This window comes from Xenopus laevis, chromosome 2L (assembly GCF_017654675.1).
Source record: "Xenopus laevis strain J_2021 chromosome 2L, Xenopus_laevis_v10.1, whole genome shotgun sequence".
NCBI lineage: Eukaryota > Metazoa > Chordata > Amphibia > Anura > Pipidae > Xenopus > Xenopus laevis.
The window spans coordinates 64,666,412-64,738,500 of NC_054373.1; the positions used below are offsets into that span (position 1 = coordinate 64,666,412).

General features: G+C 40.8%; 2 protein-coding genes across 6 annotated transcripts in view; one reads left to right on the forward strand and one right to left on the reverse strand.

Annotated features, from left to right (window-relative positions):
- Positions 1-3,977, reverse strand: part of klhl12.L (kelch like family member 12 L homeolog) — a 12,737-nt gene extending 8,760 nt beyond the window's left edge. Inside the window, exons 1-7 of one of the 2 annotated variants that reach the window (XM_041581956.1) lie at positions 3,839-3,977; positions 2,397-2,593; positions 1,876-2,029; positions 940-1,157; positions 332-481; positions 100-214; positions 1-19 (exon numbers count right to left, since the gene is read on the reverse strand). The exon at positions 1-19 is cut by the window's left edge and continues 88 nt beyond it. In XM_041581956.1, the coding sequence (XP_041437890.1) occupies positions 1-19; positions 100-214; positions 332-481; positions 940-1,157; positions 1,876-2,029; positions 2,397-2,579 (839 nt within the window). In that variant the 5' untranslated portion in view covers positions 2,580-2,593; positions 3,839-3,977. The other variant, XM_041581957.1, reaches the window with a different exon arrangement.
- Positions 3,978-9,388: 5,411 nt separating this feature from the next.
- On the forward strand, positions 9,389-51,512 carry ipo9.L (importin 9 L homeolog). 4 transcript variants are annotated; one of them, XM_018245192.2, is made up of 24 exons: positions 9,390-9,693; positions 10,038-10,099; positions 21,017-21,103; positions 21,188-21,389; positions 27,245-27,333; positions 27,446-27,532; positions 28,447-28,566; positions 28,643-28,743; positions 29,296-29,354; positions 31,280-31,428; positions 31,937-32,035; positions 32,998-33,104; positions 35,153-35,292; positions 35,506-35,665; positions 35,756-35,982; positions 36,143-36,291; positions 36,410-36,538; positions 38,612-38,887; positions 40,216-40,382; positions 40,946-41,079; positions 48,582-48,710; positions 48,939-49,034; positions 49,953-50,029; positions 50,121-51,512. In XM_018245192.2, the coding sequence occupies exons 1-24, from the start codon at positions 9,546-9,548 to the stop codon at positions 50,229-50,231; spliced, it is 3,105 nt and encodes a 1,034-aa protein (XP_018100681.1). In that variant the 5' UTR covers positions 9,390-9,545; the 3' UTR covers positions 50,232-51,512.
- Positions 51,513-72,089: the final 20,577 nt, after the last annotated feature.

Below are 72,089 nucleotides of genomic sequence, written 5' to 3' on the forward strand. Positions count from 1 at the left end.
AGAAGTACTTCATTAGCACCTTTAAATAAAAACATTAAAAAAATTAAGATAAAATCCACAACACTAAAAATAGAAATTGATGCAGAATTTGTCACTCACCCAGGCGCACTCGGGTTCTGGGTCCCTGCATCTGACTTCTTAACTCAGGACGTAGGTGAAATTTTTTTGCTTCGTCTACTAAGTCTCTGCACTGTAAACTGCATCGGATCAGTGGCTAAATAAAACCAGATATGAAAAATGATCTCTCTCAGGTTAATTCAACAAAAACTTAGACATAAATTGATACAGCAAAACAACATAATCCTTACACAAAATGAACTCACACACATACCTCTGCATCAATGACATCTGTAATGTAGCGTGGGGTTAGAAGTGGCATGCGTACATACTGAAGAAGCTGTGGAAGAGATTTCTCTCGCTCATGTCTGTTGTGTTTTACCCAGTTTATAACCGCTTCAAATACAGGTTCCTCTGAGTTGATCTGCAATAACAGCAGAGTCAGGAAGGACTCATTATGCTGACAGGAAACAAGCTAATTATATTACAAGTTGAATGTATGAACTGTATGTCCAAGTGCCTCAACGCAGATAATCACAGTTATGTGATATACACAAAGAGGTTTAGCCCAGATCACAATACATTAAGCACCATTATGTAATAAAGACACAAAATTTGTCCAAGTGCAGTAACCCATACCAACCAATACGATGTCTGCTTTTAAACAGGTGACCAGAAAATGTGACTTGCTGATTGGTTGCTATAGGTTTGCATCTTATATTACCAGTGTATTTTGGGGCAAATCATTTAAAATCATCTAAACTTTTAAGCATCATATTAGTTATAACTTTATAAATGATGTATTTCAACTGAAAAACGTGACATGGTAAACAAAGCATTATGTATTACATAGCACTGCATATATGCAGGATAGTATTGTACCTGAATTTCATCACAGTGTATTAGTTTCTCCACCTCCTCCTGATGCAAAAGCATAAACTCTTCATGTTGTACAACCTCTGGGAAGTGCTTCTGGCTATAAACCTCAGCAGCCTGCATTAATTCTAGACAATTATGGGTCTCTGCAAAGTCCCGTATACCCAAACAATTAGATGGATCAAGCTGAGATTCCAAAAAGTCACAGCATGCCTGCTTGACACCTGAATGACACACACAACGCAGACTTTGTAAATGCTACAGCTTGCAGCTTAAAGGGGTTGGTTACCTTCCAAACATTTTTTTTCAGTTCAGTTGTTTTTGGATTGTTCACCAGAAATTAAAAAAAAATGAAATTGCTTTCCATTTTTTATCAAAACGAAGGTTTAAAATGTAATGTTCCTCTGGCAGTTTAATTATCCAGGTGCAGATTCTGAACTGTTACAATTTGCTACATTAGTTAATACATTTCTCAGTAACATCTGTGGAATATTAGCAATTATTGTATCAGTTCAGCTGCCTTTAATGAAACTCAGAGACTCTGCTCAGCAGGGCCAAAAATAAGAAATGTATCAACTAAAGTATCAATTTACAACAGTTCAGAAATGGTGACCCCCTCCCATAGATGTGTCAGAAAGACAAAAGAAGGGAAAAAATTCAACTTTAAACTTTAATGCTAGAAAAGTATAAATTAACTAGACATTAAGCCCGTTAAATTAACGGGCACTAGAACATATGTAGTCAAACATTCGCCAGAGACGGTCCGTGGGGCACATGCGCAGTAGCGCAATCCCACGGACACAGGGACTGGACGCAAAGACACTTCAACTTTATTATATAGGATTAAGTCTTTATTTCTGGTGAATGCTCTGAAAACAGTTGAACTGAAAAAAAGCATTGGAAGGTGAATAACCCCTTTAAGAAAGGCTTTGCGTACCTTACCTTTCAACTGCAGCAAGCAGGCAGCAGGCAGTAGTTCCTGCACGTTCTCCACTGTTACATGGACAGTCTCAGTGTATACAAAGTCAAGAAGGATCTCCATGGTGGATGATGTTAGTCCCTGTATATCCACGTATGGTTTGCCCTTCTCAGAGAGCTGTAGATATTAAGGTATAAAGGAAAAGATTTGCCTGATTACACAAAATAAACATCATCACATGCTTCTAAGATGCTTCTACATTTCCCAAGCAGTTCTAAGCATGTGATTAGTTGCTCAATTAAAGTGCCATTATTTCCTATAGCATGAATTGCAAAAACTGCCATTAACCATAATAGTGTGACAGTAATTGATACCAAGCTTTCTGCTGCTGCTAACAATCATCTAATGATTCAACTTTATATCTTTTAATGGAATATTCTGGCAAGTAGATAACAAGAGCTGTCAACACAACAAGACAGTTCTCGAAACTATGAAACATGAGTGTTTTTTTTATTTAAGATGGGCATCTTGATCTGCTCCTTACCTCATTGGTGAACATGGCACAAAAATAATCACTACAAGCAGCTAACACAATGCGGTGAGCAGGAAAATCCTTTAGATTAACACGCAACGTCACATCACATAATGTCTGGCTTTTCCGTAGAGAATTCATGGTGTTTAGTATTGACTTGGCATGGGAGTTTGTCATGATGTCTTTAGGGGCCATTATGTCAGTGAGCACTGCAGAGACAGAAAACCACTCATTAACACAAAAATGAAACCTTAACCTCTACTGAGGGTTTTCTAAACTATTTATATAAGCCCTGAGATATCTATTATTCTTAAATAACTATAACTAAGTTAATGTATTTTTTCTCACCATACATCAGCTGCAAAAAATAGGGCCAAAATGTCGAATTTTCCACAAGACCACATTTACAACCCAATAAATCTCCGACCCCATTTTTCAGTGTACTGTCAGCTAAGGTGTAGCTTCTGTCTTAGCTTGACTAAACTGGTAGCCCATTGGCCCATGTGTAGGCTTGAAATGGTTACCACCCAAAACAATATGTTTGTGGATCCTTCAAATACTGATCCAACAAGGTGTAAATACCCTTAGCTGGCCTGGGCATGTGATCTGATTTGTGTTATGGAATTTAGACCATAATTGTTCCTGTACAAGATACTTCCGAAAATACAGGCTGAAGATCAATTAGAGTCAGATGTGTAAAACATATTTGATGCTCAAAATATTGCTAGGAAATGGATTACAGACTAAAACAACAATGTCTTCATAAGTCTTTAGCTTTATTACAAGCCCTGAACAAATGTGGGGCATCAAAAAGGGGAACTGACACAAATGTAAGTTCACCCTAAAATGTCAACAAAAATCACATTTAAGACATTTTTAAGTTAAAGGAAATGCTTTCTGCAATAGGTGCTGCAAGGGAAGACTTACATGGTTTTAGGATTTAGGTTGCATTTGTTACTGGCCACTGTAAATCAAATTATATACCTGGTATTTTTCAAGCACACTGATCTTTAATAACAATGCGCTGTGAAATGTAAATAGTCACACACTGTGCTGATTCCAATAAATCGACATTTGCAATTTAGAACCATTATAATAGTAGAAAACAGAAGACAATTTATCTATCTCCAGCAGGCGAACTAGAATTCCTATCATCGAAGTACAGCCCCTCAGAACACTTGTCACTAAGTTTTATTATTGAACCGATTTTGGACAGATTACCCACAAAAGTATCTGTAAACACTGCCCCTCTCCCTGTTACCCCCGAGGTGAATAGGAGACAGCCAACCCTTAGAGCTCAGCACCTAAATAGTATACTGTGTGTGTGTATAAACATAAAGCGAAATTGTGTGCATGTAATTTGCAGACGTTCTAGCAAACAGAGACCCTCTGTGAATGATTTCTATTTGCTACGCGTCTTAACGGCGTCCGTCCGATTGTATTAAATCCCTTACCTGGCCCGCACTTATGACATCACCAACATTTTACGACCAGACGAATTAGTTTCTGTGGGGGAATCGGTATCGCGAGATTTCCGTGATCTGCCGGCGGAAGTCATAAATATTAAGAAGAGGCGGAGAGTTTTTTTGTGGTTCCTTTAATTATGCCGCTAATGATGCGAAATGCTGTGTTTTATCCTTTTGCAGATCGCAATACAAAACATTAGCGTTGCAGGCCACCCTTCTTTATTTACAGTGGGGAGTGTTAGCATTGTATAATTTTGCTTTTTTCTAATATGTGCTCGTCAGATAAAACGTGTCTGCATGTACCATTGAGGTGCATCCATCAAATTGTGAGAGGGAATTGGGAATAAAGTATGGTTGTTTTGAAGCAAGTGCCATTGGTGCTTGCCCTGATGATGTAGTGTTTGGGTATAGTTCAAGGGGTTGTTCACCTTTGATTTATTTTTAGTATGATGTAGATAGGGTTGCCACCTTTTCTGGAAAAAAATACCGGCCTTCCTATATATTTAACCTTTTTCCCTATTAATAACATTGGGATCAGCCATCATTTTTACCGGCCAGGCCGGTAAAATACCCGCCAAGTGGCAACCCTAGATGTAGAGTATAGAGTGATATTGTGAGACAATTTGCAATAGGTTTTGATTTACTATTATTTGTGGGTTTTGTGGGTTTTGTGAATTTTATTCAACAGCTTTCTAGTTTGCAATGTCATGCATTGATTTAAATAAGAGACTGGAATAGGAGATTGCAAAATAGAAAGATGAGCAATAACAGTACATTTGTAGCCTTACAGAACATTTGTTTTTTAGACCCATTTTAAAGCTGGAAAGAGTCAGGAGAAGAAGGGAAATAATTCAAAAGCTATAAAAAATGAAGAACAATTGAAAGTTGCTTAGAATTGGTCATTCTATAACACAGTAAAAGTGAACTTTAAGATGAGCTACCTCTTTAATTGGAAGGCAAATTTAATTTTTTTTTGCTGCCTACTGAGTCCTCTATAAAAATGTGACCAAATAATTTACATTTTTAAATCTCAGTAACTTCTTTTTCTTGTGTAAATCAGATTGTTCCCTTGTCTACATAGCAAGTTGGTGCCCCCTCCTATGAAATAAAAAAAATTATATATAAATTTTGTTTTCAAAAAGTATCTGTGGTGGGTGTACAGTTGATTACCTACACCTAAATCCAAGAAAAGAGCAACACTCATTTTCCTGTGGATATTTATGTCTATGGCATCCAACATTTTAGATCCCAGGTGGGGACTGAAAAATCATCCACTAAATCCACTCAGACATGTTCGTCAGACTGCCAGAAGACCAAAGGTAACCATCACATTTCCACAGCTCTGGTCATCAGGCCCTGTATTTGGTGATAAGGAAATGCAATTTTAGTAAGGGATTTGCAATACCTTTGGTCATACAGGGTGTAATTTAGTAAAAGCTGGTCTAGACTGTCTAGTCACTCACAGCAGCGAATCAGCATGTAGAATTTACTTGTTAGCTGTATAAAAACAAATATCTGATTACTCGTTATGGGTGACTACATCCAGACAAACTTTACACCTATTACAGTACCCTGTTTGTATATAAAAACTAAATATCTGCCCATTTACCTCATATTGCCCAGTCTCTCACTGGGTATCATATATAGTGAATAAAGTACCCCCTCTTATAAAATATAAGGATATAGTATATATAATATTAGGATATTATAAGGTCACAGAACTCAGAGGTGACAGAATATCCTCATATTTTGCAAAAGGGGGTATTTATTATAATACACAAGTTTCAGTGAGTCATGTGACAGAAATGACATCACTAAGCTCCGATTATAACTGATGACATCACTAAGTGATGTAAGGATATCATTAAAGGAAAACTATACCCCCCAAACATTGTAGGTCTCTATTAAAAGATACTGAGTAAAACAGCTCATGTGTAAAACCCTGCTTCATTTAAATGAACCATTATCATAATAATATACTTTTTTAGTATTATGTGCCATTGGGTAATCATAAATAGAAAATTGCCATTTTAAAAAATAAGGGCCGTCCCCTGAGATCGTACGATTCACTGTGCACACATATAAACCACATGTTAGGTCACATGAGCCAATTAACAGACAGAGTTCTGCCTTTTGCTTCCTCACTTCTTCCTGTTACAGTTAGTGTTGAAGTATTTCTGGTCAGGTGATCTCTGAGGCAGCACAGATAGAGTCACGAAATGGTGGTTCAAGGCAAGAGATGTAAAAGGGCAATATTTATGTAAATATATATTCCAGTTTGGTAAGATTCTTTAATATGTCATTCAATTTGATATAAACTATCTGTTGCTTAAGTATTCATTTTGGGGGTATAGTTTTCCTTTAACAGAATATTCACAGCTCTTCTGTATTATATAAATCCAAAGTAGTAGACTAATATTAAACCACAAATATTTGAAGCATGAGCCTCAGAAGAACACAATCAGCATAGATTCCCTTGCGCCTTTGAAGGCACCTGAACATTGCCCATTGTTAGTGCTGAATCGTCAGTTGCAGGTAGAATTCTATTGTTTCTACCTGTATATCTGACGATTCAGCTCTATACGTGTGTATTAAAAGAACGATATTTCTTGGAAAGATTATTTTACAAGAAAGATCGAAATTGTAACGTCTATGGCCACTTTTATTAATATTCATAGGGGTGTGGCCCCTAAAAATCTGATTACACCACTGTTCTTAACAATGAAAAAAGGAATGGAAATCCAAACCAGAGATAACTAAAAATAACATTTTATTTATAATGGTGTAGAGATTATTGTATGCACAATTCCATGTGTGTACATGCTATACAAATGACTTTAGTGTCCACCTTTGAATAAAAATCACTTTGATTTTACTCTTTTGTGCCATAATGGATTTTTACCCATAATTCACTGTGGGGAACATGAAAATTCCACAAAAAATTACAGATGCCATGGACTCTCGTTCAAAGAGTTGATAGTTCTAAGGCAAAATAAAATGTTATATTTACACATTATATTTTCAGATTCTATTCTACTGCCCTTCAGCAGATAGCTGTGCTTCTGATGAAGCTCCAGTAGCTCCCATCTTCTTTTCTGCGGATTCACTGCACATGCTCTGTGCTACTGTTAGTTACCTGAGCTTACGGACCAACTCACAATATACTGTGTATATAAAATATAAAAGGCTGATTAGTAATTGATTCAGATTCACATTACATGGCAGGTCAGAAGCCAGTGCAATTTAGAATGATCCCTGTAGCATTGGTTTGTGAACTTCATTTTCTGCTTAATTTACTAGTACTAAAACTCCTGAGCGCCTCAACAGCTTCCCAGAGCACACATTGAAGACCTTCTATGGATTCTCAGGATGCACCGAAATCCAGGATTCAGTTCGAGTTTCGGCCAGGATTCGGACGAATCCTTGTGCCTGACTGAACCGAATTCGAATCCTTATTAGCAAATTAGGGTCGGAAGGGAAATCACGTAACTTTTGTCACAAAACAAGGAAGCAAAAAATGTTTTTTCCACTTTTACCTTCCTGTCACTAATTTGCATATGCAAATTAGGATTCCGTTCGGTATTCATGAAGGACTCAGAGATTCAGTGCATCCCATTGGACTCTCATAATTTTTATCACTGAATTACAATGTGTGCATTGCAAATACTTCTACCATTTAATATGTTATTCTTAATAATAATGTTTTTCTAATAGAACTGTCACCAAACTTAATAAATACGTTCTATAAAAAATTTATTTTTGAACCAATTAGTGTATTTTTTTTTAATTTCTAATATTGAAGTGTAGGCAGCCATCTCGGGTCATTGTGCCTGATCCTGTGCTTTCAGAGTAAGCCAGCAATAAACTGCTTTCAGATAAGCTATTGTTTCTCCTGCTCAGTGTAACTAATGGAGTCATGATAGGGCTTGGGTGTTTAAAGGGGAACTCCACGAACACATAACTTAAGCTTTTTGAAAAGTAAACACAATTTCAAGCAACTTTGCAATATACATCAATTAAAAAAATAAGCCTAGCCACCTGCTCTCCTTCTGATCTCTCTGACTACTTTGCTGAGCTGACTGACTACAGTTACATTGTATCAGCAGCCATCTGTCCTCAGCCTGCATCCTCCAAACCCCACAATTCCCTGCAGACGTGATTTCAATAAGCAACGGAACGTCATAGTGAAATGCATTGTGGGTTATGTAGTTCCTGCATGCTGTCTGTAAGCTGTGGAGAAGTTGTCACAATTTGTAACATCAATGTTTTAGTCCCTCCTTCACTGCCAGGATTTCAAATGATGCAGAAAGAGAAGAGTTGTTAAACAGCTGGATTTCAGTATAGAAAATGGCATTTGTTCATACTATTTGAAGAAACAGGTAACTGTGATGGGTATATTTGGGGGTTGCTGTGTTATGTGGGAATCTTTATCAAATTTTGGTTTGGAACCCGGAGTTCCCCTTTAATGAATGATGTTCTCATATCTGCCATTAGGTGGGGCATTGAAGCATTTTTAGATGTCAGGTAGCTGTTATCTTGCTACCTTCCTGTTGTCCCCCTGCTGGGCGAAGAGAGGGTGTGATATCACTCTAACTTGTAGTGCAGCAGTAAGGCCAAGGGTACAAGTAGCATTGGCTTCACTGCTTTAAGGACAGATTCGGGGAGATTAGTCCCCCGCAACAAACCAGCTCTTTTTCGTTATGACTAATCACCCCGAACTGCCTTGCCGCCGGCTAGAATGAAAGATAAACTCAAAAGCAGGCCTTTTCAGGCCGATCTTCACTCTTCACAGTTTGCTCTTGAAAAACAGATTTTAATGCAGGATTCTGCTGGTGCCCTATTAACTGATGCATTTTCTGTGACAGAATCACTTTGATCATTACTGTTATAGAGATTCTCAAACTTTGAGCAATCATAGTAAGTATTTAAAATACATGTCTATCAATATTTGTTAATATTTAAATTAAGTTTTAGTATGATGCAGATGGTGACAGTCTGAGACAAATTGCAATTGGTTTTCATGTTTTATTACTTGTGGTTTTTGTGTTACTTAGCTTTTAATTCAGCAGCTTTCCAGTTTGCAGTTTCAGCAAGTGTCCAAATTACCTTAGCAACCATACACTGATTTGAGTAAGAGACTGGAATATGACTAGGAGAAGACTTGAATAGAAAGAGGAGTTATAAAAAGTGGCAATACATTTATAAATTTGTTCAATAAATGTGTAGCCTTACAGAACATTTGCCAGAAGAAGCAGGCAAAATTATTAAAAAACTATAAAAAAAAAAATTGAAGACCAATTTCATAAGTTGCTTAAAACTGGTCATTCTATAACATACTAAACGTTAACTATAAGGAGAAATATCCCTTCAAGGTTTAGTTTCCATTTACAGGAATGTCTCCACTATACCCACAACCTCTTATCCAGTCCGGTAAATGATCTTGCGCTTTGCCATTTACAGACAGCCCTGCCCCACTCTCACGGGACAAGACCAATGTCGGCACAGTATGGTACGCTTTCATTTGTTGTCCGCCCACTTAATGCATGTCTCCGCCTATTCCTTACGTGTCCCCGCCTTAGTCTGCGTGTGACCCTTGGCGGGCGGTGTTGGTGCGTTCTGTGTTGTCGCTAACTCCTGTCAAGTGAGTGTGGTTCCGGTGTGAGACTTTCAGGTGCTGCCTGATTCCACTGGTGCCATGGCTCATGCACAGCAAGGAGGTCTGCCTGCCGTTCAGGCCGGGCTGAGAGAGGCCCTGCTTGACACTCTGAATGGCATCCTTTCTCCCGGACACGAGGTGCGATCGGCTGCCGAGGAGCAGTTGAAAGTGCTGGAAGTGACAGAGGGTGAGTGGGACGGTGCTATGAATGAGGGCTCTGGTGAGTAGCTTGTGGCTAGTTCCAGAAGGGAACACGTTACACTTATTTAATGAGAGGCTTATGGGAGATGCGGCTCATCTTTAGGGATGCAGACCACGTGTTCTGGATGATTTTATTTTACAGCAGCCCTCTGTTACCTGGAAAGTTTTCAGGCTCTTTTGAGATATCATGTTAAAAATCGTATCCCCCAATTCCAGCTTCAAAAGGTACATTTGGAAGTATAGTTCTTTTATAAAACTCTTTTCTCTCTGGATGTACCCCACCCCCTCATCCACTTTCTCATCGCCCACTGTTTCCTCCCTCTATAACAGAGTTTGGAGTGCATTTGGCAGAGCTGACGGTTGATCCAAGGGGTGCTCTTGCTATCAGACAGGTAAGGCTTGATCATATGTTCAGAGAAAAGCATTTAATACAGGCTTGCCTGACCTGAGTTTTGTTGTGTTCACATTTCTTTTATTTATTTGGAAGGTATTTTGCTATGTATATTTAAATTACTCTGCAAATTGTTGTCGTCAGACCCCAAAAGGAAAATGGAATGTACAACAAATACATTGTTAATCACCTCCCAGTGACCTTACTCCCATGGCTTCCTACCCTTGACCAGTCCTCTTCAATAAAAATAAATGCAGAGGCCTGGGATACCTTTCCCTCTAAAGCAGGGATCCCCAACCTTTTGAACCTGTGAGCAACATTCAAAAGTAAAAGGAGTTGGGGAGCAACACTAGCATAAAAAATGATCTTGGGGTGCCAAATAAGTACTGTGATTGGCCATTTGGTAGCCCTTATGTGTATTGTCAATATACATTGAGGCTCTGTTTGGCAGTACACCTGGTTTTATACAGCACAACTTGCCTCCAAGCCTGGAATTCAAAAATAAATACCTGCTTTGAGGCCACTGCGAGAAACATCCAAGTGGTTGGAGAGCAACATGTTGCTCATGAGCTACTGGTTAGGGATCAGTGCTCTAAAGAAACGTGTTCCAGTGTCCCAGGCACTCCCTGTCCACTCTATGGTCAAGTGCATGTGTGGTATAGAATTTTGTCACCAAGTTCTGAACTTGACTTACACCCAGTTTCAATAGTTGCAAGGGTTGCCTGGGGCACCGTAACAATATGGTGGCATGATGATCAGAGGAAAAGTACTCCAGGCTGATGCATTTGCTGTACAGTGCTTTGTCCTCAATGAGAGCTTTACTGATAAAAATATACATGCATACAAGGTTGCTTTTTGTGTTTGTCCTTTTTTTTTTTTTTAAGATTTAATATTAATCTTTCCTTTGTTTTCCTACTTTTGGTGTTTAACCCTTTACTATCCATACATTTTTTTAAATGTTAAATTGCTAATGTCGCTTCAGGAAAAGCATGTTGTTAGTCAGTGTCAGTTTTTTTACCCACAGCATAAACCCTGAAACATAATTGTGTTGTCTGTAGGCTTGACATTTTGTTTGTTCATAGCAAGTATGTTGTTGGCAGGAAAAGGGTTAAAACAAGCAGCTCACTAAGACCATTTGCTGCAGCAGTTGATACATTTGTCAGCCTTATCCAGGAGGGTTTGCAACAAAAGTATCTGACTTAAAGGGGAACTCCGGCTTCCAAACCAAAATTTGACAAAGACGCCCAAATAACACAGAAACCCCTAATATACCCATCACAGTTACCTGTTTATTGAAAAAGTATGAATAAATGCAATGAAATGCTGAAATCCAGCTGCTTAACAGTTCTCTTTCTATCATTTGAAATCCTGGCAGGGAAGGAGGGCCTAAACACTGATGTTACAAATTGTAACAACTTCTCCACAGCTTACAGACAGTATGCAAGAACTACATAACCCACAATGCATTGCACTATGATGTTCCATTTCTTATTGAAATCACATGTGCAGGGAATTGTGGGGTTTGAAGGATACAGGTTAAGGACAGATGGCTGCTGTAGTCAGACAAATCAGCAGGGGGCTAAGCTTACGGAACTTTTCCAAACCATTAAAAATCATGTAAAGTATGCATATTTGGGGGGGGCGTGGCTGGCCAGGCAGCGGCGTGGACGCGTTTTGGGGAGCTCCTCGACTCTAGACAGAGTTCTTCTGGTTCCCTCTTGCCCCACTCTAGATAGACTGTCACGGGGGTTGCTTGGGCGGCAGGGAGGCAGACCGCTGACGGATTTCGGCAGAACCCGGTCTATTATCACCGACCGGACCTGGAACGCAGTGCGGCCTAGCTGCGCGACGGAACGGCCTAAAGTGAGTGTGGTTCCCCGCACACGGCCGACCTGAAGCAAGCTCCTCACTGGAGTTAATCCTGGAGCCTAGTGTCAGCAGGCTTTGAGCTGTATCCAAGGGTGAGCGACTTTGGAGCCCTAGGGCTCTTCACGTGACACATTGTCTGCACATACTACTCCCCAGCACTAGCACTTCCAGAGCACTAGCTACAAACAACGTCCAGCTCAGCTACTGCATCACCTTATACAAGTGTTTGCCAGGTACTTCTGCAATCGATAGATCCCGTTCTCAACCCCCAGTAGCAGTACCTTTGATTTATTACCTGGAGCCTGTACCTCCTATACTTGACTGCATGTACCATCAGATCAGCAGTTAAGGTGGTCTCTGGACTGTTAGGAGTTGCGCAGACAACTAACAGCAAGAACACTGTTACGCTCCTTGTAACAGGCGACTGCTACATTGCACTCACGATTTCCTTTGCTGACCCAAGCAGATTATGGAGCACTGCTTGGTGTGCAGACCACAACACTGAATTTGGTAACATGATAATTTGATCTTCACCTCTAGTAGCGACCCATGCACCATCAGACATCCTTTCTGTGATCCTTCCTCTGACTTAGCCTTGCTGAAGTCTCGTACAACTGCTGCGGAGCACCTTATTGTGTACAGTGTACTATAAAAATGGGAAAGCACTCTCAAAAACAAAAATTTGATACAGCTGCGAAGCTGGAACGCTTTGCAAGAACAGCGTCTCCAGGTCCTCCACAGGGATCAGACAGCATCTCACCTCCATCATCACCAGCTTCTCCCCCTATGGACCAAGAGGCGAGAGAACCTACCACATCAGAGCTGCTGGCTGCAATCATGGAAAGCCGAACAGCAACAACGACACAATTAGAAGACATAAAGGTTGATCTCTCACATTTAAGGCATGACCTCCAGAATATTAGAGAACGCACTACTGAACTGGAGACGAGTCTCCACTCTGGAAGACACAGTTACCCCTCTTCCAAATGACATCTCGGGGATCAAGCAGCAACTAAAGGCAGCGCTCGACAAAACAGATGACTTAGAGAACCGCCTGCGCAGGAATAATGTGCGCATTATAGGACTGCCGGAGAAGTCTGAGGGCCAACACCCGGAACTATTTGTCGAAAACTGGCTTAAGGAACTACTGGGTGAAGGAACTTTTTCCAGCATGTTTGTGGTCGAACGGGCGCATAGAGTACCGACCAGACCTTTGCCACTGGGAGCTCCGCCTCGACCATTTCTTCTCCGTATGTTAAATTACAGGGACCGAGATGCAGCGTTGCGGGCAGCCAGACTAAAAGGACCTCTCTCCTTTAATGGAACCGCTGTGTCGCTATACCCGGACTACTCCCCGGTTATACAAAAACAAAGATCCACTTATATTGCAGTGAAAAAGAGGCTCAGAGATGCCAAGATTCCATACAGTATGATCTATCCGGCAAAGTTACGGGTGCAGGATGGGGACCGAGTCCAAATCTTCAACTCCTCTGCAGAAGCCGATGAATGGCTCACCCGGGAACCAACCCAGGAGATCACCACCACGCAACTAAGAGGAAGGGGATTTTTACAGTCCGGAATCTTTGCATTTATTAAGTCCTATCCTTGTGACCTGAGCTCACTACAGTGTTGTAATGTTGGTGGATTGCCACTTTAACGATCCCTGCCAGTCAGTCATATTATTCTCCATACTCGCTTTGGTGGCTCATTCGAGGTGGCTGATAACGGACCAGCGAGGAGCTGTCTCTTAACTAATCACTTTAGTAATAGGCTACAGCTCTCACCCAAGAACTACAGCCATGGTAAGGCTCATCCCATATTTAACTTTAGTAGTACCTAAGGACACTGACGAACCCCCCCTTACTGCCATATAACCATGATAATTTGGGCTGGAACTATTGCACGGCTCCTGGGTAAGGGACTGCTCATTTCTTAAGTTTATGTCTGGACTTAGCACTCGTCACAAACTATACCGGTCTACAATATGGGTGCATGGGAAACCACAGTTTACAGTAATCCATTCACATTTTTTGGATAGTTTTCTTGATTGTATTTCTTGTTGCCTTTTTCTTTTGTTGTATGCTACAATTGTGTAACAAGGTTATATGCCGACAAGGAGTGCTGCTTAGGCCGCCACAGTAACACTCCCCATGTCAGGTAACAGTTATGGGTACAGGCTCACCCAGGTTTGGGGGGTGGGCAGGGGGGTTAGGGTGGGGTTTTTATTTCAGTTATTATACTGGTACTTGCTTTATCGTACTTCACTGAATTGTCTAGACTACTGGGGTGACTCCCTTGGAGTCACATATTATGAATCTGCTGTGGTTGTCCTACTAATATACAATGTAATCACCAATGGGGATAGTTAAATTATTGTCCTGGAATGTTAGGGGACTTAACTCCAAGTTTAAGAGGGCTCTAATTCTCAACCATGTCCATAAATTTAAACCTGATATTGTACTGCTTCAGGAGACCCACTTAACGGGACAGAAGCTATTAGCCTTAAAGAAATTCTGGGTTGGTCATGTATATCATGCACCGTTCTCATGCTACTCCAGAGGGGTGTCTGTTTTGGTTAAGAAATCATTGATATTTGAATTGATACAGGTCCATATTGACTTTTATGGCCGCTATGTAATACTGCATTGCCTCATCAATAATCAAGCAATAATTTGTCAATGTCTATATCCCACCTCCATTCTCTATAGAAGTTTTACACGCCATATTTCAAAAGATAGCTGCACTCCCCCCTGATCCATTGTGCATGATGGGGGACTTTAACGCCACTACCAATCCTACAATGGATAGAACCTCATCAGTAGATCCAGCAGCCCCTCAGCTTGTTAGATGGATGGAGGCGGTAGGCCTTTCTGACATGTGGAGAGAGAGGCACCCCCAGGAGAAACAATTCTCTTGCTATTCTTCCGGTCATGCCACACTGTCCAGAATTGACCTAGCATTAGGCTCGGCTGACCTGGCTCATTTGGTTCAAAATATTTCCTATCTCCCCAGGACGCACTCTGATCACTCCCCAATGTGGGTGGAACTTCAGTTTGGTTTACCCCCTGGCCGGAGGCTCTGGCGCCTCTCTCCGTTATGGCTTACAGACCAAGCAGTAGCAGAAGCCTGTGTGAAGGAATTTGGGAATTACTGGGAAATTAATCAAAATACAGCCTCACCATTAGTAGTTTGGGATGCAGCCAAGGCAGTGTCTAGGGGTACATTAATTGCTACTATCCATACAACAAGGGAGGCAAAAAAGGCAGCTATCAAAGCAGCAGAAAGAACACTACAGGAGGTAGAACAACTTTATGGTCATACCAAATCCAAAGAAAATCATATTACCCTCTCCAGGGCCCAAAGAGAATTAGATCTCCTGGTATCAGATAACACAAGGAAAAAATTGTTATATTCTAGGCAACGGGGGTTTGACCTTGGGGACAAAAACAGTAAAACTCTGGCATATATGGCAAAACTAACTGACCAGATTACAGTTATACCTGGGATTAGGAACCATAGGGGGGACCTAGTTACGGAACCGTTGGCTATGGCCAACATGTTTGCGGAATACTTTAAACAGATTTATTCTCCCCAACCCAGTAACCAAGACATAAATGTTGAACAGTTCTGGGAGGGCATCGATCTACCGAAACTCTCAGCAGATGAAAGGCAATTTCTTGATAACCCACTAACAAAGACAGATATTGCCTCGGCGATCTCAGATCTTCCAGCGAATAAAACCCTGGGCCCAGATGGCCTACCGGCTGCCTGGTAAAGACTACTTCACAACCAAATATCCCCCCGACTATTAGATACACTCACCCATGCAACTCAGAAAGGGGAACTTCCCTCCTCGTGTTACGGGGCAATAATAGCTCTGATACTTAAGGAGGGAAAGGACCCATATTCCTGCGAATCGTACCGGCCAATATCGTTGATCAATACAGACGCCAAAATACTGGCAAAAATACTGGCTAACAGACAAGTAAAAGTCATTACCTCTCTTATACATTCTGACCAGACAGGCTTTATGCCCAATAAAACAACTTCCATTAACCTGAGACGCCTGCACACACACATTCAACTGGCTAGGCAGTATCAAAGCTCTGGGGTAGTGGCATCATTGGATATAACCAAAGCTTTTGATTCAGTCAACTGGTCCTATCTGTGGCAGATCCTAGAGAAATTTGGTTGTGGTCCCAACTTCATTGCCTGGATCAAACTTCTGTATAAGGAACCTACTGCTCAAGTCCGGGTTAATAATACTCTATCTGTAGCCTTTGCACTGGGGAAGGGGACCAGACAGGGCTGCCCTTTATCACCCCTCCTATTTGCTTTGGCAATCGAGCCACTGGCAGCAAAGTTCAGACAGACACCATTAGTCAAAGGAATCACACTGGACAATATTGAAGAGAAGGTAGCATTGTATGCGGATGATGTTCTACTTTTCTTAGAAGATGCAGGTCCATCACTCCGTGCCGCATTAGATATACTGGAGAAATTCGGAAGGCATAGCGGCCTTATGATCAATAAAACTAAATCGGTATTATTTCCTTTAGGTATTACGAACCTAGCGGAAAGGGCCCTCACTCTTACTCCGGTGACCAAATTTCGCTATCTTGGCATAATAATTGGTACAGACCCAACAACATTTGTAGCTGAGAATCTAGACCCAATCCTTGTAAAGTTTAAAAACGCAACCTCACATTGGGTTAAACTCCCTCTGACATTATGGGGTAGAGTCAACCTCTTTAAAATGCTTTATCTCCCGAAGTTTCTTTATCCGCTCTGGAATGCACTGGTTTACATAAACATCCCATTCTTCAAGAAAGTAAACAGTGAGTTGCTTTCATTTGTCTGGGCCAACAAAGCACCTAGACTGTCTTGGCTCACTCTTACTGCATCTAGGGATAAGGGGGGGGCTTGCCCTCCCTCATCTGCAAAATTATTATTATGCTTCCCAGCTATCTTATACATAATTGGTTTAACCCAGAAGATAGCAACTCATTAACGAATCTACATGCCACAATCATGGGTTCTCTGGAAGCTATACGTAATGCCCCGTATAGAAGGGGGGGGGGACTTTCCTTCATTGCCAGGGGTAATCACCACTCCCATCATAGTGTGGGCAAAAATGCAGCCTAAAGGTGATACTTCCTACCCTAAATTATCAGGGAAAACACCTCTGTGGAGAAATTAGAATCTGCCACACTTGATACAACTTGCGGATTTTCATTATTGGCCGCTTCTAGGGATCAGACACTTGGAAGACCTCTTAGTGGACGGATCCTTCCCCTCCCTGGAACAGCTAAAAACCAAACTTAACCGGCAAAACATACAACTGTTTTGATACTTTCAATTGAGACATGCATTCTATGCCCAATTCCAATCATACCAGCTTTTACCAACGCAGCAGGCGTGGGAGGCCAGACTTTGGGATCCAGCCCCAGCTAAATTACTATCACAATTATATAGTATAATCCAGACCTCAGTCTGTACCATTTGAAAAAGCCCAAAGGAAATGGTTGATAACCCTTCCCTCACTTGATGAGGAGCATTGGGAGGAGGCTATAGATAACTTATATGTCTTTCTAATCTCCTTAAGGGATAAAATGATCCAATTTAAGATGATTCACCAAATATACATCACACCCCAGAGGCTCAAGGTTATGGGTAGACTAGAAGGAGCTAAATGTGCAAAATGTGGTACTGAAGAGGCGGGTTTTCTACTCTTAATCTGGAACTGTCCCAAGGTAATATCATATTGGAGGAAGTCACTCGATATAGTAATGAATATTTGTCTCTCCCTGGAATTTGTACACCTGAAGTCTGTTTATTAGGCATAATAGATGAAGTGGTGCCCTTACAAAGAACAAGAACATTATTACGCTCTATAGTGTTTTATGCCAAAAAACTAGTCATTATGAAATGGATGAGTCCTAATGCTCCCACACTCCAGCAGTGGATTGATCTAATAAATGCCACCCTTCCCCTAATCAAGATGACCTACAATGCCCGGGGAGCTCCTGACAAGTTTGGGAAAATATGGACCCCATGGCTGGATGTTAACCCCCCAGTATTGTTATCAGATAGCTAAACTCTAACTGAAAGTTGTAATATAACGGGTTTGCTTGAGACCCTGGGCATCTTGATGTGACGCGACAATCACTGATTTTATGCAAACGTTTGTACCCAGCTTATTCTGCAAATGTCAAGTACGATTGTGTATATATAATTTCTTGTTAATTTTATTGCTTTTCTTCCTTTTTTTTTTTTTTTTGTTTAAAATGCAAAATAAAAACCTTTAAAAAAAAAAAGTATGCATATTTTTTTAATTGATGTATATTGCAAAGTTGCTTGAAATTATGTTTACTTTTCAAAAAGCTTAAGTTATGTTTGTGTGGGGTACCCATCACCGAAAATTGCTTCCCCCCCTCCCTCCAAAAGAGCCTGCACTCTGGATGCTGTATTTAACGTATAATAGTATTTTTCTACAACAAGCCTCCTGTCAAGCGCTCAGGCCTCAAGGGCAAGCCTCCTATCGAGCACTGATAGTATGTGCTGATTGATCTATGCTACACATAGTTACATAGTAGTTACATAGTTAAATTGGGTTGAAAAAGGATAAAGTCCATCAAGTTCAACCCCTCCAAATGAAAACCTAGCATCCATACACACACCTCCATACTTTCACATTAATTATATATACCCATACCTATACTAACTATAGAGTTAATATCACAATAGCCTTTGATATGTTGTCTGTCCAAAAAATCATCCAAGCCATTCTTAAAGGCATTAACTGAATCAGCCATCACAACATCACCCGGTAGTGCATTCCACAACCTCACTGTCCTGACTGAAGAACCACCTATGTTGCTTCAAATTAAATTTCTTTTCTTCTAGTCTAAAGGGATGGCCTCTGGTACGTTCATCCTCTTTATGGGTAAAAAGGTCCCCTGCTATTTGTCTATAATGTCCTCTATTTTACTTGTAAATTGTAATCATGTCCCCTCACAAGTGCCTTTTTTCCAGAGAAAACAACCCCAACCTTGACAGTCTACCCTCATAATTTGTCTTCCATCCCTCTAACCAGTTTAGTTGCACATCTCTGCACTCTCCAGCTCATTTATATCCCTCTTAAGGACTGGAGTCCAAAACTGCACTGCATACTCCAGATATGGCCTCACCAGGGACCAATAAAGAGGCATAATTATGTTTTCATCCCTTAAATTAATGCCCTTTTTTATGCAAGACCGAACTTTATTTGCTTTAGTAGCCACAGAATGACATTGCCCAGAATTAGACAACATGTTATCTACAAAACCCCTAGATCCTTCTTATTTAAGGAAACTCCCAACACACTGCCATTTAGTGTATAACTTGCTTTTATATTATTTTTGCCAAAGTGCATAACCTTGCATTTATCAACATTGAACCTCATTTTCCAATTTGCTGCCCAGTTGCCCAACTTTGACAAATCACTCTGCAAAGTGGCAGCATCCTGCATGGAACCTATAGTCCTGCACAATATTGTATCATCTGCAAAAATAGAAACGGTACTTTCAATGCCCACCTCCAGGTCATAAATAAACAAGTTGAAAAGCAAGGGACCTAGTACAGAGCCCTGCGGTACTCCACTAACAACACTAGTCCAATTAGAACATGTTCCATTTACCACCACACAACATCCACTGCCATCCCAGAATCGAGGTCCCTGCTTACCGTCTCATAAAAAGAAATGAAGTTAGTCTGGCAAGATCTATTACGCATAAAACCATGCTGGTCGCTCACCTCTCCCTCGCCTTGTCTCTGTTATGGCACATGTACACGGGGGGTGAGTGGTAGCCGGTCGGGTTGCCTAGGGCACCAAGTCGGCTTGGCCCAGCCTTGGTAGTAATAGATGCCCTTTAAGAAAAATATTCAATAATGTATCAAAATTTAAGAAAGTTGGCAACCCTCCCCCTTCCTAATGAGCTGCTTCTGGGAAACATGAGCGGGTGAAACATGAATGGTTAAAAAAAAAAAAAAAAAAGCGAAGTCTATGGGTAGGCACACCATGCTCTTCTCTGAGGAACAATGGTACAAAGATGCAATCTCTGCCCCTTGTAAAAGAATAAATAAATTGTTCCAAGAATCTGTCCTGCCTTTATCCAAGTTTTTGGGAGATCAGGAGGTGAGCATCACTGAAAAAGTATAACACTTAGATTTGTATGGCAGGTAATACAGTTTTGCATGAAGTTTAGCTTTGGTTCTGTCTGTATGCAACTATCTTCAGCCAAAGCAACCCAAAATGTTTACAGTTCTGTGACTTTAATGGCAGTGGCCGATGGGGAGATTTGTCGCCAGCGATTATTTATGCACCACTGCGAGTGACAAATCTCCCAAAAATGCATCTCCACTGGAAATAACCAAACATATCAAAGAGCCTCTGGAGGAAACTTTGGTAGACTTAGCAATATGTTGGTTTTACCGCCACCGATTTATTTCCAAGTCGCGCATAAATAATCACGGATGCTAAATCTCCCCAGACGGCCACTGCCCTTAAGCCCTGCACAACTTAATGGCACTGGTGGCACTTTATTTTATTTTTCACATATCTTCATATGCACATTCCGGGTCTAGTTTTGGCCAAATCTTTGGATATGGTGCATGCCTTTTTGAATTGCAGAAATTGCCTCTTATTTTTTTTTTTCCATATTTAGCTTAAAATGTTTACAGTACACCACATTTATTTTTCCTTATGGCATGCAGGGAGATTTGTTGCCCACATTTAAATTTTTTCTACTGCTGGTGACAAATCTCCCCAAAATGCTTTCCCACCAGAAATACAGTATCCTCTCTATCCTTCGTATCCTTCGTGGTAATCCTTCCTTTATTTTATTGATTTGTATCAGTTGTGTTCAGAAACTTTAATACTAGACACATTATACATAACTGTGAATCTAATTATAACTGGTCCATAATCTTTGTAGCTTCTCAGTGTAGCCCATGAACTGACCATTTAATAAAATGGAGTCTTAATCATATATTTCCTTTGTTATTGCAGTTGGCGTCAGTAATTCTTAAGCAGTATGTAGAGAATCATTGGTATTCTCTTTCTGAGAAGTTCAGATTGCCAGAAACAACAGAACGGGTTGGTGATCTCTCAAAAGTTTAATATAACAGCACTGTCTAAGACATGTCTATTGTATTAATTTTTATTTATTTTTATTCACAGGCCAAAACTGCAATTCGCCAGCTACTCCCTACAGGGCTGCGAGAGTCTATCAGTAAGGTGCGCTCTAGTGTTGCTTATGCTGTGTCTGCCATTGCACACTGGGACTGGCCTGAGGCATGGCCTCAGTTGTTCAACTTGCTTATGGAGATGCTGGTGAGCGGGGAAGTCAATGCAGTGCATGGAGCAATGAGAGTGTTGACAGGTACGTAAGAAGCCTTTTGGTTTAAGGACCCTTTTTAAGTTGGCAGAATCTGGCTGATATTTAGCACTCAGAATAGCGAACTTGCACCTATATCAGTTGTACAAAAAAGTGTGTTTGCTCCCTACCTTTAAGCATCCAGCCCCTGAGAGGGGATTTCTTATTTCTATACAGTGTGTTCAGCTGTCCTCAGGTATAAATGCATATACTGGTATGGAATCCATTATCCGGAAAGTACTGAAATAACAGGAAGCCCCCCCATAGAGTTCATTTTATATTATATATTTTTTTATAATTTATTTTTCTGCTGTGGTAATAAGAAAATACGATGTGCTTTATTATTATTTATACAGTGCTATTGTCTCTTTCAGTGCATGGATACAAATACAAGACATAACATTTTATATATACAGACAAACAACACCTTAACGCCCTCCCCCCTACTGATTCCTAACAATATTCAAAATTAACTGTGCATCTATTTTGGTGTTAAATCTTCTTGATGGTAGCTAAACTGCATAAATCCATATTAGTGGCAAAATAATGCCTTTTTGCATTTTTTTTGTTTGTTTTTTAGTAGTTTTAAGGAATGGGGATCCAAATTATGGAAACCCCCCTTATCTTAAGCATTCTTCATTATTTATACTATTACATAGTAAGACTAAGTAAGTAAGGTTGAAAAAAGACACATGTCCATCGAGTTCAACCTTTTTTTTTTTTTTTTTTTGTTTATTAACTACCTATCTGCCAGTTGATCCAGAGGAAGGCAAAAAACCCATCTGAAGCCTCTCCAATTTGCCTTAGAGGGGGAAAAATTCCTTCCTGACTCCAAAATGGCAATCGGACTAGTCCCTGGATCAACTTGGACTATGAGCTATTTCCCATAACCCTGTATTCCCTTACTTGCTAAAAAGCCATCCAACCCCTTCTTAAAGCTATCTAATGTATCAGCCTGTACAACTGATTCAGGGAGAGAATTCCACATCTTCACAGCTCTCACTGTAAAAAACCCCTTCCGAATATTTAGGCGGAACCTCTTTTATTCTAATCGGAATGGTTGACCTCGTGTCAGCTGGAAAGACCTACTGGTAAATAAAGCATTAGAGAGATTGTTATATGATCCCCTTATATATTTATACATAGTCATCATATCACCCCTTAAGCGCCTCTTCTCCAGCGTGAACATCTCCAATTTGGCCAGTCTTTCCTCATAGCTAAGATTTTCAATACCTTTTACCAGCTTAGTTGCCCTTCTCTGTACCCTCTCTAATACAATAATGTCCTGTTTGAGTGATGGAGACCAAAACTGTACGGCATATTCTAGATGGGGCCTTACAAGTGCTCTATACAGTGGAAGAATGACCCCCTCCTCCCGTGACTCTATGCCCCTTTTAATACAGCTCAAGACCTTATTTGCCCTTGATGCTGCTGACTGGCATTGCTTGCTACAGCCAAGTTTATCATCTACAAGGACTCCAAGGTCGTTTTCCATAATGGATTTGCCTAGTGCAGTCCCATTAAGGGTATAAGTGGCTTGGATATTTTTACATCCCAGGTGCATGACTTTACATTTATCAACATTGAATCTCATTTGCCACTTAGCTGCCCAGATTGCCAGTTTGTCAAGATCCTGTTGCAAGGATGCCACATCCTGGATGGAATTAATTGGGCTGGATAATTTTGTGTCATCTGCAAACACTGATACATTACTTACAACACCCTCCCCTAAGTCATTAATGAACAAGTTAAATAAAAGTGGACCCAATACTGAGCCCTGGGGGACCCCACTAAGAACCTTACTCCAAGTAGAGAATGTCCCATTAACAACCACCCTCTGTACCCGATCCTGTAGCCAGTTTCCTATCCACGTGCAAACGACTTCATTAAGCCCAACAGACCTTAGTTTAGAAAGCAGTCGTTTGTGGGGCACAGTATCAAACGCTTTGGCAAAATCCAAATAGATCACATCTACTGCCCCCCCACTATCCAGAATCTTACTTACCACATCATAAAATGCAATCAAATTCCTCTGACATGACCTATCCTTCATAAAGCCATGCTGATTGTTGCTCATAATGCCATTCATTAGGACAAAATTTTGAATGTGATCCCTTAACAAGCCTTCAAATAATTTGCCCACCACAGATGTCAAGCTTACTGGCCTATAATTGCCAGGCTGAGATCGTAATCCCTTTTTAAATATTGGAATAACATCAGCTTTTCTCCAATCCATAGGCACCATACCAGATGACAGTGAATCTGAGAAAATCAGAAATAAGGGCTGGTCTAAAACTGAACTAAGCTCTCTTAGAACCCGGGGGTGTATGCCATCAGGCCCTGGAGCCTTGTTTACATTAATTTGTATTAAAGCTTTTTGAATCATATCCTGAGTCAGCCACTGACTAGATTGAGCTGAACCATTCGTGCAGTTATTAAGTGAGCCTGTGAACCCAGACTCCTCTATTGTATTATTCTGTATATGATCGATATATTTATTTACATTAAATCTTATGACTTTTGTTACTTTTGAAATTTTATTTAATACTCCCAATTTTTTCTTTCTGTTCTTATATTGTGCCTATTAATATTTGCTGTGAACAACATTGTCGTTACCAGCTATCTTTAATTTTAAATATATTCTACAACAGGCAGATTTATTTTGTTCAATGTGCTCGCCAAGTATAAAAGGGGCTGTTCACCTTCAATACATTTTTCAGTTATAGATCACCAGAAAGAACTTTTTTTTCCCTCACGTCCCTTGGCAGCACTTACGGTACTTCAGAGAGACCTCCTCCCATCGGTAGTAAAAATGTCGCCCCTTACTAGTAGTCAGTGTTTTTTCCTACAGGTTAGGATCCCCATGTGAATCACTGTAAGTGAGAACAAAAATCTGGCTGGTGCTTTCATATTGCAATGTAGCAAGTTTGGGCACCATTCATATGATTGTGTCCCCAAAGATTATGGTGAAGCATCTAATTTCATTGTGCCGTGCAAATGTCTGAGTTCTCTGTGCATTTTAAAATGCTGGTTGTGTTTGTGCTTTTCAGTATGGCTGATACTGCACCTGAGAAAGCTGAGGCTAAAGGGAAGGTAAAGGAGAAAGTAAAAAATAAGAAATCTGCTGAATCTCCCAAAGATAAGAAAGAGGCTAGCAGAGACTCTAAGGGTGGTGGCATACATGGAGATTAGTCACCCAGCGACAAATCTTCTCTACTGCGAGCGACTAATCTCCCCGAAATGCCTCACGAGGAAACTTCAGGCGATTTCCGAAATCCGAAGCGATTCGTATGCCATCCCAACGGCAATTCGTATTCTTGCCAATGGGGGAGATTAGTCATCCGCAGTAGAGAAGATTTGTCCCTTTGATGATATTGACTCCTTGATCCTGGCTGTAAGAGAGACAATGGGTCTGAACGATGCTGCACAGCCACCTAAAAAATCCAGCAAATTATTTGTTGATATTAATATGCGAAAAACCTGATTTCCAGTGGATATAATAATAAATCTTGGACAGAAAGTTGATCTAATTGATTCTGAAGTCTGGGACAATGCTCCTAAATTAGATCCCCCAGTGGCTCAGACAATCAAAAGAACCATGCTTCCCTTGGAAGATAGTACAGGCCTCGGAGACCCAGTGGCTAGAAAAGCTGATGGAGGAAAAATTTCATAATCCAAACAGACCACATTACAGTCTCATATTACTTGAATCATCAAGGGGGCTCAAGAAGTCAAGATCTCATTCTGAGAACCAAAAAAAATCCAAGTATGCAGAAGAAAATCTAAAAAGCCTTTTGGCTCGACTTATTTCAGGAATCTCGAACTGCAGAGCAGACTTTTTAAGCCGCAGAGAACTTTTACAAGGAGAATGGAGTCTGAGCCATGAAGTGTAAGACCAAATATGCGATGGATGGGGTCTTCCTGGAATAATGGCTCAAAATACAATACAGATTTTTTTTTTTCAACTATCGAGTTGCCAATGAGAAAAAGCAGTAGATGCCTTAGCCTAGTCTTTGAACTTCAGTCAAGCTTACACTTTTCCTTCTTTTCCTCTGGTAGGCAGGGTAATCAAGAAAGTAAGACAAAGTACAGCAGAAATAATATTGATAGTTCCAGCATGGCCAAGGAGAAGTTGGAGCTAATCCAGATGTCAATCAGTTCACAGTGGCTTTTACCAGGGAGGAAGGACCCTACTCAGGTCCAATCCAATTCCCAGACCTTGCTCAACTTCAACTTACAGCATGGAGACTGAAAGGGATGCCATAAAGGTACAAGGTATTTCCTCAGCAGTGATTGATACCCTCATGGAGAGCAGAAAAACAGTCACTAATAACATCTATCGGAGAACCTGGACTTTGTTTAAAAAATGGTGTCTTCAAAGGCAACAGTCTCCAGAGTTGGCACCTATCCAGATGATTCTGGACTTTTTACACAGATTTCAAATTGCCTCTCTTGGAGCATTTAGAAACTTGGCTTTCGTGGAACAGCCCCTGGTAAAAAGACTTGTAAAAGCTATGCAAAATATTAAGCCAAGAAAGAAGGGTTTGACACCTGTCTGGAATCTTAACATTGTTCTGAAAGCTGTTCCTTTTGAAGCACATCTTTCTTTTATATTACTATTTAAAATTGTGTTCCTGGTAGCTATTTGTTCAGCAAGAAGGATTGGCGAATTGCAAGAAACCTTATTTTCAGGTTCTTCAGGACAGACTTATTCTTAAGACAGACCCTTCTTTCAGATCACAAGCTTTCATACATAATTTTATGGGCATGGGCAGAAAGTGGGGCATTTCTGTGGACCAAATTTGTAGAGCGGCGTTCTGGTCGAACTTCAAAACTTTCTCAAACTATTACAGACTCAATGTAAGCACACCCATGGAAGTAGCATTTGCAAGAGCAGTTCTTAATTCTGTGTCTAAATAACACTCCCCTTTTATATACTTATAAACCCTCTGAAGTAAGAGCTGCCAAGGCACCTTAGGGGAACAATTAATTTAATATATAAGATGAGAAGGTGAAAAATTAAACTTTAAACTTCAATATTAGAAAAATGGTCACAAATAGTACATACTGTAAATTCCTTTTCCCTCAGTCCTGAAGGCAGCACATTTATTCCTCCCTTTGATTAAAATCTTTTTTGCATTTGTTAAGGGTGTGCTTCTGCGTTTAAATCGCTTATGACTACTTGTAAGGGGTGGCCTTTATAGGGGAGGGAGAGGAGGGGTTTTAAAAAAGGAGTTCATGTTTTTCCTAGCAATGGAAAGAGGTCTCTCTGAATAAGTGCTGTCTTCGGGACTGAGGGAAAGGAATTAACGGTATGTCTTAAATAAATAATTTTTTTCATTTACTTTCTATCTATTTGTGACCATTTCTCTAATATTGATGTTTAAAATTTCATTTTTCACCTCATGCCTTTCAAGCTGATTTGTGAATGGGGTCACCGACTGTAACTGTTCTAAGTTGATACATAAAATTCTTTGGCCCTGCTGAGCAGATTTCCTGAGTTTCATTAAAGGCAGCTGTTGTAATTGATACAATAGTTGCTAAAATTCCAGAGATGCTGCTGAAATATGGATCAACTAGTGTTGCAAATTGTAACAGTTCGGAATCTGCGCATGGATTACGGAGTTGCCAGATTGAAATACCAGAGAGCCTTTATTTCTGGTGACCGGAGAACAACTGAACTGAAAAACATGTTTGGAAGGTCAAAAACCCCTTTAAATAAAAGACATAGATGAAATAGAATGAAAATAAAGTCCATTTCAACCAAAAAGGATATGATGCAACATAACCCAAAATAATAGTACCAATCAATACTCCCTACTGGCTGTCCAGTATCTTGACTGTAATCCCAATTCTTTCAGAGTTCACAAGAGAAGTGACAGACACACAAATGCCTCTGGTTGCCCCTGTTATTCTTCCAGAAATGTACAAGATATTTACCATGTCAGAGGTATGTCCGATTTGTACTTCAGCTGAGTCAAAGCAATGTTTATTACATGTACATGTACATATATATTCATGTCTGTATAAGGCTGATAACTATTGCTTTATTGGTAATCCAGGTTTATGGAATTCGAACTCGCTCTCGTGCAGTTGAGATCTTTACCACATGTGCCCATGTGATTTATACCATGGAAGAGCTTGAGAAGGTTAGTAAAGAAAACATGTACTTTATAGTGTGTCAGCTGTACTACCACAATGTTTTTTCCCCTCTTCCTCTATTAAAAACTGCCAGAGATTCATTATCATGTCTGTGCCTTTTTTTATAAGTTTGAGTCACTAGATTTTAAGTGTGCAAATCCATCTCATACACAGGCTAATAATGGCTGCTGACACTGCTTTATTACTGAGTTGTTGCCTCATTGGCCTGTATTGTATTGGACCCACGGGAAGGCCTACCAAACTGATGTCTGTTGAAATGCCTGTATTTGGCGAGGATTGTATTGGCGCATCAGTGTGGTGCTTTCCCTACAGATCTGTACAGGTATAAAGGTGTGGGACAAATCCAGGGCAGCAACTGGACTGCAAAAGTTCTTTATTGGGGAGTAGAGATACACAACATGTTTCAGGCTGCTCTCTTTGTCAAGGTGTGGATTTGTCCCACACCTTTATACCTTTACAGATTGACTTAATTGGGATATCAGACACAGAATACCCTGTGGGAAAAACCTACAAATACATTCGGTGAGCTTCACTTGCTTTCCCTACTGATCTCTTGGCCCACAGTATGATCCAATTGTTGGCCTCTGCCATATGGATGGATGAATTGGGAAAACATCAGCTTGTTTGGCAAGTGAAGTTTTAAGTGTATGCCAGCCTAATACTTTTATTAGTACATGTTACGAAATTCTATCATTTGTATTGTCTTTCAGTACAGGTACTATCATGTTAACACTTGTGTAATATGTGATATTGTACATTGCTTTTTTCTCAATACAACAAATTTTGCACAAGAAGCCTTTCTTGTGAGAGTGTACAATCTATTCTGTACATTTAGTTTTCTGCATACTTGAGACTTGTGAAGAGCAAGTGAACATCATAGTATGTCTCTCTAACTCAATAGGGTGTTGCCCATGCACTGATCTTCCCAGTTGTGCAACAGTTTACAGAAGCATTTGTACAGGCACTACAGATGCCTGATGGTCCAACTTCTGACAGTGGCTTAAAGATGGAGGTGTTAAAGGTACAGTGTTTCTGAATATTATTATTAAGCACATAGAAGCCTATACAAAGCTGGATTCTAACGTACATTTCTACAGGCGGTGACTGCTCTCGTGAAGAATTTCCCTAAACACATGGTGTCCTCAATGCAGCAGATCTTGCCTATTGTGTGGAATACTCTAACAGAGAGTGCAGCATTATATCCTTTCTGTGCTGTTTTAAAGGGCCCCATAAATTAAACTTTCCTAAAGAATTTATTTGATTCAAAGAAATATGTCAGGCATTTAGAACTTGACAACTAGAATTGTTTCTGCTATTTTTAAACATGAAGTGGTCAGTTAAGAGTGATGACACACTGTGAAATAATGACATGAAGATCACAACTCAAAATTGCTCACTTGTGTGAGTTTATCCCCCTGTCACAGGTTTATGATTATCAAAGTTGAGCGCCATCAGTCTAAAGGACCTGTTCAGTAACCTTAGATCCAGGGCATACACAAAGTATTTTTTTTTTTTTTTTTTTTTTTTTTTTTTTAAAGAAGATAATTATGGTATATTTTAACCAGACAGCCGAGCCAGTGATGCATTCATAAAAGCTAGGTTGTGGGAAATAAAAAATATACATTTCCAGTTTTTCAATTAGTCAGATGTGCAGAAAAGTTGTGAAAATCTTGGCAGGGTATTATGATAATTTTGGCTTTTTTTTCCCCATATCGAGTTTTTAAAATGGGATTTTCCTTAGCGTTTGTACCTATGTTAGGACAGAAGTAAATGACACAGAAGATATTGAAGATCCTGTTGATTCAGATGGTAAGACATTTAATTGCTTACATATTTGAACACCAGAGTACTTACGTATATAAATTAACTTTCATTGTATTGTATACAGTAGCACTATGTGCTTTCTCTTTTCCGCCCTTCATAAATACAACGCCACCAAATGCATGCAACATCTATTTTGCTTTTCCAGCTTCAGTGAACACAGCCCTTCTCCACATTTGCTCTCTCATTGAGCATACTGGGAGAGTTATACAGGTATGGGACCTGTTATCCAGAATGCTCGGGACCTGGAGTTTTCCGGATAATGGATCTTTCCTTATTTGGATCTTCATGCCTTGCATCTACTAGAAAATCATGTAAACATTAAATTAACCCAATAAGCTGATTTTTCATCCAATAAGGATTAATTATATCTTAGTTTGGATCAAGTGCAAGATACTATTTTATTATTGCAGAGAAAAAGGAAATAATTTTTAAAAATTTGGATTATTTGATTATAATGGAGTCTATGGGAGACTGCTTTTCCATAATTCCATAATTCGGATAATTGTTTTCCAGATAATGAATCCCATACCTGTACCTTACCTTTAGATGCTAAACCTATGCCACAATGTATAATATATACAGACATCTGCTACTCTCTACATGAACTATGCAGTCTGGAGGAAGAAAAAAACCTTGTATATGTGGATTTGCAAACTGTTTTGTGTTTTTAATGGTTCTAGTGCAGTCTTCTGGATAAGTTCAACCAGGAATAAATTAGAAATTTTAAACCTTTACAACAGTTTTTGGTCTTTACAGGACTATGTAATAAAAATGTATATAAAATAGTATATTTGTTGCCAAGAAATGGGTTATTTGTAGATGTAACCTATACCAACTTTAAATGTCAAAAAACTTCTGACCTTTCCCAGACTACCTTCTGTAAGGTTCAGCCGTCAGATTTTATTCTATTGCTCATTTCTGTGTAAGGGACAGCTGGCAAAGGTAAAAAAGATGGAGGCGAGATGCTGCATTTATTTTTGACTTTGGCTGGTGCATGTTTTTCTTAAAAGGGCAGCGCCGCGCCGCTAATGAGGCGAGTTGAGAGACTAGCCTCAGGCGGCATCGCCCCCCCTAGGTGCAGGGGCAGCAAAAATGCAACTCCTTTTAACTTTGAAAGCCGAATTCCGTTTTTCAACCCAAAAATTTGACTCTTCGAGTGCAATTGCGCTCTCTGCACTAGAGACATGGACCCCGACCCCCTCCTGCGCTGAAAAGGGGGGTGCCATGGGGAGTGGGGGGGCGGCAAAACGAAGGGCGCCTCGGGTGGCAAAATAGGCAGGATCGTCCCTGTAAAAGGGGCACACTCAGTTTTATAGAGATGAGTGGGGGATTCAAAGTTTCTTTTTTTTTTTTTAAATTTCACTTTAACAGCTTGATATATCATATCCAGAATATGCATACCTATTTCCAGACAATGCTTAGTACTACACTTATTCTTGAGCTTAACATTTTGGTTCATTTGATACAAACATCAGGAAAAAAACCAAACATTTTTTCCCCCTAATTGGCGGATGGGCTTCCCTCTTCCCTTCTCAATCTCAAACTCTCTCTCTCTTGTCCCCTTTTTCCTCTTTTCCCTTTAAACATGTAATGCTAATGTCAATAGGGCATCCTTTTCATAAATCAGCCAAGGCATCCAGATTTTATCATATGCTCCCATATCATTCTGCAACATGTTCATTCAAAGTTTCTTACTTAAATGTTTATTAATATTCTAATCCTAACTAGGAGGATAAACCTCATCTATACAGAAAGCCTGACTTCTGGCAGAGAATATGCAGGGGGTTGGCCGATATGTGATTGCAGATATCCTTGCAGATATGTTTTAAAACTTGCAGATATGTTTTAAAACTATCTCTGTAAACATACCAGGAAGTTTTATGTATGCATGTGTTTCTTGTTTTCTACAGGAGAGGTTTTAGGTTTTGAGAACCTAGTTTTTAGTATCTTCGAATTTGTGCATACGTTACTTGACAGCAAGTTTAAAGGGACGCTCAAGAAAGCACTTCCAGAGTTAATTTATTACATTATCCTGTACATGCAGATAACAGAGGAACAGGTGAGTATGCTGATACAAACATGTATGACTCTGCTTTTTGTGGCATGGGCATTGTTCTCTTCAACAGTCCCCCTCTCCCATTTTCCATCAATCTTTTCTGGAGCACACTGATAAAACAGATATTGCTTTATTATCCTTTATATAACTGTGGTATATTCATTAGCATTATACATTATTTCCTTGTCCAGAGTTTGCAATCTAGGAATGTAGTGGAAATCGGCTGAAATTAATCACAGATTCACATGGCCCCATGTTTTTGTCCAGTCATTGTCATCTCCCAATTACATGATCAGTTGGTTCTGTACGGTTGAGAATACACCTGATGTGCTGCCAGCTTTGCATTGTTTGGGCGCGGGGGGGGGGGGGGGTTAACAGGCTTTGAGGGCAGATATTTTACAAACAATGGTCTATAATACCATTTTAGACTTTGCTATTTTAGTATACTTTTATATAGCTTATCTGTATAACAATGTACTCCGTTAAATAATGGGGTTTTTTTTTCTATCAGATAAAAGTTTGGACAGCAAATCCTCAACAATTTGTTGAGGATGAAGATGATGATACTTTTTCATATACTGTCCGTATTGCAGCTCAGGATCTGCTGCTAGTAAGTGAATTTTGAAGTTTGTTTTCATCTGAATTTTTCTCAGTGCTGCAGCCATTAGTCATATGAACACATAAAGAGATACTGCCACACAAGTTTGAAATAATATTGGTCTGGACTCATTGCCAAGATGGGAAACTGGCAAAGTAATGTAGGGCATATTGGTGCATTTATTTAGTGCCTTCAGGCACAAAAACTTTAAATACAAGCATTGAAAATATCAGATTTAAGAGCTTCTTTTAAGGAGGATATGACAGAAGCACTTCTGTTTCTAAGGACAATACTTTAATTGTGGATTGTATTTTACAGCTATATGCCAGGTTCAATTAATATATTTTGTTTAAGGTTTTCCAATCGTTTTTGGTTTATGTAACTACAATAAAATGCCTTGTATGCTGTGTACTTTACTTCTTTCAATCAACATTGAAAATACATTTGTATATTAAATAAGCATTAACACCAAAAAATTTAAACTTTTTAAAGTAATCAAAAAATAATATACTGTTCGCATGCACTGATAAAAGCGTTTTGTTTGCTTCAGAAACTACTATAGTTTATATAAACAAGCTGCTTTTTTCCAGCTTGAATGGCTGGCAATTTTTCCTCCCAAGGTGTGCGTGCAGCTCACACTTTTTTGGTGAAAAAACAAAATTTTGTATTCTGACTAAAAACTGGATGGCTGCACATGGCTATACAGCAGCTTGTTTTATATAAACTATAGTAGTCTTTCTGAAGCAAACACGCCAGTTTTACCAGTGCAGAGCAACAAGAAAAAAACTATTTTAAAAAAAAGATCATATTTGTTTGTTTTTTTCCCCTTGGTTGTATTACATAAAATCTCAAATTTTAAAATTGGTAAATAGGCCTCTTTCTATAGTACAGTAAAATCCAGAAATTTTCCATGCAAGGCTTTTGAGTATTACTGCCTCTTAAGTGTAGCCTCTTTTTTTTTTTTTAACTTTAAGGCAGTTTCCAGTGAATTTCAAAATGAGAGTGCTGTGGCTCTGGCAGCTTCAGCCACACGTCATCTTCAGGAGGCTGAGCAATTCAAGGCTCAAGGAGGAGAACATTGGTAAGTGTTAATTGCTAATGTTACCTGAAAATATGGCCCTGTAGTCTTTTCTTTTTTCGCTTATTTTGGAGTTTAGAGGGGATAGCAAATAAACACATTTAAACATCTTGTTATTCTTTGTTTCTTTGACAATGTATGCCTACAGTCATGAGCAAAAGCTACTAAATAAGTTATATGTAAACTGTAATAGGGTAGTAGTGGTATGCACACTGTCTAAAGAATCCGTATCAGAATCGCAATCTGACTGGATTTTTTAACCTGCCCGATCAAGATCTGGCCAACTTTCGGCCTGATGTTGATCGGGAAAACCCGTTGGATGGCCCCACACACGGGCCAATAAGCTGCACCTTTTATCAGCCCGTCTATGGGGGCCTTAAGGGGAAGCATCGGCAAATCTTACGGTAATCTTAAGTGTGCATAATAAGCAAGCAGCGGCACTCGGCTTGCACATGCATGTTCCCCCAGCATGGCTGCCCGCACCAGGTGCTCCCTTCCAAGGTCAGATATTTTTTAGATGGAGGCAGTTGTTATTAAAAACACTTTCTATCTTAATATTTTGAGATTCAGAAAACCAATTTTCTAGTGGGGGTTTAAAGAGCTCTTTTAACCAGATTATGTCCCAGGCAGAAATGTGCTGTTAAAATGTTGTTCTGAAATACCAGGAACAGTACACCGGAAAAAAAAATGTGAAATTACTTTTCTGAGCACTTTTTCATGATATTGGCAGTTTTACACTGCTAGCACCTAATTTTTTATAGCGCATCTCTGAATTGTGAAGGTTAAATGGCTGATACAAGCTTGTCTCTTGATGCTATTCTGCTCTCCCTCATTGTCAATTGGTTTATAATTCAGGGTGACTTTTGACAAGGAGGAAGAAAACTGTGCAGAGTAGCATACACAGGTGTAGCTATGAAAACACTTGCAAAACTATGAAAAACTTTTGTGTGTGTGGTGTAAATAAACACTTCAGAGTATGACGAGAGAAAGAAATCTTCCAAGTTTAAGTTGTGTTTGGGACACCTTTAGCAGAAATTCCCTGGTTAGCTGTATTTACCTGGGCTAGTGTAAGGGCAGTTGCAGTCAATATCATTTATTATCTCTTGACCCTTAGATTACCTAAGAAAGTAACAGGGTTGGAGAAAAGTAGACAAGCTAAAATGCTCATGAGGCTACCAATGCAGCAATACCCAGAGCCTTGAGAGTTGCGACTATGCCTAACCATTGTCTAATTTATTTCTAACTGGGCTCACCTTCAAATAATGGTCATTAACTTCCTGATATAACATTTATGCATGTTGAATACTAGCTGGCTGAAATTTGATCTGTTTTCATTATCTGGATGATTAATTGTTGGTTGTTTACTTCATTGTGCTTTTTCCTCTGCAAGATCTTTCGTTATCAAATGCTATTCTGCCCCTGGTGGTCAAGAGAATACATCATAGTGGAATTGTCAAAGTGAATAAAAAGATGGAAAAATTGGTTTGTTGTTAGGAAGCATGCTTACTGGTTATGTTCTTCTAAGTCATCACCTGAGAGGCATATTTCAAAGATGGTGAAGCTTGAGTTCAATTTATGTTCTCCACTTATGTTCTTCAAAGACCCTAATCCTTTACTATACTAAATGTACTACTGACAGGAGACTTTCTATTAAAATTGTGAGCCAAATGGTGTGCTTAAAGGGGACCTGTCACCCAGGCATAAGAACCGGTTTAATACGTCTATTTCAAATTAAGCACAAACCCCAATAATATATTTTTTGCCAAAAGTGATTTATTTTTTTAGGAATTCTTAACCTGGGGAAATGTGTGTACGGCAAAACAAACCTTTAAAATATTGGACAGCAACCGGTTATTTACAAAATACTTGTAACAGTGGATTACAAGTGACAATGGAGGAAATCTATGGGGAAGACTGCATAATCAGAGAGAGAACACATGAGAGAACAGTGTATGTAGGGTACAGTTAGGTGGGAAAGTCAAAGTCGAAATATCAAAGTTATGGTTTATATAGAAGACCATTCCTATTTACTTGCTTTCCTGTTTACATAGGTGGAAGATACATGAGGCCTGTATGCTGGCTCTTGGGTCCGTAAAGTCTGTGATCATAGAAGGCGTTCAGAGTGGACGGGTTCAGTTTGATATGCATGGATTCCTAACTGGTGTCATTCTTTCAGATCTCAACCTTTCAGGTGTGCAAGTGGGTTTGCGGAGCACTGTGAATTAGAGCAGTGGTTAACAGCTGGCAGATCTAATGCACCTTTGCATTACAGAGTGGTAAAAACAATAGAATTAAACCCATTTTGGTGGGTGACTTTGTGATTTACAAAGTTTATTTATGCATAGATATGATTGTGAAGTATATTGTTCACTTTAATTGTAACATAGCCAATATTCTCCATCAGTATCCCCATTCCTTCTGGGACGTTCTCTCTGGGCTGCAAGTCGCTTTACAGCAGCAATGTCTCCTGAACTGATACAGCAATTCCTTCAGGCAACAGTTAGTGGAATGCATGATAACCAGCCACCATCTGTACGCATTTCTGCTGTCAGAGCCATTTGGGGGTAAGAGTCCGTTCTCTTAACACTTTTTTATATTTTTTATTTTTTTTTGTCTGTTTTTGTTGCCTTCATTGTTTTTTTACTTTCTTCCAGGTACTGTGATCAGCTTAAAATCTCAGAGAGTACCCACGTGTTGCAGCCATTTCTACCAAGTGTTCTTGATGGTTTGATACATCTTGCAGCTCAGTTTACATCTGAAGTGCTGAATCTGGTAATGGAGACGTTATGTATTGTATGCAGTGTAGATCCAGCTTTCACTGCCAGTGCAGAGGCCAAGATCTGCCCCTTCACCATCGCCATATTCCTGAAGTACAGCAATGGTGCGACTCAGCGGGAAAGGGCAGATGTTTTTTGATGGGAGGAGGGAAAGTTGACTGGTGGCAAATATTTAAAGGTCATTGTTTTTCTTTAGTCTGACACCTGTTGGGGATATATATCAAGCAATGGCTGTCTGTGATCTTTCTCTCTGGCCCTTCTCAGATCATGTGGTGGCATCTTTAGCTCAGGACATTTTCAAGGAGCTGGCTCAAATACCCCAATGCCAAAATCCCATGCAGATGAGGCTTATACCGACTTTGGTTAGCATTATGCAAGCACCTGCTGAAAAGATACCATCTGGACTCTGCGCAGTAAGTAGTACTTTGACTTTACAGTCAAAAATATGACTTATTCAAGAAGATTTTAACTTGGAAACACATCCTTTGTAATATTTGTGTTTATATTTTTGTGTTTATATTTTCTCTCTAGACTGCAATTGATATTTTAACTACAGTGGTGAGGAACACTAAACCACCACTTTCTGAGCTGCTAATCTGTCAGGCCTTACCTGCTGTGGCCCAGTGCACCCTTCGAGCAGAGGATAATACAATCATGCAGGTAAGGGTTTTTTCTTTTCTTTTTTTTTACCTGTGGCATTTCATCTTGTTTTCGTGTTGTTGTATTTTTAACAATCTTTGCATCTAAGCATACCAAGGTGTAATTTTCCCTTTTGAAGCCTGCTGCATATAGATAAAAAGTTTTGATTCTACATAAAGAATGGCATGAGTACATTTAATTTCAATGCAGTACATATCAGACACTAACTAAATTAAATTATGCAGTACAGAACTAGAGAAACAATATAAAATCTAGTTTATACTGAGTTGTGTTTAAAACCTTAAAGTTAAACAGAATATATTTGTCGCTTTGTCAAAAAGTGAAATATTATGTTGCATTGATGGGATCCCAAGACCTAGGTCCAGCCTCAGTTACACCTGGGGAGTACTGGAAAACTATAGTGGTGATGAAAGGAGGTCCGGTATTTCTTGGGACTAGGTTCAAACTAGACTTTTGAAATATATTTTGAATGATAGGTAGCAAAAGAGTGGAGTAACTATTGCCTGACGAGGTGTATAAATATGATCCGATGTGTTGGGAATTGCTTAGAACTTTTTGCTAAGTGGAAGACTTCTGAAAATTGTGTGTGCTAGGTGGGATGTGATAGGACCATGAACAAGCAGCTATTCTAAGCATCTGAATGTGAGGCTCAATTAAAAAGGACTCCTGAGAGCTGAGCAAAAAATGGGCAACTTGGAAGATTTGAATCTTAAATTATTTTTTACTTTTAATTCACTTTGTGAATTCCACCATATATCTTAATTTTCCATAGTCTGCATGTCCTATGCTCCCTGTGTGTTTCATACTCTGCTTGTCCTGTGCTCCCTGTGTGTGTCATACTCTGCCTGTCCTATGCTACCTGTTCAACATGAGCCTAGTAGGGTTTAGCATTTGGAAATTGTTGTTAGGGGCCCTAAGGTGTTTAATCATGTGCTGCGTTATTCACAGGGGAGGAGGCATATGGATTCAATCCTAATGTTAAAAAAAACCCTACCCCCTACCCTATATAGACCCCCTCCCTCCTCCCAGCCTAAGTGTTATCCCGGACAAACGCCCCTAACGTTTTACTTACCCTCGTGCAGATTCAGGCATCGGAGTTCACGGGCGCTATCTTTGGAGTGAGACCGGCATGGCAATGCATGCGCAGTTGGAGCAATTTTCTGTTTCGCACCAACTGAGCATGTACTGAAACTCATGAAAATTGCTGAAGCACCGTTCTCATTCCGAAGATTACCATTGCGGCTAAAGATGACGCCCATGAACTCCGATGCCTGAATCTGCACTGATGGGTAAGTAAAATGTTGGGCATTTGCCTGGGGTAACACTTATGCTGGAGGGAGGAGGGTCTGTGTAGGGTAGGGCGGTAGGGTTTTTTTTTACTTTATGGTTTAGTTCACCTTTAAGGGTATGTTTTAATATGACCTACATTTTCACATATCCCTGCAGTGAGCACCAACTATTTGGTTTTTTGGTGTGCTACCTTTAAAGTGGACATGATCTTAAAAGCTATTGAGGGAACATGGATGTGGTTTAAATTGGGTGTGGTTTAAAAGCACGGAGTGGTCAATACTGGCTTCCATTATCGGCCCTCCGGCCTCCACCATGTAGGTCAGAATAATTTCGGCCCTTGGTACCACAGAAGTTGGACAGCACTGGATTAGTATATTCATTGAATAACACCAGACCAATCATACACCTACCCTCATATTCACTCACTGATCACACACTTCCATTCACCCTATATTAGCAACCCAAAAGGCCAGGTAGTGTCAGCTTGCTCAGTATGCTCCTTCAAAGGAATTTGAGTGCATCACTCGAATATTAGTCATGGATAGTCACAGTGACAGATTATAACAGTCAGTTAGATCCAATTTCACAGACAAGTACAGTCTTTCCATAAAAGAAAAAACTAGCATTAAATGGGAAAAAAAGATTTTTGAATCATCAGAGTTGCTGTTTTAAGCAGGAGTCGTATATAATTGCCATTGTATCACTCCATGTATTGTCACTTGTATAGATGTTTTACCTTACCTTTTATATGCATCTTTGACCCTGTTATGTAACTCTGTGCAGAATGGTGGGGAGTGCCTTCGCGCTTACGTGTCTGTGGCTCTTGAGCAAGTTGCTCAGTGGCGTGATGAACAAGGACACACTGGGCTTTGGTATGTGATGCAGGTAGTCAGTCAGCTGCTGGATCCTCGTACATCAGAATTTACAGCAGCTTTTGTTGGACGTCTTGTATCTACACTCATCTCCAAAGCTGGTCGTGAGCTGGGAGAAAATCTGGACCAGATCCTAAGAGCAATCCTTAGCAAGATGCAGCAGGCAGAGACACTCAGCGTTATGCAGGTAATGGGAGGGGCAAATTAACTGGTTACATCTTGCATTTAACTAAATTATTCCTAGGCTGGCATATAGACAAAGTAACATAACATTGACCGTGCAACCTAAACTTCTTTTATTTTTAATTTATCAATCTCTGGGCTTGTTCAGGAGGAACAATATGCACAGGAATAATAATGAGAATGTGTGCACTGTTCAATTGAGCAATCTCCCCAAGTTAAATTAATCCTTTTTTAGGAGTTATTTTTCTGACCTTTGTATGTTTCTTGACACTGGTATTCTGCTTGTATGAAGGAATGGCTTGTCGCAAATGAGGATATTTGAAGTTCTAAAAAACAAAGGGACTGCAAGAGTGAATGTGTCATTAACACTGTTTAGATATTGCTATGCAGTTACCGTATATACTCGCGTATAAGCCGAGTTTTTCAGCACCCAAAATGTGCTGAAAAACTCAACCTCGGCTTATACGCGGGTCATACCTTAGATACGCTCCTTCCGCGGCCCCAGCAGGACTGTCTGTGACTGACTGTCACGATCGCCGCCCGGAGCAGGTCCAGGAGCTCCGGGCGGCGCGGCGCGGCCATGGGCGCCGCCATTTTGGGAGCGAACGCCGGCAGGGAAGGACGCGCCGCCCGGAGCTCCTGGACCTGCTCCGGGCGGCGATCGTGACAGTCAGTCACAGACAGTCCTGCTGGGGCCGCGGAAGGAGCGTATAGCCGAGAAGGAATAAGAGGGAACATTAGGTGGGCCCCCAGGGCCTCGTCAGCCCAGATCCACTCCTGCGGCTGGCAGAGCTGCTTCTTGCCTTCACTCCTTCCTGACCTCCCCCACTCAATAGCAGCTGTAATACACATGAAGAAGGTAAGCACTGGGGGAGAAGGGGGGACAGAGGGGAATTTGTGGCTGGGGGCCCCGTGCGGGTGGTGGGGAGGTAGTGTGCAGCCTCTGATTCCATAGTTTTCTGTTCCATAGTTTTTGTTACTCCTTTTTCTCAAAATTGTCTACAAACTTCTCAATATGATTTTATCTGTTAAATCATTTCTTTTAAATGTAAAAATGAGCTGACTTTTATGTCTCGATATTCACATTTTGAAATCTGACATGGGGCCCCTAGGCTTATACACGAGTCAATACATTTTTCCAGTTTTCTTAGGTAAATTAGGTACCTCGGCTTATACACGGGTCGGCTTATACACGAGTATATACGGTACAACCTAAAGCACACACCTATAAATGTATTTAACCTGGCTATGGCAATATTTTTCCATTGTAGACAGTTAACTGAAAAATCTTCTTAGAATGCCTATTGATTATTTATATTTTTATTTCCCCAGTCTTTGATCATGGTATTTGCACATCTTGTACACTCACAGTTGGAACCTCTACTTGAGTTTCTATGCAGTCTTCCTGGCCCAACTGGAAAACCAGCTCTTGAGTTTGTAATGTCTGAGTGGATGAGTCGGCAGCATTTGTTTTATGGGCAATATGAAGGCAAAGTCAGGTGAGGATCGTTGAAGCGTCTAAATACTAAGATGTTCATTTGGTATACTCTATTATTTTGTAGTAGAAGTGTATAACACACTATGAATTAAGCTGGCCATAGACTTGCAGTTTTTTGCCTCTTATCCGATGAAAGATCACACTTTGCAATCTTCCCATCTGCAACAAAACATTCAGATTGAATACAGTAGTAAAATAACAAATCAGACTATGTTCTGGCCATGGCGGCAATCGTACGAAAGTTAGGTCCAACAAATAGTAGTGACAGTCAACCATTGATATTGTCAGATAGGCAATACGTGCAGAGATATTATCGTTAGCCGACAGAAATCTTCTAGCCTGTCTGATCAACTAAACAACCAACTGCCATGGTACAAAAAATGTCCAAAAATCGTATTTTCGTGCAATTTAATCTTTGCGTCTATGGCCAGCTTTAGCCATTAAGGAAAAATATCCTTTTTAGTGAATGGAATTAATACACCATTATATGAACTCTGAATATAGAAGCAGAAATAACATTAATATTCAATAATGCAGTCTTATCTCTGTTCATGCACTTATCAGCGCTGCGGCTCTGTGTAAGATCCTCCAGTACGGAATAACTGTTGATGACAAGAGGCTACAAGACATTAAAGTCAAAGGAGATGAAATATTCAACATGGAGGAGGGAATTCGCACGAGATCAAAGACTTCCAGAAGTAAGTATAAACTGCTCATGCAAGAAGTAGTCATAACCATAATGTTAGACTGCAGTGCCAAGTTCTATATATAGGAGAGACTGGGCAAAGTCTAAGAGAGAAATACACCACTGATTCATTATAACCAATAAAAAAACATCAATAGGAAATCCTTTCAATAGCCCTCATCACTCCATTAAGGATTTAAGAATTTTGGTTCTTAAAGGAGAAGGAAAGCTATGGAGGCATTTTATTGCCAATAGATAAGCTGCAATAGTGCAAGCTAGAATGCTATATTTATTCTGTAGAATGTTTTACCATACCTGAGTAAAAAGCTCTAGAAACTCTGTTTGTTTAGGATAGGAGCTGCAGTATTAACGTGGTGTGACATCACTTCCTGCCTGAGTCTCTCCCTCCTCTGGGCTCAGATTACAGTAGAGAAGGGAGGGGCGGGGGGAAGAGGAGCAAACTGAGCATGCTCTTGCCCAGGGCAATGAGGTTAAAGCTGAAGGCAGGAAGTCTGATACAGAAGCCCATGTGTACACAATAGAAGGAAAGAAATGCAGTGTTTCTTTTGACAGGGGACTCAGAGCAGCATTACTTTGGGGGTTTACTGATATATTTAGATGGATCTTTCTGATAAGCCTTACTTAGTTTAAACCTTTCCTTCTCCTTTAAGGGCAATTTTAAAGAGAGAGAAAAGTGTGGGAATACAAATTAATGGAAACTTTCAATCCTCTGAAAAATGGATTAAAACCTGGGCCTTGGTTTAATGGCTAATAATGTGGGCTAAGAAAGGACTGCACCAGGTCAGAAATACCAGCATGTCTGGATATGGACTAAGAGATCATATGGAATTCCTTTGATTCTACACTCCATTCAGCTCCATTCACTCCATTCTACACTCCAATTCAGCCCTAAGTTATACTTGACCTCTTTGACCCACATTATCTTGTACCTTATCTGCTTGGCTCTTGCAGATCCCCTCGTAAATTACTTTTGACACCTTACACATAGATTGATATTTCTTTTCGTTGGTCATTTGACCTATGAGCTGAATGTTGTGTATATATACCAGAGAACACCACAGCATCATTGTAATCAGCTTGAAAAAGGAACTAAAATGTTCTGAAAGCTTGCTATGATTATATTAGTTAGCCAAAAAATGTATCACCTTTATACCACTTTTTGTTATTTTTTTTTATATTTATTTCAAGAGGGTTGCCCTGTAACATTATACAGATAATGGAAATCCAATGTGGTTTTTGATATTCTCAGGGGATAAAATTTGTAAATATAATACTCAAATTTCAGTTATGTGACACAAATGAAAACCATAAACACCAGTTATTAATGATGATATCTCTAGGCATTCATTATAACAGGGCTGTCCAACATGAGGCCCCCTTGTGTGGCCCTCCACATGAAAGTCTGCCTGCTGTGTCTGTTTACCATGTGTTAACTTTAAACGGTATCACTACAGAGTTTATCTGGCCCCTACATTGTTTAAACCTCAAATTCAGACTGTAATCCCCTGTATTGTTTGCACATGTAATCCCCCTGCATTGTTCACACCTGTGACACCTCTATTGTTCACATCCTAAAGCCCTGTACTGTTCACACCTGAGACCCAGACTGAAGCTGCCCACATTGTTCACCTGTTTACACTTTATACAAAATGCTAATAGGGCACCAGCACTGTCACTGTATGTAGTACACTTTAGTGGTTCTGATGGGTTTCCCTGTCTCCTGCTCTGCCTGCCCTATGCTCCCTGTGTGTGCCATGCTCTGCCTGCCCTATGCTCCCTGTGTGTGCCATGCTCTGCCTGCCCTATGCTCCCTGTGTGTGCCACGCTCCGCCTGCCCTATGCTCCCTGTGTGTGCCATGCTCTGCCTGCCCTATGCTCCCTGTGTGTGCCATGTTCTGCCTGCCCTATACTCCCTGTGTGTGCCATGCTCTGCCTGCCCTATGCTCCCTGTGTGTGCCATGCTCTGCCTGCCCTATGCTCCCTGTCTGTGCCATGCTCTGCCTGCCCTATGCTCCCTGTGTGCCATGCTCTGCCTGCCCTATGCCCCCTGGGTGTGCCATGCTCTGCCTGCCCTATGCCCCCTGGGTGTGCCATGCTCTGCCTGCCCTATGCTCCCTGTCTGTGGGATTATGCTTGAAATCATAATCGTTACTCTTCTTGGGTTACTCTTTAATTGCCCCTTTGTTCAGATATAATGTAGATTATGATCTTTATTCCACCATCCCCACAAAACCAGCTTTTCTCCAAGTCATCTTGGGGGACACAGGGACAGTGGGGTATAGCTAGTACAACTAGGAGGCAGGACACAACTACAAAAAAGGCAACAGACGCCTCCCCTACTGGCTAAACCCCCAGCAGGCGGAGCTTAGGTCAGTTTTAGTTTTGTCCTCAGGAGGTTAGAAGTTTTTTTTCTCCAGTCAGCTTTGCTGACACCAGGGGCTGTTTTGAACCTTTACACTGCGTAAAGGAGCTCATCAACATCCCCCTACGTGGGACTGTTGCCAGGGTCCTAGGTGCTGTGCACAGACCACCCAGCCATATTCACTCTCCATTCCATTGCAGGAGGAGACCAGGCTGGCTGACAAGGGAGAGTGGTTATCCAGGGCAGGTTAGTCTTATTGGGAGCTCTCCCTCTGCTCACCCTTCCCTGCTCCCTCCTTATCCCAAACAGTAGGGCAGCATTGGGACAAGCTGTATGCCTGCTAGAGGAACGGCGGCAACACTTGTGGCAGCATATCCCTCTTCCTCCCTCACTCACCGCTCCCTTGTGGCAGCCTACGAGGAAAAATCAATTCAAACCGGGATGGAAGAGCGGCTCCGCTATTGGCATTGGTGCTGAAGCGTAGTCTGTGCCTTGTCTCGCAGCACCGTTATATCTGCCAGCGTAACTGCACATATCGCGCACTCTTGCGCGTCCTTACCTGGTGGCCGCCATTTTGTTTTCACATTGGCGCCATTCAGGACTCGCGGACCGTCACTCTCATCTGAGTTACAGCGCGCCCCTTAGAGTGCTGGCCGCCATTTTAAACTCCTGTCGGAAACGTCTTTCCTTCTGGTGGCTGCACAGAGGACAGTTGGGCTGCACATCCACAACCACCGCTCTTCAGTTAAGGGTGCAAGGAGGATCAGGGCACCACACAAGACCCACAACTCCTCCTCACTTCCTGCCTTCTCCCAGATAAGTATCAGGCTATTCCCCACATAGGGTTTTACCTTTCAAATCCTACATTGGCATTTACCTTCACTGCTACCATGTCTGAACCCAGTGATAACCTTTTTCCAGGGCGCCTCCTGTGGCACTAGTCAATTACCTGGCCTGTGCCAAATGCCGCAAACGTTTGCCCGCTGGGCACAGCCACTATTCTCCAAATGCAATCCGAAACAAGAAGCTGAACTCGCAGAACCTACTCCATCTCTGGTGAAGCAGGCCACTCAGGGTGATCCTTTAGTGCCTAGCAGAGAGGTTTCTCCACACAGGGAACCCCCCACTCCCGAGTGGGCATCCAAATTGGCTACTGGCATACTGAAGCTGGCACAGTCACTAGATAGGCTGCTCTCTCACCTAGACAACCCTAAACCAAGACCCTCCATATGCAGGGCCCCCTCTCCATCTGAGGACGAGAGTGACACTCCTCCCAGGCAATCTTCACCCATCCTACCAGACTCTGAGGAAGAGCAAGGTCGTTCTGAGGGCAAACTGTCATCAGACTCAGACCAAGATGACACAGATTCTCCAAGACTCTCATCAGAAACCGTAGATTCCCTGATCTCCTCAGTTCTGGAGACCCTCCACTTTCAGGAACCGGAGGCCAAAGCTTAGTCTTCTAAGGCCCTTTTCAAACGGCACAACAAGACATCACCTGTTTTTCCTTCACAACAAGACATCACCTGTTTTTCCTTCTCACTCTCAACTAGATCAAATCATTCAACAAGAATGGGACAAACCAGAGAGATGGTTCCAAACTAACTGTCAGTTCTTAAAACTATATCCATTCCCGAATGAACTTATAGAAAAGTGGGCGTCTCCTCCATCAGTAGATGCTCCTGTATCCCGACTTTCCAAAAATACAGCATTGCCAATCCCTGACGCATATTCCTTCAAGGACTCTATGGACAAGAAATTGGAGAGTCTACTACGCTCCGCATTCTCTGCATCTGGCTCATCGCTTCGCCCAGTCCTAGCTATGGCATGGGTTAGCCGAGCTGTCCAGTCCTGGTCTGGTACTGTCATCAATGCCATTGCGGAAGGAGCACCAAGCCATGAACTTTCTCAATGGGCTTCCCAAATTAAGGAAGCAAATGACTACATCTGTGAAGCTTCTCTAGACGCAATCAGCAGGTCATCTGCCCTCACAGTGGCGGCCCGCAGGTCCCTATGGATGAAGTTATCATCGGCTGACCTTTCCTCTAAAAAGTCTCTGACTTCCATTCCCTTCAAAGGGAAACTTCTCTTTGGTCCAGACCTTGACAAAATCATGTCAGGCTACAGGTGGTAAGAGCACGCTACTTCCTCAACCAAAGGTACAATCTTCCTTTCGTAGGGGCAAGTTTTTTCGTGGCTCCCACACCAAGAGCTCTCCTCCGAGGCAATCCTTCACAAACAAGGGGCGTTTCGGTAACAGACAAAGAACACCTTGGCAAAACCGAAATCACACTTCAAAACCTGCAGACAAGAACACCTCAGCGTGACCCCATTCCTCTGGGTCCAGCATTGATAGGGGGGAGATTAAACAAATTTGTCAACGTATGGACCACACTCAGTCCAGACACCTGGATTCACGAGGTCGTCACTCGAGGCTACCACCTAGAGTTCTCGTCTCTCCCCCCGCACTCTCTTGGGGGGAGTCATGTCAAGACTCCCCCCCAAGAACCCACCAAATGCACAGCTTTTCAAGGAGTAATTTCCAATCTTCGTCTTGCAGAGGTAATGCTCCCGTCTCCCTCGGGGAGTGCTTCAAAGGATACTATTCAAACCTCTTCGTAGTTCCCAAGAGAGGCGGATCAGTTCGCCCCATTCTAGACCTAAAAGAATTGAACAAATTCATTCGCCCACGAAAATTCAAGATGGAATGCCTTCGGTCTGTCATCGCAGCGATGTCACCAGGGCAATTCCTTATGTCTCTCGACATAAAGGACCCTTACCTAAATGTTGCTATTTTCCCTCCGCATCAGAAGTATTTGTGTTTTGCGTTCCAAAATCACCATTATCAATTCACAAGCCTTCCATTCGGCCTCACATCGACTCCCCAAGTCTTTAAAAAAATCATGGCAGCTGCCACAGCAATGATTCGCAGTGAAGGAGTTTCCATCACTCCCTATCTGGATGATTTGTTGATCAAGGCGTCATTCCTCCAGGAGGCCCAACAGTCTCTTCAGGTATCCATTTTTGGGGTCCTAAAATCTAGACAAGTCCTCTCTGGCCCCCAGTCAAGCCATGAAATTCCTAGGCATGAGTTTCAATACACAGACTCAGAGGATATCCCTCCCTCAAGAGAAAGTAATACATCTTCAAACGCTAGTGAGAATGCTACTTCAGAAGCAACGACACACAGTAAGATTCTGCATGAAAGTACTTGGGGTCATGGTCTCGACTATAGAAGCAGTACCATTCGCCCAATTCCACCTCAGGGATCTACAGTGGAACATACTCGGAGACGCAAATCCTTGCTACAAGAGATCCAGCTGTCCCGACAAACTCGGGTCTCCCTTCTGTGGTGGTTACAGCCCACTCATCTCACCATGGGAAAATGTCTAGGGGAACCCCACTGGCGCATCTTGACAACGGATCCGAGTCTATTCGGCTGGGGCAGTCTACGAGGGCGGTTCCGCACAGGGGAAATGGAATCTGAATGAAAAGAACTTACAGATCAACCTGCTCGAAATCCGAGCAATTTGCCTAGGTCTACTTCACTGGGAGCAAGACCTGGCGGGTCAAGCAGTAAAGATACAGTCGCACAACTCCACTGCGGTGGCCTACATCAACCACCAAGGCGGTACATGAAGCAGGGGAGCACTCAACGAGATAAAACTCATCTTCCACTGGGATGAAACACTGCGAGTCCAACTGTCAGCCATTTACATTCCAGGGATGTTAAACTGGGAAGCAGACTTCCTCAGCCGACAGTCCCTAGACCCAGGTGAGTGGTCACTGAAGAACGAAAACTTTCAAAAGATAACTCAGAGGTGGGGAACTCCAGAGGTAGACCTGATGGCAACCAGGCACAACAGAACAGTACCAGCCTTCCTTGGCAGATAGAGATCCAATGGCCATAAAGACCACCTGGCCCTTCAGGTTGGCGTATGCCTTCCCTCCCCTACCTCTCATCCCCAGAACCATCAGAAAGTTACAATGGGAAAAGACCACCCTCATTGTCCCTAGGTTCCCTCAAGTCGCAAACTTCAGCGTTATCAGTACTCTTCCAGAAATGGCTAGCCTTGCTTCCTGATGTCAAGACATTCATGCAAGGAGTAGCTCACGTGGTTCTTCCAGTAAGGGCTCCTCCCCCTCTCTGGTACCTCACTCTGGTTCTACGTGCACTTCAACATCCGCCCTTCGAACCACTATGCTCTGTGTCTCTGCACTTTCTCACTTGGAAAACCATTTTTCTACTAGCAATCGCTATTGCGAGACGGGTCTCAGAGCTCAGCGCTCTCTCCTGCAATTCACCTTACCTTGTCTTCCATCATGACAGGGCAACCCTTCGTACTATTCCATCCTTCCTACCGAAGGTGGTTTCAGAGTTTCATCTAAATCAAGATATTGTTGTCCCTTCCTTCTGTCCCTCTCCAGCGAACCAGAAAGAAATTGACTTGCATACCCTAGACCTAGTAAGGGCTCTAAAGTTCTACCTGCACAGAGTTCAAGACATACGAAAAGCTGACTCTCTACTGGTCATTCCCTCAGGACCACGGCAGGGTGCACCGGCTACTAAACAGTCCATATCCCGCTGGATCAAGCAAGCCATTCAGAAAGCATACACAGCAAGGGGCCGAACCCCACCAAGTCCCCACTGTCCCTGTGTCCCCCAAGATGACTTTGAGAAAAGGTGATTTTGTGTACTCACCATTAAATCTTTCTCTTCAGTCTCTTGGGGGACACAGGGCTTCCCTCCCTTGATTGAGGCTCTCACTGCCATGATACTGTTATGAGTTATATTTACTTACATTTACCTATATTATCTCCTGTTGACTTTGGTACAGACTGACCTGCTGGGGGTATAGCCAGTAGGGGAGGAGTCAGTTGTCTTTTTTTGTAGTTGTGTCCTGCCTCCTAGTTGTACTAGCTATACCCCACTGTCCCTGTGTCCCCCCAAGAAACTGAAGAGAAAGAGATTTAACGGTGAGTACACAAAATCTCCTTTTCTCAAGGGGGAAAAATGCACAATTGTTTCTTGTAGTTTATACCTTTACATTATTAGGTTGTTGCTACTTTATTATATTATTCTTTTAGTATGTTAGAAATGTGTAATTATGTAACTATGAATTTTCACTTAGATCCTGAATGTTGGACAACTATACCCCTGCTTGTGAAGATATACAAATTAATAATTAATGAATTGTCCACTGTGATGGAGGCGAATGCTACTCGTAATACAGAAGAAGAGTGGATTCAGGGGAATGGTGGTAGGTGTTGCGCAGGCAATTGGATCACCAAGGTTCTTTCTGAGTGGATCATAGTAATTTCAGCCTAAAACTGCATGCCAAAAAAACTGAATGCATGCCAAAAATACTGAATGCTTTATGGATTTGGAGACCTTCAAAGTTGAACTCGGTAACATCCAGAAAGAATATTCTGTTGGAACTTTTGATATTCATTTCCTTTTAAGTGTGACCTACATTTTTACTAATTAGCAGATGACGCTAATGATATGTGGGAAGATGAAGATGCGGAAGATGAAGGTCTGGCAGGGCAACTCCTTTCTGATATCCTCTCCAGCAATAAATATGGTAATGATGCTACTACATTCTCTGATTTAACTGCAGGATTATGAACTGAATTTTTAATTTAATGTGTCTGATCATGGGCTGTAAAAACATTAGAACCCTCAGATAACTTTTCTCACCAGAACTTTTCTCACCATCAGACCAGCCCTCCTTCTTTCACCTGACAACTTCCTTGACTACTTACTTCATGGATGGAATTTGACCAGAGGGTGACACTGTTGTAATAAAATTCAACCATATTAACAGTACATGCATCCCTTAAAGGAAGGGGTTGTTCACCTTTCAATGAACTTTTTAGTAGTTCCCCGGTTTGCAATTTCATTACTCTGATTTCTAGGGCCCAAAAGACCCTAGCAACCATGCATTGATTTAAATGAGTGAAATCTGAATAGGAGAGGGCAGAATAGAAAGATGAGTAGTACAAATTAGATATAACTACATTTTTAGCCTTGCTGAGCATTTGTTTTTAGATGGCATCATTGACCCCCATTTGAAAGCTGGAAAGAATAAGAAGGCAAATGAATCTAAAAAAAATAAAATAAAGGCCAATTGAAAAGTTGCTTAAAATTAGGCATTCTATTACACACTAAAAGTATGAAACACCCTTTTAATATCTTGAAATAAATAATGAATGCTAGTTGGAAACATGCTTAGATTAACACTCTCATCGATTTTACATTTACTTATTTTGAAAGTTTACTTAAAATCTTTCTGGTGGAGGGCCTGGCATGCACTTGTTACGCCCCTGACACTGGGTATGGCCATGTGTTATTGCATGCATGAGAAAGTGATTGGAAGAATGGAATTTTGTTTATATAGTGCATATTTATGGTTTTCACTATTCAGCATGAAATGCAACTACATATGTTTGGGCCATAACATTTTAAAACCGAACAGTATTTAATATATGTTTTTCCATAGATGATGATTATTATGAAGATGATGAAGAGGATGATCCTGATGTCCTGAAGGATCCTCTATATCAGATTGATTTACAGGTAGATCATACTAAAGAACTGCTATAATAGCAAGTAAAATTGATGCGCTTTTTGTGTTTCTTATGTATTCTATATTATTTCCCTCTCATAGACCTACCTGACAGATTTTCTGAGGCAGTTTGCTCAGCAACCATGTTTTTCTGCATTCTCTCAACATCTCACTGACAATGAGCGACGAACCCTCCAGTCAATTGCTATCTGAATTCCCCAGCTATGGAATGATGCCCGGTGCCATCCCAATGATATTAAAAGGGCTGCCTGGCAATATGACGTGGACTAATGACGGCCTTTCCTGAGACACCCTCTCGATGCTCTGAAGTGAATTTGTCATAAGTTTGTCCTTTAAAAGCCTCACTTGGGAATCTTCTCACTCCATTATCATTCCCGGACAAGTAAATGAAGCAGGTGCAAAGAGGTGGCTGCAAAGCACTTGGCAAAGTTTCTCTGGGTGCAGTTCCCCCTCAGGAAGTGTTACAGATGCTGCAGTGTCAAAACAAGACTGATTATTTTCTTCAGATGAACCACACAATCACATCACCATCTTTTCAGCCTACTTTGTGTCTGTGCACTCTTAATACTTGTGGAATATCAGTGTTACCTTCCCTTTCTCCTTTAAATTATAACATAGTGCCTTGTGATAATGCAGGGTAAACACATTATAAATGCTCTATTCCACATAGACCAATGATCTGTATGTGTGTGTATAGCACTGGTTTGCGAAAACCCAATTTCTGTCTGCTAAACCCCTTTAGAATAGGTATATTTCATGTCAAGAAGTGAGAACATTGGCTGTACATGTAGCAGTGGTGCTCCTTCTGAAGACAGAATGCCATTTGGGAAGTCGACACCAACCTTCCGACTAAAATGTACTTCACCTCATCTTTGTAGACTACTTTCTGTTGCTTTTTTTTTTAATTTACACAGACTGGATTCTTCAGATTAACCCATTTTGCACAAATCCTAAGGGGTTCGTGAACCATTCAAGGCACCTTTACACTCAGATTCAGGTGTAAACTGATGTTTTTTTGCCTTTTTCCAATCTGCGGTTTAACAACAAACAATTTTAGAACAGGTGGCACTTGTAGCAACTGCTTTATAACAATGACTGAGAAGTTGCAGTTTTTAACTAATCAGGTCAAATATATCAATCCAGAACTGCGATCTAAACGCAGAGCCCTTTTTAAAGTGCTAAAAATACCGTAAAAGTCTACAACATCAGTTTCACAGTAACAATATTTATCTACAGGGTGAAAAAATGCAGTGATGACAGTTATGAATTACATTTCATGAGGTAAAGTCAATGCATAAGACTTTACTGGTTTTGCCAGTGTGAGATCTTTATGGCATTAGAGAATGCTGAGGCTCAGCTATATCGCTTTTACAATGAAAGCGTTTTAAAACATTTAATGGGTTGTGATCATGTCCATGTTAACAAGCTGACATGAGAACCGAGGTAAAATAAAATAAAAAGGTTGATGTTTTATGATTATTTTTTGTTTGTTTTTATCCAAAAGTGTTCACTGTAGTGTTCTCCCCAGAAAAAAAAATGTCCTCGCAGAGGAGAAAAAAAGGTGGGTGAGGATAATTCTAAGATAGATAGATAGATAGATAGAGAGATAGAGAGATAGAGAGATAGAGAGATAGAGAGATAGAGAGAGAGAGAGAGAGAGATATGTAGAAGGGCTGTGGCACACACTTACTGAAGCAAAAACCCAGGTGCTAGTCAGAAAAAAAACATATATTCATGTAGAAAGCTGACGCACACTGGGATTTATCAAAATAAAACTTAAAACGTCGATCCAATAAAATAAGTTTTATTTTGATAAATCCCAGTGTGCGTCAGCTTTCTACATGAATATAAATATATATATATATATATTCATGTAGAAAGCTGACGCACACTGGGATTTATCAAAATAAAACTTATTTTATTGGATCGACGTTATAAGTTTTATTTTGATAAATCCCAGTGTGCGTCAGCTTTCTACATGAATATAAATATATATATATATATTCATGTAGAAAGCTGACGCACACTGGGATTTATCAAAATAAAACTTATTTTATTGGATCGACGTTATAAGTTTTATTTTGATAAATCCCAGTGTGCGTCAGCTTTCTACATGAATATAAATAAATATATATATATATATATATATATATATTTTTTTTTTTTTTTTTTACTCACTGCATTTGCTGTACTAAAATAGATTTCACAGAAGCTGGTAGGACATTGTGCTTCTGCACATACACCACACGTTCCTAGTAGCTATTGTTATGAGTTTTCTTATAGAGAGAGTAGGGCTGGCACAAAAGAAGGCAAAATTCCCTGGGAAGAACACTGCACTGTACACTTTTTAAGGTCTTTGAATCATGAAGACTGAGGGGCAGAAGCTCGAGTGAATAATTCGAATAAAAAAATATTTGAATTTTGAAGTAATTTTTTGGGTACTTCGACCATCGAATTGGTCAAATTTGATCGAATCGAATGATTCGAAGTAAAAATCGTTCGACCATTCGATAATCGAAGTACTGTCTCTTTAAAAAAAAAACGTTGATTTCATACTTTAAACCTACCGAAGTCCAATGTTAGCCTATGGGGACCTTCCCCAGCACTTTTCTAAGCTTTTTTTGATCGAATAAAAATCCTTGGATCGGTCGCTTAAAATTGTTCAATCGTTCGATTAGCATTTGCGCTAAAATCCTTCGAATTCGATATTTGAATTCGAAGGATTTTACTTCGAGGGTCAAACTCGAAGGTTTATTAACCCTCGAAATTCGACCCTTGATAAATCTGTCCCTGTGTGTTGGTAGAGGAAATCAAGGCAGCACCGAAAAGTAGTATTTAAAGTAATGTTTGACTGTCTTTTGCCATAGTGTCATGCTGAATTGCTGAACTGCTGAATGTCTGGAATACCTTGCAATAGGCTTTGTTTTTATCCAGAAGTTAGTATTTTCACAACTCAAACCTGTCTGTAAAAGTCCAGAATTTCTGGCTTTGCTAATCCAATAGCTGTATTTTTGAAATTAGCCATTCCTCTTAGTTTGTAAAAGAGTGAACAGACAATGCTGCTGTTCTTGGGGCAAGATAATTTTTAAACAGCCAATTTGGGTCTTTCAGATTGGCCCCCCTGATTTAGAATTCTCTTTTCAAGAATAAGTAAAAGGGACCTCATTAGTTAAATACGGAATATAATTCTAGAAAGGAGACCAGACAGAGTTGAAGCTCGTGATCAGAAACAAAATTGTTCGACTATGATTTGAACGAGAAGCAGCATTTTGGGTAAATGTCTACATATGGACTTTTTAATTTTGTTATGATTATTATTCGTATACAAGCACTACAGGTATGGGACCTGTAATCCAGAATGCTCGGGACCTGGCATATTCTGGATAACAGAACTTTCAGTAATTTGGATCTTCAATAATTTGGATCTTCATACCTGAAGTACTAAAAAATTATGTGAACATTAAATAAACCTAATAGGCTGCTTTTGCTTTCAATAAGGATGAATTATATCTTAGTTTGGATCAAGTACAAGCTACTGTTTTGTTATTACTGAGAAAAAGGAAATATTTTTAAAAAATTTGGATGAAATGGCACAGGTACATAAATACTTGGGGGCAATAGGATGTGATCAGATTTATTTTTGGCTGCTGCTGGCACAGGTAAAGATTGGGGGCAATATGATTGCTGCTGGAGGGCTGTATGATGGATGGCTGCTGGGCTTGCTGGTTACAGGTACAGGGGGCAGTAATATAAATGAAAAAGTGTTGTACATTTTCTTGCTTTCTTTATTTAAAAACCATCATGATAAGGAGGTAAATGGTAATGCAGGACAGGGGGGCGCTGATTGAAGCTCTTGCCTAGAGCGCCAAACTACCTTGGCCCGGCACCGGCATGGATGCCACTCATATGTGGAAAAAGTTGTCATATTAAGACATACCCTTAATTCCATATGCCTCCTCCTCCCCTGTGTATAATACAGTACCCCAGCATATGATTAAACCCCTTAGGGACCCATAACATTAATTTCCAAATGCTAACAAACTCCCAGAACAAATACCAGGATTATGTTCCATAGGTATCATAGGTCAGGCAGAGTATGGCAAACATAGGTTGCAAAGAGCAGGCAAAGTATGACACACACAGGGAGCATAGGGAAAACAGAACAGAGCAGGAGACGAAAAGCTATCATTTTAATGTGTACTACGTACAGTGACACAGTGCTGCTGCCTCATTAGCCTTTTGAATAAGGTGTGAACAATGTGGGCAGTTTCAGTCTGGGTCTCAGATGTGAACAGTACAGGCTTTAGGATATAAACAATAGAGGTGTCACAGGTGTGAGAAATGCAGGTGGGATTACATGTGTGAACAATACAGGGGATTATAGTCTGAATTTGAGGTTTAAACTATGTTAATCTCTGTAGTGATACCTTTTGAATTTTACACATGGTAGGCAGACTTTGATGTGGAGGACCACATAAGGGGGGTCGCTGGCCGCCAGTTGGTCTAAATTATTCTGGTGGGCATCCCAGTCTGACACCGATTGTTACTACACTGTCGTTCCCATAATCAGCCATGCTCAAGCCTGGAAAAAGTTGTAAAGGAAGAATATATCTGCCTGAGGAAAAAAATGCTTCTCATAAATAGGATTAGGTTCATAACATGTAGTATTGGAGCAGTCACATTTTTGCTCTTCAAAACACAGTTCATTATTGCTTGCTATCATATTGATGTCTGTGGTATTATCCTGAAAAAAATGCAGAAGCAAAAAAAGCTAACATGGAGGTGTGAATCACATGAAAATGTTCATTGACTAACAATGGCAGATGCTTATGGGCTTTTTGAAGTTGCAACAAGCCTAAGGGTCAGGGCACACAGGCAGATTCGGGGAGATTAGTCGCCTGGAGATAAATCTCTTCTTCGGGGTGACTAATCTCCCCAAACTGCCTTCCAGCTAAAATGAAAATCACAGGCGGGATGGCACTTGGAGCGATTTGTTTTCCCGAATTCACCCAAAGTTTCCATCTTGCCGGCGATTACATTTTAGCAGACGGGAAGGCAGGAGATGCAGTTCGGGGAGATTAATCGCCCTGAAGAAGAGATTTGTCGCCAAGGGCAACTAATCTCCCCGAATCTGCCTGTGTGCCCTGACCCTAAGGGGCATATTTATCAAGGGTCGAATTTCGAATTGAAAAAACTTCGAAATTTCAAAATCAAAAAGACCAACCGAACTTAAGACGGGGGGTTTTTGGTTGAATAGGGTAGTTTCCGATCGAATAGTTCCGTGTTCGGTGAATTTGAATAAAACTTAAATTCACCAATTGACTCCAAATAGGTTATATGAGGTCCCCCATAGGCTAAAACAACAATTCACCATGTTTTAGATGGCGAATGGTCAAAGTCGAATTTTTAAAGAGAGTACATGATAAATTTCCAATTTTTGAATTTTTTTCAAATTCAAATCGAATTTGGACTAGTCGAAAGTACACAAAAAAATAGCTTAAAAATTCTAATTTTTTTCATTCGAAAATTCACCTCGACCTTTGATAAATCTGCCCCTAAGGGTTATTACTGCTGCTGCACTTCAAACAGAAGTAATATAGTTCAGTTACAGGAAGGGGCAATTCTAGCCCCAAAACCAGCTTAGGCTGCTTTCACAACGCGCTGCCCCCTCGTGCTGCCACCTCCGGTGAGGGGCTCACCTTGCCTCATGGCAGAAACGCCCCTAGTTAAAGGTGGAGTGTTCTCAGTTTTCATTCTACTATTTCACTTACACATTGCTGGTAGTGAGACCTTAGCAACCAGATCAGTCAATTCTAAAGTGGAGAGCAGCTAATTAAACATTAAGCAATACAAATAGAAACCAATTTCATACTGTTCTACCATAATGTCATTATACAGAGATCATCTGACAGTACGGAGTCAGGAGAACATGATGAGAGAGACACAAAACTGAACCACTGACTGCACAAACTCTTTCTTCGCTACAATGCGGCCTTTCCTTCCTCGTTGACTCAACCGACTCCCTCCCTTCGCTCACATCATTTGAAGGGGGAGCTAGAAGATGGCACCGCAGGTTCTGGGCGCCGCCTGAATCCTGTTCTGTATCTGGCTGTCACCGCTGAGTGAGTAGAAAAAACATTCTAGGCGCAGTCTCTGGTTCACAGCTGGCGAATTAGGAGCGCGTACTCTCAAGTTCAGTCCCAGTGTGTGTGTGTGTGTGTGTGTAGCAAGAAGTGTGTGCCATTCCCCTCCCAAACTGTGCTTTTTTATTTAATTTGTACATTAGCTAAACGTTCGCACACAAGGTCCAGAGTGGGTATAAAAAGCAATAGGTAACAAATGCGGTAATGGCGGAGCTCACCCAGCGCTTTCCAATCCCCTGGCCGACCGCTGCTCTCGCGATACGCCAGTCACCTCCAACCGGCTCCAACATGCAGACAAGAGCTCGCTGCTGATGAAGTGCCAAGGATGTAGGCACGAAACGCGTTAGAGAGATTCACATACCCCTTCGTTCCATGTAATTTTAAACTTTGTAATAAAGCCGGATTGATATTATACCGTCTCCTGGATTATTCCGATCAGCGCTCCGTAGTGAGCTCTTGTCTGCATGGGTATAAAAAGCATCCCTTTCTAAAAGAAAAAATCACAACAGCCCACATTTAAATAGGCGACATAGGTGGTGAGCCCCCCCCCCAATAAAAAAAAAAAAAAATTGGGTGGCCAGGGTCCCCAAATAAAAGTTAAAAAAAATGGTGACTTTGCCACAAATCCGGGCCTGGTGCTCACCCCCATAGCTGCATTGACAGACACATTGTCAGCCTGCGTGGAGCTACACGGAGTGGACATGCAAAAGTATGTGTTTTCAATATGCCCTTGTCCTTAAGGTTGATCACTGATTACTAAAGCTACATTCAAGACAGTGCAGTATGACACACAGTTAGCTATGAAATATAAAGAATTACACTTTGTATGTGATTTAATGAAATCTTGCTGCTAATATTTTCTGTGTTTTTCTATAATAACGGGGATTAAGTAAAACATATTATAACAACTGTATGAACTGTATCAACTCTAAATTTGATGATGAAGCAATTCTGAAATTTTATTCATTCTATAGTTTATGGTTCCAGTTCATCCCTTTAAAACAAACCTATTTAACGAACCTATTAAAAAAAAAGATGACAAGATCTTCCCATTATCTTAAAAAGCTTTTAAGAAAACGTATCCTGGATGCACAACCATTAATAACAGAACCAGAACATCCTTTTAACTGGGCATAGAGACAGAATAGATGTCATTCATATATCATTCTATGATTCATACTGCTGCTGTAGTGGTGTATAATGGTTCTTGTAGAAGTACAGAGAACTATTGCATCCATTGTATTATTTGAATCACACACTCCTACACAATCCACAATAACCTACAAAAACAAACAACACAGTATACTGGGGCTCATTTATCAACACAATCCACAAAAACCTACAACAACAAACAACACACTATACTGGGGCTCATTTATCAACACTGGGCAAATTTGCCCCATAGGCAGTTACCTATGGCAACCAATCAGTGATTAGCTTTAATAAAGCCAGCTGCAAGAAGAACAATGAATGCAACAATCTGATTGGTTGCCATGGGTTACAGCCCATGGGCAAATTTGCCCAGTGTTGATAAATGACCCCCAATGTCATTATGCATAGCTAACATGCAGCCAGATTCAAACGGAATTATACTCTGCCAATGTGACATTTGGAGAAAATAAAAGTGGATCACAGAATGCTTACAATGAAACCTTGCAAGGGTGAATGCTTTTCTGTATAAGCAAACTACTTATAACGTTGCTCACAGTTTGTGCTCTACCTTTGATCATGCTGTACGTTAATCACCATTTATTTTGTGCTGGCCAATGTAAAATGTGTTTTTGTCTTTTTCTTGCTTTGGTTTAAAGCAGGCATGTCCAAAGTGCGGCCCGCGGGCCAATTGTGGCCCTTTATCAAATTTACACTGGCCCTCAGCCTCCATCATGAAATTAATAATAATGTGACCCGCCAGCATAGTTCGATCAGGAATCACGTATTTAGCAGTAATATTTGGGCACATTAGTGAAATGATCTGACACTTGGTCTACAATGCTGCCTGTGTGCTGATGGTGTTAGCAATAGACACGTACTCGCATACTTCTTTTCTTTACTGTACTGGCACCTTACTACTTCTATTGCACCTTCAGCGCTAAGGAAGTATGCGAGAACGGCGCGTCACTACGTGCCAGTACGTGTCTATTGCTAACACCTTCAGCACACAGGCAGCAGTATAGACCAAGTGGCAGATCATTTCACTAATGTGCCCAAATATAACCGCTTATTTAAATGAGTTAAATGGTGTTAATGGTTCAAAGAATGTTGGGCTAAATGGTCGGGCCCCCACATATTTTCACCTAACCAAATCTGGTCCTCTTTGCAAAAAGTTTGGACACCCCTGGCTTAAAGTTATGGGTTTGTGCATGCTAATCGGAAGAATCATTATGAAAACTGAGGCGTGCAAATGATAATGATTGTTATTCTGCTGCTACACTTGAACCAGGCGACATGCGCACTGACAGCTTTGAAGCCCTTGAGGAAGTCGGTAGACGAAACGCGTCGGGCAGTGACGTCATCCATACGCGCACTGGGACACACGAGGCGGTCGAGACGCCGGCAAGTAACAACCATACCGGCTGCCTGAGTGACCCCTACAGATGGCGGACTGGTGACTTGTATTTTAAATGCGATATTTTAACAGCAATATTGTGAGTGTGATTTTATTGATATTATTGAGATTAAAAAAGTGACGGTTTTACACTATGTCAGCGCATTGTTTTCAAGCCACAGAGCCTGGAGAAAATTGAGGGGATGAACATCTAACTATATTTCTAAACGCCTAAACTTCGTTTAAACGTTCGTGAGTATACTCACATGAGTCTCACCTCAGTGTGTAAATTCTAAGCACGGCAAATAGTATAATCTGGAGGAGGCACCTTTTTAGAAAAAATCTAATTTCACAAGGGGTGTAACCCATCTATGAAAAAATTACTACACTATATGAGAATAAATTTCTTGCTCCCTTTTGTTTTGCCTATACCTCGCGCTGGATGAGCGCTGGTTTCAATTTGCAGCTTTGAATTGGACACTTGAACCAGGGTAAAGGGGCCCAGGATGAAATAGTGAAAAGAAGTCGTCACCTTTACAGGGTCAGTATTGTTTGCAGGGTGCCTACCTTGTTTCTTTACAGAAGCAGCCAAGTGGACATAGGCAGACAATAATTACAATTTTGCAGCAGTGTTTAAGCATCTGTGCAAATATTGTACAGCAGGCTCTTGTTACAGTCTTCAGCTTTCCTTTATAAATTATTCATAGGTACAGTTTAGATGTGTGAAATCTATACAACTGTAGTGACCGATAGGGTTAATATGCCCCTGTGGCTTTAATTCCCTACACTTCCTGATCTCTCTAGTTGCTGGGCAGATGCCCATGTAGCTAGATGTAATTTGCATATCCAAGCTATTGGCCAGGAGTCGCTGTGACCACACCCTGTCACACTTTGGTATAGTGAGAGAGAAGGGGTGGATCTTCCTGCAACACGGCCCAGTAAAGCCATGTGCCCTAAAGGGACCAGACCAGTACCTCTATAGAGCGATAAGTTGGGGAGCTGGAACCCTGTGAATGAAGCTATCTAGAGATAGGATACTACCTGTAATAGTACTATCTAGGAGAGTAAGACAGGCTGGTTAAGTAGCAAGAGCAGTTTGGCTCCAACTAGGAGGGATCTGTAGGAGAAGAGTAGTCAGCACATCGATTCTCAGTTTTCTTTAGAGATGGTGCACATTCTACAATGGCCACTTCCCATTGGCAAACTGTGTAGTAGAAGATTGAACAGCACCACCAACTCTTCAAATAGTTAAAAAGTCTTTATTTATGCTTTTGTGGGCATCACCGCCCACAAAAGCATAAATAAAGGCTTTTTAACTATTTGAAGAGTTAGTGGTGCTGTTCAATCTTCTACTCCCACTAGGAGGGATAGCAAGGAGGTAGCTCTCCCCTCAGGCAAGACTGGCCTGTAGTGTAGGGACACAGTCTAATGGGAATTAGGGCTAGTAAGTTCCCTGATCCAACATGTGGGATCCAGGTCACGGTGTTACGATCCTGAGGTTGTATCTATCCTGGTGTGACGATATCGCCTCCGGGAGTTCCGCTGTGCTGTCTCTAAGGGTCATGTTGTAACCATGTCATGATTTTCTGCTGGCTTTGTAAGTACAACCTTGTGGATCATTTGTCTCTGACAAATAAAAGTTCTGTTTGACTGCAAGAACCTCCTGGCACCAATCCTTTTCCTGTTTTATTGCACAGTAGCCTGTGGGAGTTGTATTTACACTAAACCACACCTTTAATCTTCCATGTAGCGAAGGCCCTAGCCTGAAATGTTAGAGTCACGTGTAACCCATGCTCTTGTGCACTAGCTGGTGATTAATCCCATTGGCCTGTATAGCCCAAGATAGTGTTACACAACTATTGTTGTTAATGTCACCATTTCAGAGTTACAGTTGAAAGAGTTCTTGCTGATACTCAGTGTTCTGATTGCCTTGCTATGTAGCATATTTGCCAGCCTGGGGAAAACTGTGTTGCTTGCTCTTCAAAGTGACAGATTGTGGAGAGTTTGTTATACTGTTCACTTGGCTTGATAAAGGGCTGGAGTAGCCTGAAACGTCGCTTTGCAGAGAGGAACACAGCTGTGCACCCGACGCTTCAACAAGCGATATATAGTGTAAGTGTGGCACTATTATTGACTTTATTGTGGAGAGTGAGATACTGAAAACATACTTGATTATTTCTTAACCCTTTCCCTGCCAGCCGTTTTGTCCTAGATGCGAACATCTACTGCCAAGCAGTTTTTAGATATTTTGCACTCTTTCACTTTTAGGCCCCTTCCTGGGGCGGTCTTTTAGTTTACCCAGGAAAACAATATATTGTTTTTTTCAGGACAACCTGAACTTTCAAAATATGCAAGAATTTTGGTGTAATTGTACTTCTGTAAAAAAATATAGGCTTCTAAGTGTCCAATAAAATGAAAAAAATCATGTTTCACAAAGAACAATCACATATATCAGAAACATTATTTACTTTATGTATGAGAACACAGCTGATTTGGAAAGGTCTATGTCTCCTGAACGCGGCAATACCAAATGTATATAGTTTTATGGAGATTTCTCACTTGTATAGATCAAAATCTAAAAGCAGTACACTAGCAAATGTCCAAAGCACCGCTCCCCAAACGGCATACTTCTGATTTCAAGGCCAAACATTCCACTAACAGTAGGTTTACCCTAGAAAACTACCCATTATTAGAAAGAACAGATTCTGGTGAATCAAAAATGGGTAAACATATCGTTGTACTCCAAACTACCAAGTTGCAATTGTTTCCTAAAGTTATAATGTTTTATAGAAATTGGTGAATTTTTTGAAAAATGACCTCAAAGCTTCCACTCTACAGAATCGTATCTCCCACACATCATTAGGTATCAATGTAAAACACCCCAAATATGAAAGCCTGGGGTCCACTGAACAGTTTGATGCGAAATATGTATAGGTGTACCCAAGCACGTGACATATAGGGGCCCTAAAATGTAGACACCTCATTTGAGCTATCAGTTCTGTAATTCCAGATACTGCAAAATCAACACATTTGCATTGTTTTGGGGTGGGGTAAAAGTAAAAAAAAATAAGTTCATCCCAGAAAACCATATATTTTCGGAAAGTACACATTCCCACGAATCTAAATTGGGTATGCATGTCTTTGTACTACAAAGTACCAAGCCGCAAACGATTCCTAAATTTGGTGATTTTGGCGACATTTCCAAAAATCACCTCAAAATTTCTACCCTGCAGCATCGTATTACCCACATACTTTTAGGTATCAAGAGAAATCCCCCAAATATGAAAGCCTAGGGTCCTCTGAACAGTTTGATGCCCAATATGTATAGGTGTACCCAAGCACGTGGCATACAGGGGCCCCAAAAGGAAGACCCCCATATGGTCTGTCATTTCAGGTACTGCAAAATCAACACATATACATCGTTTTGGGGGGGTCAAAAGTTGAAAAAAGTGGGTTCACCCCAGAAAACCATATATTTTCGGAAATTACACATTCCCACGAATCTAAATTGGGTATGCATGTCTTTGTACTACAAAGTACCAAGCCGCAAACGATTCCTAAATTTGGTGATTTTGGCGACATTTCCAAAAATCACCTCAAAATTTCTACCCTGCAGCATCGTATTACCCACATACTTTTAGGTATCAAGAGAAATCACCCCAAATATGAAAGCCTAGGGTCCTCTGAACAGTTTGATGCCCAATATGTATAGGTGTACCCAAGCACGTGGCATACAGGGGCCCCAAAAGGAAGACCCCCATATGGTCTGTCATTTCAGGTACTGCAAAATCAACACATATACATCGTTTTGGGGGGGTCAAAAGTTGAAAAAAGTGGGTTCACCCCAGAAAACCATATATTTTCGGAAAGTACACAATCCCACGAATCTAAATTGGGTATGCATGTGTTTGTACTACAAAGTACCAAGCCGCAAACCATTCCTAAATTTGGTGATTTTGGTGACATTTCCAAAAATCACCTCAAAATTTCTACCCTGCAGCATCGTATTACCCACATACTTTTAGGTATCAAGAGAAATCACCCCAAATATGAAAGCCTAGGGTCCTCTGAACAGTTTGATGCCCAATATGTATAGGTGTACCCAAGTACGTGGCATACAGGGGCCCCAAAAGGAAGGCCCCCATATGGTCTGTCATTTCAGGTACTGCAAAATCAACACATTTACATCGTTTTGGGGGGGTCAAAAGTAGAAAAAAGTGGGTTCACCCCAGAAAACCATATATTTTCGGAAAGTACACATTCCCATGAATCTAAATTGGGTATGCATGTGTTTGTACTCCAAAGTACCAAGCCGCAAATCATTCCTAAATTTGGTGATTTTGGTGATACTTCCAAAAATCACCTCAAAATTTCTACCCTGCAGAATCGTATTACCCACATACTTTTAGGTATCAAGCAAAATCACCCCAAATATGAAAGCCTAGGGTCCTCTGAACAGTTTGATGCCCAATATGTATAGGTGTACCCAAGCATGTGGCATACAGGGGCCCCAAAAGGAAGACCCCCATATGGTCTGTCATTTCAGGTACAGCAAAATCAACACATTTACATCGTTTTGGGGGGGTCAAAAGTAGAAAAAAGTAAGTTCACCCCAGAAAACCATATATTTTCAGAAAGTACACATTCACACGAATCTAAATTGGGTATGCATGTCTTTGTACTACAAAGTACCAAGCCGCAAACCATTCCTAAATTTGGTGATTTTGGTGACATTTCCAAAAATCACCTCAAAATTTCTACCCTGCAGCATCGTATTACCCACATACTTTTAGGTATCAAGAGAAATCACCCCAAATATGAAAGCCTAGGGTCCTCTGAACAGTTTGATGCCCAATATGTATAGGTGTACCCAAGCACGTGGCATACAGGGGCCCCAAAAGGAAGGCCCCCATATGGTCTGTCATTTCAGGTACTGCAAAATCAACACATTTACATCGTTTTGTGGGGGTCAAAAGTAGAAAAAAGTGGGTTCACCCCAGAAAACCATATATTTTCGGAAAGTACACATTCACATGAATCTAAATTGGGTATGCATGTGTTTGTACTCCAAAGTACCAAGCCGCAAATCATTCCTAAATTTGGTGATTTTGGTGATACTTCCAAAAATCACCTCAAAATTTCTACCCTGCAGCATCGTATTACCCACATACTTTTAGGTATCAAGCAAAATCACCCCAAATATGAAAGCCTAGGGTCATCTGAACAGTTTGATGCCCAATATGTATAGGTGTACCCAAGCATGTGGCATACAGGGGCCCCAAAAGGAAGACCCCCATTTGGTCTGTCATTTCAGATACTGCAAAATCAACACATTTACATTGTTTGGGGGGGGGGACAAAGGTAGAAAAAAGTACGTTCACCCCAGAAAACCATATATTTTCGTAAAGTACACATTCCCCTGAATCCAAATTGGGTATGCATGTCTTTCTACTCCAAAGTACCAAGCCACAAACCATTCCTAAATGTGGTGATTTTGGTGACATTTCCAAAAATCACCTCAAAATTTCCACCCTGCAGCATCGTATTACCCACATACTTTTAGGTATCAAGACAAATCACCCCAAATATGAAAGCCTAGGGTCCTCTGAACAGTTTTATGCCAAACATGTATAGGTGTACCCAAGCACGTGGCATATAGGGGCCCTAAAATGAAGACCCCCCCATATGGTCTGTCATTTCAGGTACTGCAAAATCAACACATTTACATCGTTTTGGGGGGGGCAAAAGTAGAAAAAAGTAAGTTCACCCCAGAAAACCATATATTTTCGGAAAGTACACATTCCCACGAATCTAAATAGGGTATGCATGTCTTTGTACTCCAAAGTACAATGCCGCAAATCATTCCTAAATTTGGTGATTTTGGTGACATTTCCAAAAATCACCTAAAAATTTCCAACCTGCAGCATCATATTTCCCACATACTTTTAGGAATCAAGATAAATCACCCCAAATATGAAAGCCCAGGGTCCTCTGAACAGTTTGATGCCCAATATGTATAGGTGTACCCAAGCACGTGGCATATAGGGGCCCCAAAAGGAAGACCCCCATATGGTCTGTCGATTCAGATACTGCAAAATCAACACATTTACATCGTTTTGAGGGGGGCAAATGTAGGAAAAATTAAGTTCACTCCAGAAAACCATATATTTTCAGAAAGTACACATTCCCACGAATCTAAATTGGGTATGCATGTCTTTGTACTACAAAGTACGAAGCCGAAAACCATTCCTAAATTTGGTGATTTTGGTGACATTTCCAAAAATCACCTCAAAATTTCTACCCTGCAGCATCGTATTACCCACATACTTTTAGGTATCAAGAGAAATCACCCCAAATATGAAAGCCTAGGGTCCTCTGAACAGTTTGATGCACAATATGTATAGGTGTACCCAAGCACGTGGCATATAGAGGCCCGAAAAGGAAGAACCCCATATGGTCTTTCATTTTAGGTACTGCAAAATCAACACATTTACATCGTTTTGGGCGGGGCAAAGGTAGAAAAAAGTATGTTCGCCCCAGAAAACCATATATTTTTGGAAATTACACATTCCCGCGAATCCAAATTGGGTATGCATGTCTTTGTACTCCAAAGTACCAAGTCGCAAGCCTTTCCTAAATTTGGCGATAAAAGCAACGGTTTTTACATTTCTGAAAATCGCCTAAAAATATTGCAATTGGCCGCATTTATCTCACCCAACTTCTTACATACAATTGTAAAACACCATAAATACTGATGCCAAGGGTCTACTGAACAGTTTTATGCCCAATATGCATTGATATACCAAGGCAGCTGGCATGTGCGGACCCCAAATGTAAATAGTGAATATGAGTTTTCTCTGCTGCCGATTCGCCTTCTGTAAACATAGACCATTGACTTCATATTATGTGCCTCAAGACCCTCCTAACAGCAAAGACCCCCCAAAACCATATGTTTTTGGAAAGTACACATTCTGACGAAAACAACCAAGATAAAGACGTCTTTCTACAGCAAAGTACCAAACTGCAAAACTTTTATAAACATAGAGATTTTTACATTTCTGAAAATCGCCTAAAAATGTTGAAGTATGCCACATTTATCTCACACAATATTTTACGTACAAAGAAAAATCACCCCAAATATGGACATCAGAGGTCTACTGAATAGTTTGATGCCCAATATGCATAGATTTACCAAAGTATATGGTGTGTACGGCCCCAAATGAAAAATGTGCATATGAATTTTCACACTGGCCAACTAAGCTGCTGAAAAGAGAACCCCAACTGTGCGTTATGTGCCGTAAGACCCCCAATCTGTAAAAAGACCCCAGAAAACCATATATTTTTGGAAAGCATATATTCTGACGGATCAATCTAAGTAAAATAATATACCAAAACACCAAACAGCAAAACTATACTAAAGATACATAAGGAACAATAATCCAGGGATAAAATTGCAATAAAACCACAAAAATTGTGCAAATCAATGAAATAACAAAATAACTGCACCGACAGCGTAATTAGTGGCTGAAATCGATTATCCAATAGTCATGCTGCTGAAATAAACAGTTTTTATGGGTAAAAAAAACACAAATTGGTGAAATGAAAAAGTAAAAAAAATAAAATGTGTATACATGTGTGTACACTTCCAAGAATTGTGTGACAGTGTATAAGTGTGTATATAAGTCCATATAAGTGTATATAAATGCATATAAGTGCATATAAGTGGAAAATTAAAAATTAAAAAAAACGTTTTTTTTTTGTTTTTTTTTTACTACTAAAATATGTGTGTATGTGTGTATAATGTAGGTAGGTGTATGCAAGTGTGTAAAATAAAGGGCACTTACCGTTTTTGGCTGATCTAAGAGCTGGAGAAGAGAGATCTGCAGAGTTACTGCAAGCAGGAAGTGTGTGGGCGTCGCTGGAACACAGCAGGAGGAAGCAGTGCAGCAAGGCAGACACGCGATTTGCTGTGTCTGCCTCTTTTAGGTCGGCCCTGCGACAATCCAGTCGCAGGACCGACATGACAGCCCCCCAGCCTCGTTGCCCAGGGGGCTGTCAATGCTGCTAAACCTCTGCAGAGGCGGCTAAAGCCGCTGATGCAGAGTACAGCATGTAAAACTGCAAGAACGTACAATGTACGTGCTTGGCAGTTAAAGCCCTTGCCTGCCAGAACGTACGGTGTACGTGCTTGGCAGGCAAAGGGTTAAACAGTACAGCATATTTCATTGATTGTATTTAGAAAGTGTTTTATTTCAGTGAGATGAAGCTTATATTAAATTTTCATTTTTACGATACATCCTCTTTAAGAGCTGATTATACCCCAAGCAAAACCACTTAAGCAGTGTAGTTTATAAAACAGCTATACCCCATTACAATTACTACAGGGTTTCCAGCATAGGCTGCCCTCCCCAACTCTACAGCCAGTCTCTTGTTCTTGGTCTCCAAGCACAATATCAACTTTTTATGTTTTATCAGTATTCATGACCAAACTGGCTACCTGGGTACTCTGGCAAGTTGGGGCTGCTCTATGCACTGTACACTGGTTCTTATATATATAACAGGAGAAACAGTCCACACTCACAGGTCTTATTTTACAAACAATTTATAGTTTTTACACACTAACAATCAAATTTCAAATTTTTCCACAAATCTCTAAAAAAAAATATTGTTTTCTAATATTTTTTTAAAAAAGCTCTAAAAATTCAAGGTTTATGAAGTGTAAAAACCACGAAAACCACTAATTCAGAACTTCGCCAGGTAAAAGTTGTTAAGGTCCTATAGAAGTGTCAGGATCAGCCCGGGACTCGAACTTGTAAGGGCTTACCCTGGTGGTCTAGTGGGGGGACGGCAGGGATGCCTGGCGCCCCCTCGGCGGGCCTCTGCTGTTTAAATTGGCACATGCGCGATGGCGTGAAATTTGAAAATTTAAAGGGCCATTATACAGATTCTCATTGCCCGTTATAGGTTTGTTCCTGGTGCCTTTAGGTTTTGCTATTTTGATTCTGAGCTTGATTCTGATTATCTGTTGTGACCCCTGCCTGTTCCTGACGATTCTGACCTCTGTATCCTGATCCATTGCCTGAATTTCGACTACCTCTTCTGCTATATCTTTCTGATTGATCTCCCGGTTTTGACCCTTGCCTGCCTGACCTCGCTTTGAACTCTGCCTGCCCAGACCCGGCCTGATTTGTTTACGCTCACTTTCTGCCTGCCTCGACCTGGCCAGTTCCGACTACGATTCCGTTTAACACCTTGTACCACAACCTTCTGCCCAAAGACGTTGCTAACAGTCGTGCCCCTCTGCTTATCCAGAACCTCTAGCCTTGCACCTCTCGTTTAAGTCCTGGTGGCATCCAAGTAGCTGAGGGCTCCTCCCGAGGCCAACGGCGGTCACACTACAGGTGAAGCACGAGCCTTCACCAGGGTGCTTGGCATTTGTTCTGATGTTGGGTGCCGAACGTGACAGAACTCTTGTTTATGCTGTTCTGGACACTTCTGCATTTACCTTGTGAGCCACTGGGGGCTCTTGAGCTGATCCTGAACTCTTCTTTGATGTTCCTGAATTTGCCTGTTCCCAGTTTGTCTCCTTCCCTCATGGGAGGGGTACAGGCTCGAGTTAGCCTCTCATCCGAAACCTAGGTTTCTTTGCACAAGAGTTCCCAGAGATTCTCAGGGGAGTTCCCAGAGACTCTCAGGGGAGTTCCCAGAGACTCTCAGGGGAGTTCCCAGAGACTCTCAGGGGAGTTCCCAGAGTCTCTCAGGGGAGTTCCCAGAGTCTCTCAGGGGAGTTCCCAGAGTCTCTCAGGGGAGTTCCCAGAGTCTCTCAGGGGAGTTCCCAGAGTCTCTCAGGGGAGTTCCCAGAGTCTCTCAGGGGAGTTCCCAGAGTCTCTCAGGGGAGTTCCCAGAGACTCTCAGGGGAGTTCCCAAAGACTCTCAGGGGAGTTCAGGAATTTGTGCAGTCCTGAGTTTTGGTCCCTGTTTCTCAAGAGGGAATTTATTCTTCAGTTTTTTTAGTCCCCAAACAGTCAGGCAAATTTCAGATGATAATCAATCTAGTTTATCTGAATACTTTCATGAAGAAGATTCATTTCAGGATGGAAGGGGTAAGATCCGCAATTTTGATCTTGCAAGAAGGAGATTTCATGGCAACAATCGATCTTCAGGACACCTACCTCCATATTCCAATATGGCAGGGACATCAACAGTTCTTGAGAATTGCTGTCAGAGATCAGCACAAGACAAGTCATTATCAATTTGCAGCTCTGCCCTTCGTCTGTCTTCATCCCCTCGCATTTTCACCAAAGTCTTGGTGGTGGTAGTAGCTTTTTATAGAACCCATGGTGTCCCGATTGTGGCTTATCTGGATGACTGGCTATTGAAAGCGTCTTCCCAAAGTCTGCTTTTCAGTCATCTATGGAGGACGATTTCCTGTCTAGAGACATTAGGATGGAAGATCAATTATCAGAAATCAAATATTGTTTCATTGCAGATGAAGCAGTTCTTGGGGGTCCTGCTGGACTTGGAACAAAGCAGTACCTACCTTCCTCAGCTGAGAAAGGTCAGCCTGTGCAGGACCTTGATAAGTCTCTTTCAGCCTGTACCTGTGAATAGATTTGTTTTTAAATACAGTCAAAACATAATATGATAAGGAGGTAGAATTATCTTGAGGTAGTACCTCCATGTGTTTCTGTTTATTCCTTTGAATATGTCAACTGCAGACTGAACCATTTTATCTTTCACAGCCCAAAGACAATATTTGGTGTTGGATTTGCTGTTCTTCTTTTTCTTGTGGTGATTATTACACTGATCGATTGAGTTTAAAAATAAAATAGTAAAAAATTAAGTGAGGTCTGTTATGCAGCAAAGATATTTTAGCTCTAATAACCTTTGTATTTTTAATTATGTACTATAACAATAGGGCTTCGTCCACAAGTTAAGTCCACAAGGGCTATGAGCAAAATACAATATCGAGCACAATCTCCATGTTTTTTTCCCAAAATTGCAGAGTAATTACAGGCACAATGGGGAGATTTGCTTGGTGTAACTGTGCTGTGCCTACTGCAGTTGTGGAAGATTTGTCAAAATAAGTACAATTGCACGGTTACATAGTTACATACTTAAATCAGATTGAAAAAAAGTAGGTGCAGCACCTGATTTGGACTGATCAGCACCCAGCACTACTGTATGTAAGTGCGAAGAGCAAAAGCCTTTTATAAAAGTGGTTTTACCTGCAACTCACTTGAGGAACAAGTGCATTTTCATCACCGCACTTTTGGCCCTAAATGAGCCCTAATGTCTCCTAAGGCTACAACCTGCGTTTCCCCACCAGTTGCTAAACTACAGTAGGGTTGTCACAGAGCTGCATCAGTATTGGAACAAAGGAGGGCTGAATCATAGAGTAGGCATTGGTTTTAAGATCTTACATGACCCAATTACAGGGAAATTTTCACTCATACATAAAAAGCTGTATAATAAAAGTGCCATTTTTTATTAAAGCATCCATACACGTTTTATAGTGATTTGAAAATCTCAGCTGTCAATCAAATATTGCCTTCACCATCTCCTTCCCCCAGATGCAGCAATCACTTTAATTTTTGCATTTCCTAAATCACTACCCTCCCCATATGCCCTCTCTCATTATCTATAATGTAGCCTGTGTATGGTTATGAGCATCAGATCCTCGTGTCTGGCACCTTTTTGCCTGCATAACAGTTTCCACAAAATAGCACCTGCCTTTTTGCTCTAATTCCATTCCAAAAGAATGAAGCAAACAAGATTAAAACAATTTATATAGTGCAAGTAACATGTATTGTGCTTGAATAACACAATAAAATATGATTTGAGATTATTCTTAGGTTGACGGTGCCCTTGAACAGCCATTAAAGCTAAGAATTTTATCCATACAGTTTGATACAAAAAACTGTACATGCTTGTAATCATAAAAATGATTGTGACTCTATAGATATCCTCCAGTTTTAATTCATGCAGTGCAAGTAAACGGGATACTAGTGACATGCACTCTGTTCTATTAGTCAGATGTCTCCATACAAGTAGCATTGTTAGCAGAAGACAGCTTTGTGTGTCCAGATAGAAGATTTCAGTAAACATTTAACAAAAAGTAAAGGAGATATATTGTGTTAAAAGATGATTGCAACTATTACGGCTTACATACAATTGTTACACCATAGCTCATGTTAAATAGCTTACAGCAGTGCTGTCCAACTTCTGTGGTACAGAGGGCCGAAAGGCAGAATACAGCAGGAGACAGTGAAACCTATGAGGACTACTCTTAAGTAGTTTTACTGTGCTACATACAGTGACACAATGCTGGTGCCCCACCAGCAGTTAATATGAGATGTGAACAGGTGAACAATGTGGGTCTTTCAGTCTGGGGTGTGAACAGTACAGAGCAGTGGCGGAACTAGATATTACTGGGCCTCATAGCAAATAATTTTTCAGGCTCCCAAAATGTTTAGAGGTTGACTTGTTTTACCAATATTTATTGAAACTGTATATGAATTAGGACCTTATGGGGCCCCTATACCTCCTGGGCCCCTACTGCAGCCGCAGGGTCTGCTTCCTCTAGAGGTGTTATAGGCATGAACAATGCAGGAGTTTACAGTCTGGATTTGAGGTATAAACAATGCATGGGCCAGTTAATCTCAGTGCGGATACCTTTTAAGTCTTACACAAGGTAAGCAGTCACAGCAGGCAGACTTTCATGTGGAGGACCACACAAGGGGGGGGGGGGTCGCAGGATTTGGCCTGTGGGTCACCAGTTTTATTATCATATTGCTCTATATTTTTCTTTTATCAAAGATCATTGGTTTGTTTTTCTTTTTTTTTTAACCCAAGAGATATATATGTCTGGAATCCCTCAACAGCAGCACCACCACCATATCCGAAACAACCTCCATGCCCTCCATATGCAGTGCATTTTCTCGCCCCAAACAGGATATGGACTTGTGCCAGTGTTCCAAGCAACTGGTCCCAATCCCCAGTATCCAATGTACCCTACAGCTTCACGACCCTACAATCCCAATGGTAAGGAAAAACTTCTTCCACACTTCTTGTTAGCACCTGATTTATTTCCTGTTGTGTGACTGAGGAATCACACTGAATATCACAAAATTGTGGCTCAAGGTAAAATATATAAAGTGACAATATTTACTGATATATATATATTTCAATTTTGTAAGATTCTTTAAAAGATCACTTGTTATGATATAAATTCTGAGTATTCATTCTGAAGGCATAGTTTTCCCCTTAATACTCTAAATTCTAAGAAGCTTGATGATGTCTTTGAGATATGGACATGCCAGCAGCTTTGAAAACAATAGTTACCTAGATGTTTGCTCCCTC

What these genes read in the sequence shown, in the direction of transcription:
- ipo9.L (XM_018245192.2), top strand. Translation starts at nt 9,546, where the DNA reads ATGGCTCATGCACAGCAAGGAGGTCTGCCTGCCGTTCAGGCCGGGCTG. An exon ending in AGATATTTACCATGTCAGAG is followed by an intron (nt 27,334 to 27,445) that starts GTATGTCCGATT and finishes TTGGTAATCCAG; the next exon opens with GTTTATGGAATTCGAACTCG. An exon ending in GCTCAAGGAGGAGAACATTG is followed by an intron (nt 33,105 to 35,152) that starts GTAAGTGTTAAT and finishes CTGTTTACATAG; the next exon opens with GTGGAAGATACATGAGGCCT.